Consider the following 72,089-nt stretch of genomic DNA (forward strand, 5'->3'; position numbering starts at 1 on the left):
ATGTACTTTTATGAAAAACAATATGTATAATCAATGTTTCAACAAAATTATATAACCACTAGCTTGGTGTAGTAGCAAAGAAGTATGACATCTAAGTAGGAGGTTGTGAGTTCTAGTCTTATTTTTGAGACATTTTTAAGTTTATTTTTATACAAAAGTTTTTTACACAACTCAAATTATAACCAAGTAAGCCCACTTAAATTAAATTGTTTAAATCCAACAAAATGTTTCTTTTACTTAAGTCAAAAAAAAAATTTCGTCTTTGGCCAAAAAAAAGTTTTCGTCTTCTCGGAGCCGGCCCTGGAGATTCCACTATTGTAATTTATGATTTTAGATCCCAAATGGTCATTAACCATTTGTCTAGCTAGTTCTCGTATCACATAACCATGCAAATCTTGTTTAGCAACAAACACTTTCAAGGTTTAATATAAACCCAAGTTAAGTTTACATAATGTATATTTAGAAAGCATATGTATTGATTCGTGATGGAAAGTAGGAATATTATTGTTATTATTATCATCATAAAAACAACAATTTAAGATAATAATTCAATGTATATTTAGTGTGACTAGTCAAATATATAGTCCTGTCACAATCCACAATAATTTATCTATCGTTCCAGTCATTTTTTTCTTTACAGATGAATGAAAGATCTACAAGTTTTGTTTTATGTGATTTAAACTTTTCTTCAAATTCAATTGTCGGCCCATCTTTTACTGTCATTAGTTGCTAATTCTATTTAGATCATCAGTTACCCTAGTTGATAGAGACAAAAGTTGAAAAGAATTATAGACGATATCAAGTCGTCGGGCTTCTTGTGGCTTAAGAATAGATAAAAAAAATCAAGGTGTTATTCTAATTGGTGTAAAAATGTTCTAATGTGATTGTGTTTTTTGCAGTGTCTCCTACGTCTCTGTGGAGGATCCTGCTGTTTTGTTGTTTCGTAGTTGGTAATGAAATTCACAGTTAAAAAAATTACCCTTGTTGGCATATTAATTAACTTGCCAACTTCCAAAAATAACAAATATACAGGGCCGGCTCCCAATGAGGGCAGGGTGCTCGATGGACCCAGCCCGAAACCCTGCTAGGCCCGATTTTTTTTTAATTATATGTATTTCTATTAAAAAAAATATATGTATATTTTATGTTTAAACTTAATTACTCAACTCATCATTTAAAAGCCTACTTTTATACAAAATGTATTTTACACAGCCAAAATTATAACAAAAAAGTCTCTTTAAAAATTTTATCTTTGAATCCAAAAAAAATACCCATTTTACTTGAACTTTTAGCCAAAAAGAATCTCTTCCTTTGGCCCAAATATTTTTTACAGCTCTCGCCTTCTCGAGGAAGGCCCTGTAAATAATATATAGATCGAAACGAGCTCTCGACGGCTCAATGTAGTGATGTGTGTTTTTCTAGAACATGCTACACACTCATCTTATCTTGTCAATTATAAATAGCTTGTTGTCAAGTTTCTACAACCACCGGTGACTAAAACATAATGGTTATTCTATCAATTTGGTACATTAAACACATTGCTATGTTTTTTTTTACAATTTTACCCAAGTCACTAAATTGATCATACATGGTCAATTTCTCTATTTCAGTATTTCCTTTTGTTGGCACCCTATTCAGCAAGCTTGCTATGAGTTTTTCCTTTCTTAAAGCTAGATTTTTTAAAACTGTAACGTGTTTGACCCGTTTAGCACTTTATACATATTTTTTTGAACGACGATATATTAATAACCAAAACCAAGCACTTGAGCACTAGTAAGAAGCGTAGAAGCTAGAAGCTCAAAAGAAAATTAATAATAAATACTAATATTACAAAGAACTTAACAACATTAAATTTACACCATTTTACCCAATTTTAAAAATTGCATATTTGAACGACTTTTCACCCACAAGAATCCCGTTGCTATTATGTCTTTTATCACTTTATGAATGGAGATGTTATTGTTGTTGAGAATAATCTTGTTCCGACCCTTTTAAATGCACCAACACGTGACATTGATTTCAATTTTAATTCTTTCTTATTTTAAAATATTGTTTTATGATTCTTAAATCTTTATTACTATATTTCATTTATTCAATCCTTGTAAAACATGCATTTTTAAGCTAGTAAAAAAAATATCAAACCATTTAAAATTGAGCCATTTAACAACTAAACCGGTAGAACTAGCCACTCCGGCTAAACCACCAACCACGATTTAGTTATCGTTCCATGAAACTTTAATCAACTGCTATTGGAGGTGTACAAAATCCGTTTTTTTTGTCAAATCGAACCGGTTTGGTCAAACCACGGTCAAAACCAGTTCAGTTTAGAAAAGGAGCAAGTCAGGTCGAACTGGTCCAAATCAACTCGGTTCAGTTTAAAACCGGTTTAAACCAACTTTTTTCTCAAACCGTTTCGGTTTCAAAATCGGCTTGGTAGTTCAGAAGGGGAGCCGGTGATACAACCGACTGGTTGGGTCAGCTTAGGACCAGGTTTGGTTGAAACCTGTTTTTTTGTCAAACCAGTTCGGGTCAATTTATAGTGAACCGGTTCCAATCCGTTTTTTTTTTCACATCTCTAACTGCTAAGCCCAAATCTTTCATCAAATCTAACCTATCTAGAACCACCACACCCTATTAAAAATCCACCAAATGTGTAATATGACAACAATCCATGTGCTTTACCAATAACCAAAAAAAAATATTTTTTTAGTAAAAGGTACATTATGTGTGTCGTGATCCCATTGTTGTGTAACTTGTGTTGGTGTTCTGTCTCTAACTAAGCCAGTCATAATAACATATATCATCCTGAAGAAACACTAACCGGACCCCGGACAGATTACTGGTAACCTGGGGGTTAGATAGATGTTTCCCACGAGGGGTTAGACCCTTTAAAGATGGTTCTTCTGATAACCTGCAAAACAGACACCGTGAGCTCGTCACTGAGAAGGGGGGGGGGTTCCTCCTTGTGACCACCCTCCGGCGTGAGAATCAGACTAGATTGCTCTTTAAATATAAAAGTATATTAAGAGATTGCTAGAGCAGATATCAGGTATAATATGATGATAATGTGATAAGATATGATAAGATGAGATGATCATACCATTTGTGGTATTTATAGCCGAAGGTAGGTTTCCAAGGAGGTATGGCCGGCTGCAACAGTGTTCCTGTTCCACCAACAGTAGCCTACGCACGTGCCCTGCTGGTAGTTGGTGGGTAGGTAGCGGCTGATAGCGACCAGGCCTGCTGTATACTATTCCTTTTCCACCAACTGCCGGCTACGCACGTGGTATGACAAGAGTTGGTGAGTAGGCAGCGGCTAATAGTGACATACAGTGTAGGAGCATGCTGCTCGCCATACTGTTGTCCATAAGCTGTCGTATCTTTAGTCAGATCTTTTTCCCATACCTCGTCAGGTACAGTACAGAAGATCTTCCCGTATCGTACGGACTGGCTTATTTGGGCGGGAGTATTCCCCCTCCCGCCCTTGTGCGGGATTGTTCCCGGCTTCGCTCATTCCTTCAGGTGACACTGATCGAGAGCTAAGTGCCTTGTGCGTGTAGCCTTGCTGCGCGGGTGGCCTTCCCTAATGGCTTGTATCCGAGGCTGCGGGGACAGGCGGAGTCCTTCACCATTGGGAGGCATTTCCTGCGGGACCAGCTTGCGTACTGCGCGTAAGGACGTCACGTCTCTGAGCATGGTTGGTCCTGCGGATCCAGTTGGTTTCTGCGCAGAAGTCCCTGTTTAAGGTGAGTCTTGCGGGTCCAACTGGGCTCTGCTGGGACCTACCTCTTCAAGTCCCCCCAGTCCAATGTTTTTCTCATGCGTGTTTAATAAAGTGAGGTGAACTTTTGGACTTAAGCAAAGGGTTTTGAAAAGGGTTTTTTAAGGTTTTCCATGGGGATTCTTCCCGCGGAAGTCCTTGTCACTTGCAGAAATTCCCGAGTTTCCTGCTTGGTCTTTGGGTATGATGCGGGTAGGTCTGTAACCTCCTCGCAAGTCAGGAGCGTTGAGTCCCACTTGTGTGGACTCTCCATGAGGTTTTGGTAGTTTTGAACATAGTGATCAATTATGTTAAAACCACCAATTCCATCCTGGAGCTTCAAACAACGTAGTTCTCGACGTTCCCGCTATGCGGGGATGTTATTTCCGCTTCCGCAAGCATTGCCCAGAAGATCCTTCTTGGTTTCAATTCCCAGCGGAGCGCTAGGTATGTGAAGGGTTTTGCCTTAACACTGTACCAGCGCTCGTCTTACGGTTACTTTACTTCCAAGGTATTCCTGGCGTCAATTCCCTGCGGGTGCTAGGTATGTGAAGGGTTTTGCCTTTACACTGTACCCGCATCCGTCTTACGGTTACTTGTTTGCCAAGGTTTTACTTGGCTTCAATTCCCTGCGGGTGCTAGGTGCGTGAAGGGTTTTGCCTTTACACTGTACCCGCATCCGTCTTACGGTTACTTGTTTGCCAAGGTTTTACTTGGCTTCAATTCCCTGCGGGTGCTAGGTATGTGAAGGGTTTTGCCTTTACACTGTATCCGCATCCGTCTTACGGTTACTTGTTTGCCAAGGTAAGGGGTATTTTCCCGCTTACTTTTTAATATTTTTAAATTTTGAATTTTGAAATTTGAAAGGTTGGTGGGAAGATAGGAACAGTCCAAACCTCTGAAACGTCGTGCGACGGTTTCTTCTGACTGTGTCAGGACGTGCAGGAAGTTATGGTGACGTGACATTATATGGTCATTCCAGACGCTTTTTCAGGCGCGTGGGCCCGATTTTTCGGGCGCGTGGCCGCGAAATTACTGGCACACGTCCTTTCAACAGCTGTTTCCAGCTTGCTTTTTGCCACGTGTCATAGTTTCATTGCACCTTCGATTTCTCTCTCCTCCGCATTAAATTCACCGCATTAATTGCGATTACTATATAGAGGGGGAAAGGGTTCTTTGTAATCCACACTTTCACCTCTCTTCTTAGCGATTTCCGGCAAATACTCCCCTTTTCAGGCAAGCATTTTCCCGAAATCGCTTTCTTCTTTCTGCAAAATGTCTTCCCATGATGCTGAAGCTGTAGCCGACGATAGGAGTACTGCTGGCGAGTGCCAGTGTGCTCTACCTGTCGATCAGTACCAGTATGTCGTCAGGAAATTCATGCTTGAGTCTCTTGAGCCTGAGTTTCCTGAACCCCACCAGACTGTGTACGATGCCCCCAGTGGCAAGATCGGGGTATATGCTGCATTCTTTGTTTATGGGAACCTTAGGTTCCCATTGACAAAGTTTGTGTACCGTGTCCTGGAGAGGCACGGTGTGCACCTAACCGAGTTGCATCCGATGGCGATTGCCAAGATCCGGCACTTCGAGTGGGTGTGCCGGATTCTGGGTATTGAGCCCTATGTGGACCGCCTGATGACCTTCTATACTTGGAGGTGCATCCAGGGGTGGTACACCCTGACAACCCGTATTAAGGGTTTGAAGATCTGCGTGACCGAGCGCAGTCTCCGATCGTGGAAGCGGGAGTTCTTCTACGTTTTTGCCCGCGCCATCCCCATTGCCATGAAGTTTAAGAAGGGGCAAGCGCTTCCGAGCCTTCATGCTTCCAGCTACCAGGAGGCGGAATGGTTCGCGAAGATATCCCGGGTCCAATCTCCGGTTTACCGGTTTGCGGAGTCCGGGATGGTGATGTTGGGGATGAGTCGGGTATGGAAAGATGCGTCCCGGTTTCCCATCCTTCTCGAATACGGTTTGAACTCTATTCCTTATGGTATGTCTTGTCTTTCTTGCTGATATGAGTTTGTCTTCTAACTGCTTCTTTTCTTTCAGAGGGGAACAATTTGGAGTCGCTCCTGTACCCGCGGGAAGCTGATGGTCCCGTGCGGGTGGGTACTCGTGCTCTTGACGAGAACGAGTTGCCCATCCTGGAGCAAACGGCGGATCGGTTTGTGGAGGTCTATCCGCTGGGCCACGAGATCCTGAGCCAACGGCGGCCAGGTAAGGCGATACTCTATCCTCAACCCCTCAATGCTGTACCCGCTGCTGGAATTCCTGACATCCTGTCTTCTTCTGAGGAATCCGCAGATGGTCCTCCGCTGGTGCGGAAGAGGAAGGCTGCCGGTGGGAAAGGGAAGGAGAAGGTGGCCTCCACAGCTGATCCGGTGCTCCTATCTGACACCGAGTCAGATAGTGAAGAGGTGGCGGGGAACCCCGGTGGTGAGAAGACCACTGTTCCGGAGGCTACGACTGTTACTTCCGGAGAACCATTGACGACGACGGTGACCGGCATCAAGAGACCGGCTCCATTGGGCTCGTCCCCGCCCGTCCGTACGTTCAGGCTCAAGAAAACCCGTAAGTACAAACATCCTTGTTTTTGTAGATTTATCATACTTCATAAATTTAAACACTTATCTTCTTGTGCAGGTGTGGATGTTGACGCATTCCAGGGTGGAGCGCAGAGGAGTACCTCTCCGCCGATGACGGTAGGCTCGGTCAGCCTACCTGAGGCGACGACCCAGGCGCCTGCGCCTACTTCCGCTGGATCAGTTGCTCAGTCACTTGAGCCGACTGTTCCAGCCGAGATGACGTCACCCGCCGGTGGTAAGTGCGATTTTTACAGCATCTTTCACCGAGCCGGTGGTTACGATTGCTGCGGATTCTGCGGCAGCGACTGCGGCGGCTGCCACCATGCCCCCGCCACCGGCACCGACGGCCGGCCCATCAGGTACGCATGGGAGTACTCGCCAATCTTTGCCACCTTCCCATCTGCCTGACCTTTTGGATGGGTTTCCTTTGGGTTCAGGTGATGGGTTCGGCGGCTATCGGCCTGTTATAGACCCTACAGGTGCGTAGGGTTCCTTTGGCCCTTTTTTACTTATATATTTTTTATCATCTTTTCCTAACTGCTTTTGTTTTTTGCAGTGTCGGATTCCAATGAAGTGTATGTTCCGCGATGGAACATACGCCGAGGAACAACCCTTCGTACCCCTGTGGAGTGCGTGGAATGGGCTCGCCACGCTGCTCCCCATGGTGCGTTGGGGGAAGCCATGGCTAGCTACCAGGAGGGTAGGCTAACCAATGAGCTTCGGGTTCTCCAGGCCCGGATGCAGCCGCGCGTCGAGCTGCTTTGTCGTGAAAACGACAAGTTAAAAGCAGCTCGCGCCAAGGAAGTATCTCAAGCGCGGGCTCTTTGGGAGGAGAACCAAAAGTTGGCCGCAGCTGCTGCGGAGAAGGAGAAGGCCTTCAAAGCCCTCGAGGTTGAGGTTCAAGCGCGACTCGAGGCCCGCTCCAAGGCTGCCCAAGCTGTTAACGAACAGCTTCGGCTGGCTAAGGAGACTGCGAGGAACGCAGCCGAGAGGGCCACCAAGGCTGAAGCCGTTGCTGAGCCTTTACGCGTGGAGAACGAGGAGCTCAAGGCCAAATTGGAGGCTCTCCAACGTGCTCATGATGCCTTGGCGATGGAGGATGCCAAGAAGCTTCAAGAGATCCTGGACCAGAGGGGCGTGCTTGATCACACCGAGCGGAAGCTTAAGGGCGTTGAAGAGGCTGCTGCAAAGGAAGTGCTACTTGCCAACCTTAACAAAAGCGAAGCCGAACGCGCCCGCACCCAAGCTCAAGCCGCCCACCAAGAAGCTCTGGTCGCCAAGGAATGGCTTCTTCGAGAAGCGTTGCCTCAGGTATGTTTGGCTTTACGTCTTCACGCTTTCCTTTGTACATAGAAAAGGTGTTTGACACTTGTATTTTCTTTGTAGGTTGTGCATCGGGTCTTCTCAGAGACATCCTACGACGATGCTATGAGCGCAGCCCTCAACGCTTCTCACGAGGATGGGGAACGGGCCGGCTTCCTGCTTGGTCTAGGGTTCGTTGAGAAAGGCTTCCCGCCTTCCAACTTCCCTTTGTACAATGTTGATACTGAAGCCATATATGACCAAGCAGTAAATCAATACGCCGCCTTCCCGCATCCAGTGGTGGAGAAGGTGAAGGAAGTCGCTGCTGCTGATGATGGGCTAGCTATCCTCAAAGCTTTCCTTGAACTGCCACGCTCTACCGATGGGGCTGGTCCAAGTGGAAGTGGCCCTGAAGCCTGATCCTGAAGATCCCTTCCCACTGCTAGGATAGTTTTAGCTTGTACAGATGTATTATTTTTCTTTTCGTAGGCGGGTAGTTACCCGGCCATTCTTGTAATAATTCGTTTGCGAAATATAAATCTTTTTGCGTATAAGATTGTTATTTCCTTCTTTGGGTTTCTTGCTTTATAAACTTATGACTTGCATACTTAGTTTAAATTAGCAATTTTCCAAGTGTAGAATAAGTTAACCTGTTGAACGTGGTTGATAATGGGTTAAAGTTTTGCTTCCTCTTTCGTGATTGTGCGGGTAGAACCGTCACTTGCACTTAGTAGGATGGCTAAACTTTAACCTTCATCTGACCTGCGTGTAGGTTTTCCTCATCTTTTGAGGATAAGTTAACCTTTGAACGTGGTTGATAATAGGTGTGAAGTTTTGCTTCCCTTTTCGTGATTGTGCGGGTAGAACCGTCACTTGCACTTAGTAGGATGGCAAAACTTTCCCCATATCTGACCTGCGTGTAGGTTTTCCTCATCCTTTGAGGATAAGTTAACCTTTGAACGTGGTTGATAATAGGTGTGAAGTTTTGCTTCCCCTTTCGTGATTGTGCGGGTAGAACCGTCACTTGCACTTAGTAGGATGGCAAAACTTTCCCCATATCTGACCTGCGTGTAGGTTTTCCTCATCCTTTGAGGATAAGTTAACCTTTGAACGTGGTTGATAATAGGTGTGAAGTTTTGCTTCCTCTTTCGTGATTGTGCGGGTAGAACCGTCACTTGCACTTGGTAGGATGGCAAAACTTTACCCATATCTGACCTGCGTGTAGGTTTTCCTCATCCTTTTAAGAATTTTGTTTTGAACCGTTCGACGCGCGGTTGTCAATAGGTAGTGTTCAGTTTCCTTTCATGATTCATGCGGATCGACCGGCACTTTCATTTAATGGGATAATTGAACTCTTCCCCTTCAACTGACCTGCGTGAAGGTTTGTCACGTTATTGGGTTTGTGCGGGTAGGACCGCCTTCCCACGCAACGACTTCACGTAATGTGAATGCCGTCACCAGTGTTGCATAGTTTAACCGTTCGACGCGCGGTTGTTGATAGGTTATTGTTCAGTTTCCTCATTATGATTCGTGCGGATAGACCGGCACTTTTCATTTTTGGGTGCTGAACCTTTCCCCTTCAACTGACCTGCGTGAAGGTTTTTTCACATTATTGGGTTTGTGCGGGTAGAACCGCCTTCCCACGCAACGACTTCACATAATGTGAATATCGTCATTAGTGTTCAGAAAAGTAAAATCATCAGCTTCGATGTTCTAAAGAGAATCATTTACATTAGAAGTGGCTCTTGGCCTTTTCTTTACAAATTGGAATTGATTTACATGCAAACTGTGTAAATGAGCTCCCTTCCATGTTGTTGGGATGGGAGTGCCATCGAGCCGATACGCACCTGGTTCGGGATCTCGTTCTTTACGCAGCATGTAGTCTCGACATTGAAGCTGGAATTTTTATTCGTGTTTTCCCCAGCTGGGGTTCTACACGCACCCGCCTGCTCAGCCTTTATTGCGCCACGAGGTGCGCGAGCGTCCCATCTCTGACAAATGCTTCAACCATGTCTTTTACGTCTATGCATTCTTCAGTGTTGTGGCCTTTTGTCTTGTGAAAGTCACAGTATTTGCTCCGATCAGCATCGTGACGATGTCGGATTATTGGAGGCTTTGGCCACGGGAGCTCTTCAGTGGCGAATATCTCAGTGACGCTTTTGGTGAGTGGCGTCCATCTGGAGTTCCGGTGCGGCTGTACATTATCCCTTCCGCCCAATCGATGTTGCAAGCCGGATGAGGTGTCAAAGTTTACCCTTGACTGCCAAATGCCTAGCTTCCGCTTTTTATTTAGTCGGGCGGTGAGGACATTGTCTTCTCTCGTCTTCTGAGTGTAGAGGTTTGTGCTCTGTGGGAGATCTCTACCCAGTTGCTTCTCCGTTTCCGCAAAGCGTTTTGCTGCTGTTATGATGGCATCCCATGTGGATGGCATGCCATCTTTACCCGTTAGGGTGCGGATGAGCTCTGGGTCATGCGCGCCCTGGATGAAGGCAGCGCGAACAAGATCTTCGCTGATATTGCCCAAACTTAGCTTCTTTGAGTTGAAGCGAGTGATGAAGTTTGGCAGAGATTCATCTTCTTCTCGTATGCATTTGAGGATTGTCCATTGCTCCTCGGTATACTTCCGTTGCTGGCTGAAGTGTTGGCTAAACTTCTGCTGGAAGTCTGCCCAGTCGTAGATGTGGTTGACCGGTAGACGATCAAACCAAGCTCTAGCAGCCCCAACAAGCGTCATTTGGAACATGTAACACCACGTGGGTTCCGTCCAATTGCTGACGGTTGCCCCCGCTATGAACCTGTTCAAATGATCGTCTGGATCAGATATACCGTCATATGTGCCTATGTTAGGCATTTGTTTGGCACTCTTTGGGGCGATTGCTTCCGCAATGTCCCTTGCAAACTTGGACGTTCCTGCATTTGCAATGTTTGGTCTGAACGTTTTGGAGAAGTCTCGTGGACTTCCACCTGTGCTTTTTGGTTTGAAGGCTTGTCCAAAATGCCTTTTCGGTTGGGATTCCATTTCCTTACGCTTCCCTTTTGCCCTATGGCGAGGGTTCGCGTCGGAGTCGGATTCCTCCGAGTCATCCTCCCAGTATTCGAATTCGTCGGCCTGTTGTACGGAACGCAAGCGTTCGTTCAACTCGGCCTGGAATTCCTTTTGTCGTGCCTCCGCCCATGCCTTGACTTCATCGAGAGTTTGGCGGGGGAGTCTTCGTTTCTCAACCTGGGTATCCGTGGATCCCAGTAGGCGATCATTTACTGCACTTGCCCCAGCATGAGTAACTGGGGTAGTGTTCGTAAAATTTACTTCACTTGCCCCGGCTTGGGTAACCGGGGTAGTGTTTGTAAAAACTGTGTTACCGGTATTCCCCCCAGTAGCTGGGGTTGTGGTTACCGGAATTTCTCTAACCATCTTTGTAGAAGTTTGAAAAAACTGGAGAAAAATGTAGTTCTAGCTTTATGCACGGATGGCGCCAATGAAGAAACACTAACCGGACCCCGGACAGATTACTGGTAACCTGGGGGTTAGATAGATGTTTCCCACGAGGGGTTAGACCCTTTGAAGATGGTTCTTCTGATAACCTGCAAAACAGACACCGTGAGCTCATCACTGAGAAGGGGGGGGGGGGGGTTCCTCCTTGTGACCACCCTCCGGCGTGAGAATCAGACTAGATTGCTCTTTAAATATAAAAGTATATTAAGAGATTGCTAGAGCAGATATCAGGTATAATATGATGATAATGTGATAAGATATGATAAGATGAGATGATCATACCATTTGTGGTATTTATAGCCGAAGGTAGGTTTCCAAGGAGGTATGGCCGGCTGCAACAGTGTTCCTGTTCCACCAACAGTAGCCTACGCACGTGCCCTGCTGGTAGTTGGTGGGTAGGTAGCGGCTGATAGCGACCAGGCCTGCTGTATACTATTCCTTTTCCACCAACTGCCGGCTACGCACGTGGTATGACAAGAGTTGGTGAGTAGGCAGCGGCTAATAGTGACATACAGTGTAGGAGCATGCTGCTCGCCATACTGTTGTCCATAAGCTGTCGTATCTTTAATCAGATCTTTTTCCCATACCTCGTCAGGTACAGTACAGAAGATCTTCCCGTATCGTACGGACTGGCTTATTTGGGCGGGAGTATTCCCCCTCCCGCCCTTGTGCGGGATTGTTCCCGGCTTCGCTCATTCCTTCAGGTGACACTGATCGAGAGCTAAGTGCCTTGTGCGTGTAGCCTTGCTGCGCGGGTGGCCTTCCCTAATGGCTTGTATCCGAGGCTGCGGGGACAGGCGGAGTCCTTCACCATTGGGAGGCATTTCCTGCGGGACCAGCTTGCGTACTGCGCGTAAGGACGTCACGTCTCTGAGCATGGTTGGTCCTGCGGATCCAGTTGGTTTCTGCGCAGACGTCCCTGTTTAAGGTGAGTCTTGCGGGTCCAACTGGGCTCTGCTGGGACCTACCTCTTCACATCCACAGTACTAGATTGATGTCACTCTAGGTCTTATTATAGTGAACATACTGACTTTTACAAAAAGTCTAAATTAATGGGTGAAAGGTAGTTGTGTTCTGTTGTCATGAATAACACAAATTCAACAATTTGTCAAATAACACATTCCAAATTCATGGAGCAGGTGGCTAATTCAACCACTCCTTCACTACTTCTCTTTATCTACCAAGATCCATATATATATATATATATATATATATATATATATATATATAACTTGTATTAATACTATAGTTTCATAACCTCATTTTCCAAAGTCATAATGTTGCGGAAAATAGGAAGAAAAGTGCGTAGAATTTGGTCAAGGATAAGACTCCGAGTGCTCGCATGTAGAATCCGGGCACGTAAAGTTATGATCAAGAGATTCAAAAGGCAAGACTCGATCAAGACACGTGGTCAAAAGATTGTCCAAACTGCCCCGGCTCATATTCGGGTTGCCTCGTTTAATGTGGCTATGTTTTCTCTTGCGCCTGCGGTTGCTCCATCGAGCGGAACTTGGGTTGACGGGGTTCGTGAACACGACGAAGGTGAGCTAAAGAGTATATTAAAAAACTCTCCTTTGCATTCTAGCACAATTGTGAATGAGAATCTTGTTAAGAAAGTGTCGATAAATCTACCCGAAAACGAGATTTCCATGGCCCAAAACCGGGTCCTGAGAAGCCCGATTTGCTTCCCGTTGATCGGGTCGATGGAGTATGCTAGTAGAAGCATTCTTGATGTGCTTAAAGAAGTTGATGCTGATGTTTTGGCTTTGCAAGATGTGAAGGCTGAGGAAGAGAAAGCAATGAGACCATTGTCAGATTTGGCTTTTGGGCTTGGGATGAATTATGTGTTTGCTGAAAGTTGGGCTCCTGAATATGGGAATGCCATTTTGTCCAAATGGCCCATTAAGAAGTCCAAGGTTCAAAAAATATATGATGAACAAGATTTTAGGTAAGAATATTTAATTTTTTAATATTTTTTTTTCGTTAAATATGATTACAGAAACTATATTATTAAGTGTTGGTATGAACAGGAATGTGCTTAAGGCGACGATCGATGTCCCAATGACAGGCGAACTTAACTTTTATTGCACGCAACTTGATCACCTAGATGAGGATTGGAGGATGAAACAAGTAAACGCGATCATTAGATCAAGTGATCATCCACATGTCTTGGCCGGTGGCATCAATTCGCTATGCGGATCAGACTACTCGTTTGATAGATGGACGAATATCGTCAGGGTAATGAAACATCCAAAAATACTTTATATTGCTTTTATTTTTCTCTGTTTTCAATAAGATTTATATCAGAATAAAAAAAATGAACACACGCTAAATATTATATCTTAATAAAATTAGAGAAATGAAAATGAAAATTGTTATATATGAGGTCGCGCTTCAAACGATGTGGGATTTACCTAACATGTTTATACAGTATTATGAAGAAATGGGAAAACCTACACCAAGAACACATGTGATGAGATTTCTACACGAAAACAAGTACACCGATGCCAAACAATTCGCAGGCGATTGTGAGCCGGCAGTGATCATCAGTAAAGGCCAAAGTACGACTTACATGCTTTAATTTTGCCTAGTTAAGTTTAAGTTACACTACATTTACTTATTTTGTGACTCGTTTATAATTAGGTGTACAAGGAACATGCAAGTATGGTACGCGAGTGGATTACATCCTGTCGTCTAAAGGTTTGCCATATCAATTTGTGCCCGGATCTTACTCGGTGGTGTCCTCGAAAGGCACATCCGATCACCACATCGTTAAGGCTGATCTAGTGAAACTCAAGGAGGGCGATCCTCGTGATCAAGTGAGACAATCAAAGAAACTTAAACAAAATATTGTCAAATTAACATGTAAGTGTGTTGAATGCATGTATCCATAAACATCTAACGTGTGATATTCAGTCCAAAACTGGTTATAACTTATAACCGGTTTTTAGAAATCTATTTGTAGCTTGAAATTGGTTGATTATATAGTTTATGTATGTATTCATCTATGGTTAATGTTTCATGTTATGAACAAACTCTTAATCTATATAATTATATTTCACAAAACATACATGCATGATACACACCACCTATGGCATTCATAACCGGCATTCACCCGAGTCGAAGCAGGCGGCATAGATGCTCGGTGGCTTCACGATCCGCCACCATTGCCATTGAGTTTCGGTTATTGAAGAATGAAGGGAAAGGTAGAGACTTTGGTGAGGGGGAATGAAAAAAGGCCGATCCAGCGTACGAATCCTCATTGCTTTCGCAATTTATTTGTTGCATGTTAGACTCGGCCGGAGCAAGAATAATGAAGCAGTTTTGTGGGTGCAACACCTCCATACCCATCAGCTTCAGGAGGTGGGTATGGAGAAAGTGTATGCAACCAAGAATTATTGAAACATAAGTTGATTGGTTATTGAAATTTAAAACATGAGGATTGGAGTGGGTGGTGTAGAGAAAATGGTGGGTTGGGTTACACCAACTTTGATTTTTAGTGGATGACATGGTTTTTGGCCCATTTAGTAAAGGTGTGTGACTGTATAATGAGTCGGGTTTGACCCGTTTAGTAAATGCGGGTCAGTTCCCGGGTTCATGTCTTTGATGAGTTCGTATGAAATTTCCGAGTTTATGTTGGGTTCAGCATGTCAATCTGTCAAAACGACTCATTTAACGCCCATATCATGAATACTTGTTATTGGTAAACATTACATTAGAATTATTAATTTCCGAGTAACGAAGCCGAAAGGGTAGTTAAGATAAAAACTAGAAAAACAAGAAAATAGTTATTCATTCAAATGTATAAATCTGTTTTAAGTTCTTTTAACTAATTTTTATGGTATTTAACATATTAATGCTAATTATTTTTAAGTTAAGAAACTGAACAAAAAAGGTTTTAAATTTTTTTAATTGTATTTAACATATTGTTACTAGTTATTTATAAGTTAAGAAATTAACCCAAAAAAATGTTGCGCAGCTAGACCTAACTGTTTACTCGGAAATAACAAATTCGGTTTATCAAACTTTAATAAAATGACCGACATACCCTCTACAGTCGTAAAATCATCATAAAAGAAAGGGTTAAAACTTAAAACATAACAAACAAACTGTAAAGTATAGCATCCAGATAACATAAAATGTAGCTCAAAAAATCAAAACAACAAAAGTTAAAAGAGTACTAAATAATATAGTGGTAAATAAAAATTAAAGAATAGATTATAAAACTTACATATAGTGGTAAAAAAAACAAACTTAAACTTAACACAGCTTGCAGCTGCGGCGGCAATAACCCTGATATTCATTAGTTCCAACCATATACTCTTTGTTGTTGGTGCATTCTCCCAACGCGGCCCATCTCTCACAGTTTTCGTTCATGTCTCTGCAATTTCCAGCGTGATCAACAATCTTGTCAAACGAGTCCACGTGGATCCACTTGGTTGCTGACCATTTCTCCCCTTGGAGTACAGGGCAACCACCATGGAGGCTCATTATATCCGTGTTGGCGTTTGGGTACAGGCTGAAGAAGAGTAGCGCGTCTCCTTTTTTTGGTTTTACTGTTTTTGGTTTTTGCACAAGAGTATTAATGTCTTAGATCAAAGTGGTGAATTCAACCCGTTTACTAACCAATGGGTAGAACTAGATTTAGCCCTTTAGGTTTTGCTTAATCTTTGGCGGGCTAGCCTTGTTAAATTAAAAAGATCAGCCAAACAATACTAGTCAGACGGGTTAAAAGTTGACTAAAGTGTAATTTTAATGGATACAGTTATTCAAGTAAAACCGCTAATCGTTTTATTATTGGAAGTATGCTTAATGCTGTTACTTAATATTTATCACTTCTTCTGTCCTAAAAAAGTTGTCCACAAGCAAAAAAAAAAAACAAAATAAAATAAAATCTAAGATGCATATATTTAATGCAGCTTTGATTAACAAAATGTCAATTTAACCCTCGATGCAATTAAAAACCAAATTGACTTTCAAAATTTTCAAGAAATAGTTATGAGGACAATTAAGGTAAAATAGGAAAACTATTAAATTGTAACAATTCATTTTTGGACAAATAATACAGAAATTTAGAAGGAAAAAAATTAGGACAGGGTGAAAAATCATTCAGCGGATCTAAGATCGCCTACCCTCCTAACTTGTATTTTTAATGTATATAACCTCCTAAACTGTTTAATTTAAAAAATTAAATCGTTACTAAATTTATATAGTTAATTAAAGTTTAACATTAGTTACTTATTAGATAGGTAAAAAAAAATATGGAAAATTTGTTTTTCAGTCAAGCCAGCCCCAGCCTATTCTAAAATATTAACCCATTTTGACTTTTGAGCCAACCCCATTTTGACTTGAAACCCGACCTAAGTGACATTTGACCATGTCTAGTATTTTAATAGTGTAAACTAACTCAACAGACAAATGTTAAGGAAGCAGGTATGTTTATGTATCATTAGCTCACCTGCAATTCCTTTCTGTGCACATTCAGATAAATCATCCGGTTTTGGTGTTTTATGGCGGGAAGTCTCCTATTGACAGTTTAAACCTCATCAGATAAAAACTTTATAGAATCTTCCACCACGAGAAGCGTATATTCAACTAACCTCTGCTGATGGGAAAACCGTCTCACCGCCTTTTTCAACATCACTGAGATACATCAAAACTGTTGCTATACGATGTCCACCATGTGCAATATTAGCAGGGTCGCTGAAGTAATCAAAGTGCGGGTCATATTTTTGTCCATGCTCATATCTCAGTACTTGCATGTCCTCACCATTTTCTTTAAAAAAAATAAAATAAATTAGTTTTTTATTAAAATGACATCCGTAATTATTAATGAAACATACCTTTTGGTAAGAAGGTCCAAGTTGAAATTTTCTCTTCTATGTCAGCAACAATTGGATCCTGTTACAAGTGGAAATGGATATAAATGTGCACAATACAATAAAAAGATAAAAGCAGAATTGGGATTCAACTAGATATGATAACCTTCTATTAGCGAGTGACAAAAGATATTGTACATGTTACGGCCATCAACGAACTGTTCATGAACCATTAGGCGGGAAGTTCGTTTACGTTTGTCCGTTTAATAAACGTACGAACATGAACAAAGAATTCCCTTCGATTAATTAAATGAATGAACATGAAAAAAGGTCATGTTCGTTCATTGATGCTCGTGAACGTTCGGTAGCGTGTTTGGTTATGTTCAATCATTTACATTAGTTTATGTTCGTTAATGCTAGTTAGCTTATGTTCATTCATGTTCGTTTGTTTATGCTCGTTTATTAAAGGCTGCGTATATTTTATATTCTATAGTTTATTATCCGAATATTTTAACTTTTTATACTTTTTAATTATTATTATTATTATTATTATTATTATTATTATTATTATTATTTTACTAACTTAACTCGTTTTCTCTCATTTTTAAGTTAATGTTGATATATCTTTTAGGTGGTTATGTCTAATGCTTAGGATAAACAATGTTGTGTTTTTATTTTCAAATTAATACACTTTGTTCGTGTTCGTTTATGTTCACTTATGTCTGTTTGTGTTAGCTTAAAAAGTTAACGAACCAACATTAACGAACACAAACAAATTAATGAACGAACACAAACACGAATTTTTGTTCGGTTCAGCTTGTTTACAGCCCTAACTAGTGACAGATCACCAACAATTATTCAATGTCTAGTATCTTGAATTCTTGATCTCCAAATTATTTCATATCTTTTAGAACTAAACATATAAAGCCACAGCAGAATTACCTTATTCTTGGGGATAAACATCCCGGAACTCGTCCGAACCTCGCTAAGCTTACTCTCACCGGACACATTATCCGCCACCGCAGATCTTTTCAGCTCTGATTTCGCCTGTCACACAATAACCATATATCAAAACATCTAATACCAATAAAAATTTGATTTTTTTCCCTAATTATCAAATTAAACACAAACCCAGTAATAATAAATAATTACTGACAAGGGAAATGATGTGATCGCATTCTTGTTCGGTGAGAAAGCCTTCGTAGACGAAAGCCCTTGGTTTCCATGAAACCTGTTTGACTTTAGATGGGTTGACGATCGATGAGCTGAAGGATGGTGATACGATGAATATTAAGAGTGAGATCAGAAGAAGAAGAAGAAGATGAAGAGTGGACATTGAGTTAATAATAATGGATCTGTAATTGATTGAATGGTAATGAATTGGATCTGTGATGATTGTAATTGTGAGTGATTAATAATAATGTGGAGAAAGATTCAACTCCTTGGAATTTAAAATTAGGGTTCGTTTGTTTTGATCGTGTAATGAAATTAAAAAAACGAAGTAGCGTTGAGAATTTGTTTGTGGAACCAAAGCACATGCGATGTAAAAAAAACATGTAATGTGTAACGTCGGGGGTAAATTAATTTAGAGTTGTTTATTGATAGGAGTTTATATTAAATAAATGAGTAATTATTCTACAAATAGTATAAAATTGAGAAGGGTGAGAAGTCATAAATAATTGATATGTGTTAAGTGGGAATCGAAAGAAAAAGGGTATAGAGGTAATTGCAATGTTTTCATAACCGGACCGGACGGCCGAACAAATTTGGTAAAAAATGATGGATCAAGCTTCTTTTTCAAAAAAACATATTTTTTTCTTAGAAAATCGGTTCAACCGGTCCAGTTTTCCGGTTTGACCGGCCGAACCGGTTCGGACCGGCCGGTTCTCTGTCAGCCGAGCGAACTATGTGAACCGGACCGGTCGGTGGACCGAATCCCGGTCAGACCGGTTCGAACGGCCGGTCCGGCCCGGTTTCAACAACATTGGGTAATTGTAAACATTTTCTCTCTGCACATGTAAGACACATGTTAATACCTCCATCATTTTAGAACGTTTATAACTTTTTCGTATGATATTTTAATAAAAAAAAAATTCTACACCATTGTGTCTTTTCGCTTATCATTGTGTCTTTTTTCGTCATTGTGTCTTTTCGCACACCATTGTGTCTTTTTCGTCATTGTATATTTTCGCACACCATTGTGTCTTTTCGCTTATCATTGTTTTTTATTCGTCATTGTGTCTTTCAACTCATCATTATGTTTTTTTAAATACCAATAACATCGTTGGGTAATAATAATATGTAAAAATAATGATAAAATAATAACAAATTATCTAATACATAAAACACAATGATTAATACATGTTACACAATAACTTGAAACGTAAAACACAATGGTGAATACGTATAACACAATGACCTAAAACGTAAGACACATTGGTGAATACGTATAACACAATGACCTAAAACGTAAGACACAATGGTGAATATATATATAACACAATGACTTGAAATGTAAAACACAATGGAAACAACATATTACACAATGACGTGAACGTAATATACAATGAACGCAATACTATTTTTCTCAAATTAAATGAATTTGTCATGTGTAAAAGACAATGAACGTATTACGCAATGACTAAAAGTTAATAACGAACAAAACGACACAATGACGTAATCTTTGTTTTAATTTTTGTCTTTAATATGAGTACCAATTGAAAAATATAATGATCAAAATCTAATATACAATTCATACGAAAACTCAACTAAAGGACACAATGAACAACAAAAAAACACAATTAAAAACCCCATTATTTTTTTTATTTTTATATAAAAATATGATACTCATATTAAAGATAAAAAACGCTAATTATTATGGTGAATTTTTTTTTAAAAATAATGTTGTATGAAAAAGTTATGGACATTTTAAAATGATGAGGGAATTGACATGTGCCTTGCATGTGGAGAAATAAAGTCAACAAATGTGGGTTATTACCTTCATGCAATTTCCATCAATTTTTATTTATTAAATTAATCTCAGTCATTCAAATCTAAAATCAATGGACTGAATTTCTTCTCACCATTCTCATTTTTGTTGTCCTTTGTATTTTAACTTTACCCTAAATACAAATTAAATTAATGTGTGAATTAATTAGTGTAATCTATACTATATAATAAACATATCTTAATTACACATTAGTTCCGCATCACTTATTTTTTTCTCTTTCACTTCATGTAATCCAAAGAAAATGATTTAACCCATTTAACTCCATCTCTCTCGATAATTATTGCATAATTAAAATAACAAAATCAATTAGTAATTAATACATATTGTTCATTTTAACCCGTTAAAAGCATAACCCATGGGCTTTTAACACACTTAACACAAGTAGGGAGTGATTTAATCCATTTTTAAAGTGCTATGTCATTTTAACCTATGTAGGGACTAGAGTGCATTTCTCTTTTTTATTAATAATTTTTACTTTTATTTTCTTTTTAATCTTTCATTTTCTCTTTTTAATAATTCTTTCTCAATTTAAAATTTTAATACCAACATAAATATATTATATTATTATTTTGTTTTATATAAATATATTGTATTAGTTATTAGTATTAGGTTTTTATAATTAACTAATTTTAACGTTGATTTTGAATTATGATTCCAAAAAATTAAGGTTTTAAATATATTATATTAGTTAATTAATATTCAGGTTTTATACGAAATGGTATTACTAGATGAAGAGACAAGATTAAGAAATCACCATCGAACTTAGGGACACTCGGTAGCAGAAAATTGAAATTCTCTGCCGCCATCCCTCTCTCACAATTTGTTTTTCTTTCAGGTTTGCTCTGATACCACTTGTAATGGTATCACACTCAATGCTGCAATGTTCTCTAGACTTTCATTCAATAAACGAAGGCCAAATAAATAACTTACAAGACTGCCAAAAGGAAATAACTAACTGACAATGTGTGCCTACAAACTAGAGCACGAATCCCGCTAAGATTCATGCATAAGACTCGGTACAGTTACAACTTGATCACCAAGCCACATTAACTAGAAACCCTAAAAACTGAAATAGACACTTGCATGCCCCAACATACATGCAAACTCATAAAGTGACTACGTGGGCTGAAGCCCATTATTGAGCAAGAACAGAACGACCCAACTTAAAATAACCCATTTCACATGTTTCGTCCGCGTGAAGCCGCCACACTGTAATCCGTCTGCCACTCAAACCGCCATCGAAGGTAACCCCATATTGATTTATGCTATATGTTTCATTCTATCTATTTAAGCAAAGGGTCGGGTTAACAAGGCTTGGCTAATGAGTTTAAAGATGAAGGTAAAACGTATGTTTAAAATTTTTGAAACAAAACTCATGGTCATGTATTGCAAACCAAACCATTGTTCTTGAAAACACCTCCATGACACCATAATGTCACATGTAACTTGATCTTAAGTGAGTGACACTTTGTTTTCAAAACTCAGTACCTAACTACAAATTTTAATATGTTATTTATTTTATTTTATTCTTTTTGTTAACTGCTTATGATCTGTTTGAGTTATTTTAATAAAAATGGTGATTAAATTATATTAATAAAAATGTAATTACTAGTTTGAGTAATTTGAAAAGTTTGTAACATGAGGTTCGGTAGTAATATATATAAATAGAATTCACGTAAACAATTTAATGAATATAAAATAGCTGTTAAAGCATGTAGTATATATTAGTGAAAATTGGGAAAGTGTAATTATAATAAGATAATTATATACACGTGTACAAAGAACATCACCAAATAAATAAAGATTACATAGATATCAAAACATAATCTAAATTACAATAATATTGTAGGTCTTTATGAAGTTTAATTCAAGCTTAAGTCTTATTACGGTTATTGTCATTCGCTTATAAGGTACGGATTCTGTGGTATTTAAATTTTAGCATAAATATTGTTGTCATCGATCTTATAGTGTACTAACTTTGTGGTCTTGCACTTGTAGCGTCATAACGTGTCTTCGCTCTCATAGTATATGGGTCCTTGAGTCGTTAATCGTTACGTAATTTTTGATTCGCTTTATAGTATCGTATTACTGTCAACCTTTATTAAGTCGCTTTATTTATTGCAAGTTGTTAGATTTACTATTGTTTATTTGATAAGTGAAATTGTTATGCATGGGATAGAATGGATTTTATTGCACTCATTATTGCGTGTTCCTAATTGACCATTGTACATTGACTAATTGTTATTGAGACATTTACCATTTTTATTGCCTTTTACATAGGGCGTCAATCGAGGCACCTTTGACGTGTTCTATTTGTGGCGGAGCGATTAGTCCACAATGTCTCTATTTTTATTGTGCGATGAGAGCATATATTGGTTACTGAGAGGCGTATGAATCGATCATATGTAAATTGTTACTAGAGTGAGATGGTTAGGTGTGTGTGCCCACATTCCTATCTCACTTAATTATTAGTGTTTTAGTCTGCAGCTAATGTATATACTGTATTGTTACTGCCTCACATGGGTATTTCCATAATAGATTGTTATTGTACTGATTCATAACTGATAGTTCGGCGTATAGTTACTGTTATCGGCCCGCATACGATATTTGTTTCTCTTGTGATTGTTCATCGTATCATTCTTCATCGTTTATTGTAGTTGCTATTGTTTTCTCCGTTACTGGGCAATTTTGGCTCAGCCGTTTTTTTTGTGTGTTTTCTTGTATTTGTTACAGGTACTTGAGGGAACCGGGACAATATGTGATAAGAGAGTAAAAGTAAAAAATGATAGAAGTTGGAGATCGAGGAACTTAATAAAATTTCTTTTGAGTTAAACAACTTTATTTATTTTTATTGTCGTTTTGTCGAGTACTTTTAATTTGAATGTTTTAGACCTTTTTATGGTTTTTAAAAATTAGGTTTAAGACTTTAATGAAAGTGTTTTTAATGTCAATAATTACCGTATCGAGTGACACATCAGCCCTAACCATATCGAATTATTGCGCAACTTCCTTAAAATTTTTGAAATCCGAGATTATATATTTTTCATTTATTTTCATATATACTAATACCCATTTACTCATATATTTTACTACTAATATATTTATCTATCAAATTCTAATATGTCCCTCACTACTTAAATTCCTTAATTGATAAATTTCCATCTAGCATATATAAAAACTTTAATTATATGCATTTGAGTTTGATTTTATAGTAACTATGACTTTTTTTTTTGGGGGTCAAATATTTATATTTGTTAATGTTAACCTTCTTGTCAACGTTGATTTTTTGATAAAAAAAATATTAGCAAACAATATCTATTGTTCAGAGGCATTGAAAGGCTTTAGTTTAGAAAATAATCAATTTTTGAAAGTCTGAATAATTATTATAAACTTCTGCTCAACTCGAAACTGCTCAGCGAACACCGTAGCATTCTAGATCGTAGCCACTATCTATATACACAAGATTATCCCCACTCGAACATCGTAGGTCCGGCCCAACGTGGCGGAGGCATAATCAGGTGTGGTGCGGTGTGTCCACCGTCTACCCACATATTAAAGGATCCAGACAAACGTATATGATAGCCTCAGAGCCATTGATTACCTTGTTTATAATGTTTTAGGGGTACGTAATCCCATGTAAACAATTAAAAACTTTGTTTACAATGTTGTAAAGAGTTTAGACGTATTCACCTTGTTCTTGATCAATGTGTCTCACTGAGTTATACTTCTTGTTACCTCAGACCTATAGTACTAGAATAACCTTTTATAAATAGTAGATCGATGATCTAGCTTTACACCTTTAGGTAGCGTTTGGTATGCATGAATTAAAGGCGGAATGGAATAGACCATTGCGATGGAATGAAAAAGATGTGTTTGGTTGGTCGATGGAATGGAATCACCTATTACCATGTCCATTCCATTCCCCCCAAAACACCCTAAATTCATTCCATTCATCACCCCCTTGTTTTTTTACATTTTATCCCTCTTTCACACTATATCACTTCCACCACCACTACCCATTGCCCTCTCACCACCACTGCCTTTGCCGTTGCCACCACCCACCGCCGGCCACCACCCCCATCCGCCTCCGACACCGACCACCACCACTCCGCCCCCGCCACTCGCAACCACCACCAACCGCCACACCTAACAGCGTCGCCCACTACCACCACCAACACGACCACCACCCACTATCACCACCACCTTCTACTACCAACAATCGCTCCCGCCCATCGCCGCCACCACCCACCACCACCACCACCCATCACCACCATTACTGCTCGCCGCCCACCACCATCATCCCATCGCCATTCACTACCATTTTTATTTTATTCCAGTTTTTTCTAGCTGAACAAAAAAATAAAAAAACTAATAATTCATTTCTTTCCCACATTACAACCAAACATGTCAATGGAATGGTAATGAATCATTCTATTACATCGTCCATTCTATTCATTCGCTCATTCTATTCCAAAGCCCATTCCATTACTCCATACCAAACAGACCCTTAGTCTATTTGCATAACATTTACATTGACAATCATTTATTTATATAACATACTTGGATCTTTTGTCCAAAATGTTTATCATTTACACACTACGTTTTTTCTTCATTAAGAAACGTGTATTGGGCGTGTTTGGGATTGAGTTTGAAAACACCTTATTGGCTTTGTAAAAAAGCCAATAAGTTAAATGGTGTTTTTGCAATCACAAAAAAACCTTTTATTTTAGTTTTTTGAAAGAGGTAAAAAGTAGTTTTCCAAAAGCCCCAAATCTTAGCTTTTCAAAATGGTTTTTTGAAAAGCCATGAGCATTTTTCAAACCCAATCCCAAACATGCTCTAAGTTTCTTTAAAAAAAAAACATTATAAAAACTTTATATTCATAAAGAAATAAGATTTTATCTATACCATTGTCTAATAAAAATCATATTTTGCTTATCATCCGATCAAGGTATGGGCTATATCCCCGACTGGAGTCTAAGCCAATATAATAAAATACTTAAACAGAACCCCTACCTTATGCAAGTACTTGGAGTTGGATGCTTAAGGTTGTTTGGACAACACCTCCAGTACACGTCGGGTGTCGGGCTAATTGTCGAAACTTCGGAGTGGCGTCGGAACATGGCACGAACTTCGAGGATAAGGGATTGCTAAAGAACTGGTAGCGAACCGGTACCATCCATTGAATGGGGAATACTCGCCAACCACCCTTAGTTATATCTAAATCACGTACTCACCGATTGTTGTCACAAAACTCTCTCCATTCTTTCTCTTATAACTTCGTACGCACCACAACTCATCTTGATTCGAGAGAATTGAAATACTTTATATAAATATGTACTTCTAAAGGTTTGTTTTCAGTATTCTAAATGCTTTTACCCATTTATTTATATCGAATCATAAACTTTTGTTACTCTGTTTGTCTTTGTATGATGCTTTGATTTAGAAAACACATGCAAGAATTGTTAATACCTTATAATTATTAAATTCAACCGTATAAATCAATAACTTTTCATCTATGGTCATTTTTTTTATTTCGAGAGATTTCTGTAAAATAATTTGTTCATTGACAAACCAATATTATTACATTTCTTTTGCGTGTGTGTTTTTAATATTATTATATATCCGCCCACGGGTCAATAACCTACGTAATAAATAAAGAAAATACTGTTAAAATATGATGCAGTATTATTGTTTTTATATTTATATACCGAGTCAATCATTTATGTACCTGCAGCGAAGCTTCTTCCATGTTTTCATGTTGAAGTCAAGTCAAACGCGGATTTATGAAACAAAAATTGGATTCTTATATTGTTGATTCGATCTAGACAGATTGAAGAGTTCATCATCAACTCAATGGCTGAATTAGTTACCGGAGTGCTGATTGAAGCTGCAGTTTCTAAATTATCTGAAGCCATCATCCACGCAATAAACCAGGCACGGCATTTCCAACCCAAGCTCACTGAAATGCAAAGCACTATAGAGAGAATAACGCCAATTTTCAAGGATATGGAGGAACTAAATAAAGAACTGGATCGACGACAAGAGGAAATGAAGAGGTTCGTGAAGCTGCTCAAAGAAGCCCAAGACCTCGTTCAGAAATGCAACAAGGTGAGCCGGCTTATCTGGAAGATGTCCGCCTACGCTTCCAAGTTGGACGAAATGAATAGATTGCTGCGGGACTTTGTGCAGTTTGACCTTCAATTGGTGATGGCTAGGAACCTAGTTGAAACACTGGCGGAGGTGAAAGGCAAAGGTACTTCAAGTGGTGTTCCGTTACAAAAGTGCGATGCAATAGGCTTTGATGATGGACTTAAGGATTTGAAGTCTATGTTGATTAAGGATTCCGTTGTAGTTGTTTCGGCTGCAGGTGGTTGTGGGAAGACCACTCTGGTTACAAAGCTCTGCCATGATCCTGATATAACTGGTATTTAAATCCCATCCATCATCCATATTTTTGCTTATTAATTTACTGCTAAAGCTGATTTTTATTAGGTCTCCTAGCTTGTGAGTTTTTAATTCAAATGCGAACATGTTTGATTCTATTAGTTTTTCGAAAACCTACTTCTGATCTTTCTTCCCTAGAGGTTGTTGTTTTAAGGTTGCATAAATCTTGTGATGAAAATTCATGGTTGTTTCTATGCTGAATTTTAGAAGTTAAAAAGTTTTTTAGCCAGTTATTTAATTTAAACCAATCTTTTGATGGTGATTAATGTTAATCTATTACATGAGTCAATATCTGGTTTGCATTCATTGTGTTCTTATTGATATGATCTCTTCTGTTTACTTTCGCTGCATATTCGATCTCTTTGTTGTTTATCAAATCAATCGTGAATGGGGCAGAAGTTTGCTTAGCAAATTATTATGTTATAAAGAAATCTTTTGATGGTGATATATGATGATATTAGTGTTTTCATTTGAGCAGCAAAATTTGGTAGAATCCATTTTGTTACGGTTTCACGCGCCTACAACAAGAAAGTCATTGTCAGAAACTTACTTGGTGAGCTGCCTGGTACTAGTGATGACGAAGCTGCAATCCAGCAATTGGGAAGCTTTTTGGGTACACAAACGTCCGAAATACTATTGGTACTTGATGATGTATGGTCTGATACTGTTATTACAGACTTCAAGTTCAACTCACCTAAATACAAGATTCTTGTCACATCTCGGATGACTTTTAATCAATTTACAACATATCACTTGCCTAATTTGAGCGATGAACATGCCACCCCGTTTGTTCTGTGAGTCGGCATTTTCAAAAAACGGAAATGAACAAAAGTATGACCTTGTTCACAAGGTATTGATAGCGAAACCTTTTTTCTATTTGTTGGTATTTGTTTTGGTTTTATTCTGTTACATTTCTTATGAGTTAACGGATTTGTGTAGTTGGTCAAGTGCTGCAAGAATCATCCATTGGTCCTTAGTGTGGTTGGTCGTTTGCTAAACAGGACAGATGTGGGAAACTGGGAATTTATGTTGGAGAAGCTAACGGAGGAAAAAGAATCCGTTTTGGATTTGCACGAGGAAATACTATATTGTCTAGAAAAGAGTTTGCATTTTTTTCTTAGAGAACCCAAAATGAAGCAATGTTATCTGGACTTGGGACTGTTTCCTGAAGATCAGGAGATAGCTGCTACAGCACTTAAGGACATGTGGGTACATTTGTACAAGCATGATGATAAGGGATTGACTACCACTAAAACTCTTACTGATCTTTCTTCTAGAAGCCTTGCAACTCTTTTGCCAGTAAGGTATTTGTTCATTTTTCCCCCTATTTTATTCCATGTCTTAAGGGGAGGGGGTGGTTCCAAATCATCACCCACCACACCCAATAGTATGGTGACACCTCACCCCAATCAAATCCATCACATGTGATGGAATTTAGTAGGGCTGGTGGTGTGATGTGATATGATTTTTTAGTTTTTTTTGTAACTTAAAAAATAAAAACAATATTTTACTAAAACATAATACAACTTCAAAATTAGAATTAAAAAATAAAAGTTACAATAAACGTCTACTCCTCGTCTGAATCCGGAAATTCTAAACCTAAAGAACCTATAAGTTCAACTAGATCTCATCTCAACCGATGGTGAATATTTTCATCCCGCAAGTCTAATTGCACATCATCAAGAACGGGAACTTGAGTAGGAGGATCCGGTACCCAATCTGGAGAAATTGCATGTCCATCTTCTTTTATTAACATATTGTGTACAATCGATGCTACCGAGCATCCCTGGAAAATGCCATCTAGCCTCATGCGCGGCGTAAAGACGTGTAATGTCGTGTCTTGTTGGTTTTCGTAGAAACTTTTTGCCATACAATTTAATAATCGCATTAAAAAAGAATTGTAGACATTCACGTGAAATTCTCTCAGACATTTGTAAGTATTCATCGAATTGGTCGGGTGGGTTACATGTCGCTAATTGACGAATAGCGGATGTGCATTTTTGAAGCGCCGAAAAACTTCGTTTGCCCCTCGCGTCATAAGATTTTTGAAACCATTCTTCGTTTGCTTCTACGTCGGCTACAATCTTTAAAATTAAAGATTTCGGCAAACGAAAGTGTTCCCTAAACGTCTCGTCATTGTATTTCGGCTCCTCCACAAAATAGTCGTTCATTAGCACTTCGTGGGCATGTATACGATCACGATCCACCATTTTTTTCTTTGGGCGGCTCGGGCCTTCAAGTTCGTTATATAACGACAGGAACCATTCGAGAATGTCATCGTCCGAAGACGAAGAGCTATCGGTGTCTAAGGGAACCAAGTTCGGAAATTCCATATTTTTTTGTTTGAATGAAGAGGAAGATTGAGAGTGTTTTGAGTTGGATTTGGTTTTGAGTTGGATTGAAATGGTTGTTTATGTTTATTTATATTGTTTATTTTTTTTATTTAACCCCCCCCCCCCCCCAACGGTTAAAACCCACCCAACGGTCATATTTTCTTGGTTTCCACCGCATGATGGCCATCACGCAAAAACCCCCCATCACGCTAGATGGGGGCACCGGCGGCGGTGTTTGTGAGGCCATCACGCTAGATGGGATGCCACCACGCTCCACCCCGTCCCCTTTAAGTAAGACTATAACCCATAACCTTTTGGTTCAAGGTCATGCACTTTTATCACTAGACCAAGCTAGTGATTGTAACTACTATAGCTAGGTTAAACAAGGTGAGAATAACAACTATTTTTCTCCATTGTTTATGAAAATTTAACAATATATATTTTCTTCACTAGTACCTACTAGGCTGCTACTACATGTTAATTGTTAAAGTTGAATATATAATTACCAAATACTAGTTGTCAAGTGTCATTTATATTCCACTTTAGTCACTTAATTTTTTTTTTGTCATAACAAAGTTTTATATAATTTACTATAAAACAATTACAATAAAGTGGCAGGCAAACGGGCAACAAGCTGCGCCGCAACCCCCTTTTGAATAGCAAAGTCAATCCTGCTAAAAACGAAGCTTTGGGACCTAGAAGCTGAAGAGGTTCCGTGTACGACGCGCTGAACCCTACTCAAAAATTTCACAGCCTCTGGAGCCAGAAAACCAAATGTATCAAAGGCAAATGGTAGAAAGACATGTTGATTATCTAAACAAGCTTTCTCGTGTTTAACAACTTTGCCCGATTCAGCCTTCAATGCAGCCTGACCCACAACAAACCCACGGTCCCTGAGCCCAACAAGAGGAGGCACTCCTGTAAGATCCACACAGGCGTGTTTCCCCCACTGCCCACCCGAACACAAGAATATCAGCTGGTCGTAAAGTAGACCTCCCTTCAAGAAGATCCGTGAGAAAGTTAACAGGGGCCTCCTTTTTAGCAGAAATCCCTGCCCGTTTAAGAACATCACACAGAACATCCCTAACCAGATCATGTCTGTATTTAAAGCTAGGCAATTCTTTGCAATGCACCGTATGGTCACCAAAAGAATCCAAACAGACCTTGCGACAAATTGGGCAAGGTTCATCCGTCGGGAACATAGGGATCATTAACCGGTACTTAAGGATAGCCCGATACTCCAAACCCGACATACGTTGGCCTAATCCTTCAATGGGGATGGCCGTTAGAAAATTCTGAGACCGAAGAGCCCGAAGGCATTCAAACACCGCCTTTTGGCGAGGGGATAGATCAAACTTCACTTCTAAACTCTTGACGATTCCACTAATTTAAACTTTTCTAAATTTATTAAAAAAAATTCATAATAATAGAACAATAATGAAACTTTAGTAAGAAAGACCTTACTGGAACAATAATGAAACTTGGTTAATATCTAGCGTTTTTTTTTCCTAAAATCTCATTTCACCTAAAGTATTTTCTCAAACAATTGTTTATGGTAGACAGTTTTATTACATGTTCTAAAACAACCATCTTAGAAGATTCATTTGGTCCTAAACGTCCTATTTGACTGTAGGAAATATTTACTTAACTACTGTGAGGAAGGATCTGTTAAGCAACATGATATGACGAGGGAATTAGCTATTCATTTAAGCAGCCGAGAGCCGATAGAAGACAGAGAGAGGTTAATTTTATATGGACAATATATCCCCGAGTTCCCACAAACTATCAATGCCCGCATATTGTCAATTTCCACAGGTTTGTTTGATTCATTTCCGGTTGATTTAAAGTTGATTTATATCAAAAGCCACTCTAATTCCACAGGTGAGAGAATCCCTTTGTCATGGAATGAAATTCGAGCCCCTAAAGTGGAACTTTTGGTATTGAATTTCATGTCAAATATGCATCCCTTGCCACAGTTTATACAGAACATGGAGAGTTTAAAGGTTTTAATGATCACAAACTATGGATATGACTTCTCAGAGATTCAGAACTTCCCCGCACCCCAATATTTAACTGGCCTAACAAAAATTAGGTTGGATCATGTTTCAATATCTTCAATTAGTACAACCATTCTAATGTTGGAGAACTTGCAAAAATTGTCCTTGATCATGTGCAAAATAGGTAACAGTTTCAGCGAAGGAATCGCCAACAAGTTTACCAGCCTTTCAGAGATTGATATCAGCTCTTGTGATGATTTATTTACATTTCCAGCATTGTTATGCAATGCAATTAACCTTAAAAAACTCAGCATCACTAATTGCCACTGGCTAACTTCAGTTTCGGAAGAATTTGGAAAGCTATCAAATTTGGAAGTTGTTAGGCTTACATCTTGCACGAAGCTCCCAATGTTACCTGAATCCACGAGACACCTCAAGAAACTAAGAGTCGTTGATCTGTGCCATTGTTTAAGCCTGTTCAAGTTACCACTACATATAGGTGAGTTGAGTAGTCTAGAAACAATTAATCTTATGGGCTGCAGGGGTCTGGGTCAGCATATTGAGCTGCCTTTTGATAAAGTGAAAGTGGTTTGTGATGAAGAAATTTCTCATCTATGGAGTGGTTCCAATAATGTGGACATAAAAGTGGTGGAAGAAAATCCACTTGATATCTTCTACAAGATCAACCCCAACGGATACAAATGAACGCGAATTAAGTCATATAAGCAACTTAGTCATGTTGGTTTTCTTGTTTATTATTAAGCCTTAAAGAAATGTTTTGTACTGGATTGTGTGTTTCCATTGATTTTTCTATTTAAAATGAGTGTGAAGTGTGAAGTACATGTGAACCATTATCAAATAAGGTTATAAATTCATCCCTACATTTCATTTTTCTTAAACTGCATGTGCAAAAGAAACATCACGATTCATTTTTCTTAAGCTGTGCAAACCCTTTTCATTTATTTGGTTATCTCTAAACAAGATTATTTCCAATATAGTAGAAATTATATCCAAAACATTAAACCATATACCGTTTTTCAGAAGAATATTTCTCTGCCGTAAATTGCTTTGTAAAATCTTGAAGTGCCAAAACTGGGAAAAATATTAAGGCTTCCTATAAGTGTGTGTTCAAATGCATCTGAAGTTGCGGTTGACCACCAAGTGAAAACAATCTTTTTTATAAACCTTCTATACTAGCTTGTGAGCCTTGAAAAGCCTCTTGATTGCTTAACATGTAAGTTGTTTGGCTGCTATTATTTTATTGCGATCAGTAGCTCACCTTCGGCTGAAATGATATGCCTGAGATACTCAACCTCGATCAACCTCTCCATAATATCATTTGGACTTATTATTTTTGCAAATACTTGCTCGTTCCTCCTTAATAAGGAAAGAGACTCTTGTAAAACCGTACGTAGATGAGAAAGTTGTCACAAAAATACAAGAACACGCTTACTTAAGGTTGCTGGTGGAGTTCACTCATCAAGCAACTCTTCAACCGGAGCCTGGAGGAATGAGAAACCTGTCTTTATAGTGGTTTCATTCAAGTGTTTGTAATCCATGCACTTTTCCGTTGTCCATATTTTTTTAACCAAAATCAAATGTACCGCAAAGATTGTTACAATCCTGAATAATTAATGTGTTAATAAATTCCGGTGTCATTTTCTTAATGACATCTTTATGTGTTCTAGGGTATATGTAGGGATTTTGGTCAATAGGAATATGTGTTGTCCTTCAATCTAAGTAGGTGATCATATGATCCTAACGAATGTCACATCAGATGTAACTCCAAATACTCTTTATACTCCAGTAGTAAGGCTTCTAACTTCTAAGGCCTCATCTTTTACTTCGTTAACTACCCTTAAAACCATGTTTGAATTCATCAACATCTGGTGTTATTTTAAGCTAAAAAGTTGTGATGACAGTTAGACCTTCTTCTTCCGCAAGTTGTTTATTTTTTCCATACACCTGTACAAATTGTTATTTTCGATATAAATCTGACCAGACTTGGTTTTGAATAAATTTATGTCGGCACATAGATAAAGGGAAGCACATCTCAACGGTATATTCATATTCTGTATAACTTTATATATGTTAAAAGTTGCAAAGAAAAAACAAAATATTGGTAATACTATATATAGTAATATTAACAAATAAACAACCAACCAGTCACGCCCAATTTCTCTTTAAAACGATTGCCATGAGTAAGTTGTCTAAAACAAACAACTAGACAACCCCATTTTCTCTTTAAAAACATACCCCACAAGTAATTTCAAACTACTATGGATGAGTATTTTCTCTTCAAAACCATAGCCACGAGTAGTTTGGTGCCACACGCATATTTTTATTGGTTTTTGAAACTACTCATACAGTTTACGAATCTAAGCATTACGGGTTGTTTGGGAGGGACATTTGTGAGATTTTCAACATTCTACGGTTAAAAGAGGATTCTCTCTCCTAAAAAATGACATTTTGGGAATTTTCCCTAAAAATAAAAACTCATAACTTTGGTAATTGGAAAGTCATGGTGTACATTGAGTGGCATTCGCCAATTTTTGAACCCGAAACCCGACCCGTTTTAAAATTTCGATACAATTTGGATATGTATTTGTTAATGAAAGAATTGATTTTCATGTTCATTTATGATTTATGTGTATGAATTATGTATATGTGATGTTACAAACCCGATCGCAAACGTTATTTCATATAGGAAAATTGGTTTTTATTGGTCTCAACTATCGTCTTTTGGTCACTGTCGCTCCCAACTAATGAAGTGACTGCTGACAGTCCCAACTTTTAACGTAGTTGTTCCTAACGGTCCGGGACTAACAGAATTCTAACGCCGTTAGTTTCAGGTCGCCGGAAAAACGTTTTTGGTCGGAAAACACACAATTTTTCCCGAAAACTCAACAATTTTGTCCCAAACATCATGGTAACTTTGTATCGTACCTTTACGAACTTTTTTCTAGTAAAAACCCCAATTATTGAGGTCGCCGGACCCTAAAACCATCGTTGGAATCAGTTGATGGTGCTTAAGTGATGGTGGTTGGTTGGCGGTGAGTCAATTGGTGGTGGTGGTGGTGGCGGTGTTCAGGTGGTGTTTTCCGGCAAAAAAAATTGACTTTCCCCGCCAAAAACGTTTTTTCCGGCGACCTGAAACTAACATTGTTAGGATTCTGTTAGCCGCGGACCGTTAGGAACAAACACATTAAAAGTTTGGGCATCAGTGACCAATTCGTTAGTTGGGAGCGACAATGACCAATTCGTCAGTGACCAATTCGTTAGTTGAGACCAATTAAAACCAATTTTCCTTTCATATATTTTATACTCTAATTGCATTTAATCAAAGTCGAGGGATGAAAAGTGTCAAAATGCAAACTTTCTGCTCATTTTGGTCTATCCCGAAAGCCGAAAGGAAAGTAGATGCGCGACGATCTTCCGACCCTTTCTCTGTTTGTGACACGCGAAGAATCCTTTTAAGGATCTTCGCAACACGAGACAAATTCAAAAACTTAGCATGATCCATTTTAGGTCGTGTGTCGCAAAGCTCAAGGCTTTAGCCTTTCATGACACGCGACACAAGCTTAGTTACACTATTTTCTAGCTGATCATGTAGCATCCGACGTTTCTTAAATAATAAATAAATTAATAAATATTGTTATTTATTTACGCTTATTTAATTGTCGTTAAATAAATAATAAAATAATATATAGGATTGTAGGCTTTAATAGTGTTGGGCTTAAAATAAATAATGGACTGGTGTGCTAATGGGCCTAAGGTTCATACTTAAGGAGTATATATATATATATATCCCTTAAACCCTTAAACCCTAGCCACTTTCGATGTTTACCGACACTTTCGATGTTTACCGACACACACTCAATACACACACACTACCAAATCTATTAGAGATTTCGGACCTTATCAAGAAAGATCAAGCTTGTTTATTATCACTACAATAACAAGAGATCATCAAAGCTTAGCTCGGACAAAAGTTAAGTCTAAAAATCGGTTCGTTTAAAGTACGTGTTATCCTAAAGATCGTTCTTCTGATATTGGTTTTCCATGAAAATTGGTAGAACCTTAGATCGAGGTCTAAGGGTTAATAAAAATATAAACTTGACGATAAAATATGAACTTATGGGTCGGATTCATATGACTTGTTAGTTAAGGTCGGCTCGTTTAGTATTTCTAGATATAGCTATATCTGGCTTTAAAATCGATAAATGTTTGAACTTTATTATAAAACAAGCTAGATTTTGGATGAGTGTATAAACGGAAATGATTAAAGATGAAATAATAGTAAAGATAAATAAATAATATAATAACAATAATAATGTAAGTTACAGCCAAAAAAAAATAATAATAATAATAATAATAATAATAATTTGAGCAGCAGCACAGAAGAAACAACAAAGAAAGAAGAAAGAAAAAAGAAAGAAGGAAAAAGATAGAGAACTGGAAAGAGGGAAAGAAAGAAAAGAGAAAGAAGGAAAAAGGGAGAGAACAGGAAAGAGAGAATGAAAGAAAGCCGAAGAAGTTAGCATACGATTAATAAGGAGGAATCTTTAAGCATCCGGATGGGTTGGTGGAGCGGTAAAGCTGTTGTTGTAGGAGCGAAAGATCGTAGGATAATCCCGGATCCGGCATTCTTTTTGCGATATTAATCTGACGTGCGAACAAGGCTACAAAATGGGTATTCAATTAGATGGGTATTCGATTTGATTAGAATATGGGTATTCGATTCTATTAGATGGGTATTCGATTCGATTAGAATATGGGTATTCGATTCGATTAGATGGGCTAATTTAATTGGGCTTCCAGGATGCGATTGGGCTTGGCCTAGCAAGTCCTAAGCTAATTGGGCCTAATCCATAGTAACCAAGGCTAATCCAACATAAATAATAAACCAAATTAATCAACCTCATCCACTCTGTTAAGTCCTGTTAATTTTTTTATGGACAAGTCCGCCGATGAATGAAAGATATATATATATATATATATATATATATATAGGGGCGAGTTATAATAAAAAGAAATAGTTTTTTAGGAAGAGTAAGAATAAATCTAGACCCTTGGATCTAGGATTTAGTGGTTGAGATTGGTACTTTTCAAAATAGCAAATAGTTTCATAGGATCAAGGATTTAGGCTATATAGTTTCCTAACTCTAAATTTTATGTCATTCATACTCTTCCTACAAAACTATGTATTTTTATTTTAACTCTTATATATATATATATATATATATATATATATATATATATATATATATATATATATATATATATATATATATATATATATATATATGGTTGGTATCATTTAAGAACTCTAAAAAAGTTAAGAACTTTTAGGAACTCTAAACAATCAAATATTTTTTAAATTTTTTTTACATATTAACATTATTTAAGAGTAGTTTTACCATATTTTATATAAAAAAGTTATTATATATACTAATCACAAGTTTACATATGTGTAAAATTTATGTACTAACAAATTTACATATGTGTAAAACAAAACATAGATATGTATAAAAACTAATTTTCAAAATTGTAATAGTAAATATAGATATAAAAATGATAAAGCTACACTCAGATAACATTGACATACAAATTTTTTTATAAAAAAACGTTAGTTTTCAAGAGTTCCTTCAAGTTCTTAAATAGTTTAACAGTTCTGTAAGGATACTCATCCTATATATAGGGTTGGTATCATTTAAGAACTCTAAAAAAGTTAAGAACTCTTAGGAACTCTAAACAATCAAATATTTTTTTAATTTTTTTTACATATTAACATTATTTAAGAATAGTTTTACCATATTTTATATAGAAAAAATTTATTACATATATTCGTTAACCAAGGTAACCCCGATAGATCCGTTTAAATAAACAAGCGAGCCTAGCTTAACAAATACGTTAGTTAACAAAAATACCAAGTTAATTAGTTACATGGTTACTTAACATATATATATGTATATATATATATATAGGTATTGGATCTATATTTAACAATTAGACGTGCACAACTAAGGAAAGGGATTTCAGTTAACTCTGAACGTAACCGGATCCATGTGAGTTTCTAGCCCCATTTCCTTGTCAGGTTTTCGGGGCCATGTGCATACTCGATGTGATTAGTTAATACACTTACCTTAAGTGGTAAATGTATGATATGTGATTGTCTTATGTATGATGTGTGAATGATATATGAATGCTATAGAAGGTATTGAGAGTATGTATGGAAGTTTATAAATATAAAGAAATGTATGGTATGGTTGCACAGAGTAAAGGGATCGACATCTCTGAGGATAGGGACCGGGCCCTAATAATTTCTGTGAGGATAGGGACCGGGCACTAATAATATCTGTGAGGATAGGGACCATACCTTAATAATATCTGTGATGTTGGGGACCAGACCCTTATAATATATGTGATGTTAGGGACCAAACCCTTATAATATCTGTGAGGTTATAGGGCGACAGGCTCTTTAAAATGTAACGATAGTTATGTATGTATCATGAAAGTAAAGAAAGTATGAAAGAATGAACGTATGAATGTATGTATGAAAGTAAGGTTGACAGGTTAAGTATGTAAGGTGTACATACCTTCGGGTATGTATACAAGTATGTGAACGTATTGTATGTTGTTTGATTAACTAGAACTCACTCAGCGTAGCTGACTTTTAGTATGCACACAGGTGAGTAGGATGAGACAGCTAGCTTGAAAAGGGGCACATGGCAGAATAATAAAGAAGCTTACATTTGGAGACTTAATTTTATGATGTTTGAAATTAAGACATGTTTTATATGGTTTATATTTTAAGACTTATGAAATGAATGGTTTTCTTTTAAGACTTATGGTTTAATATTTAGAACTGTGTTTATGAGTAAATCTAACGCCAATATAGGGCACCGGGATCGGAATATGTAGTTTTAATTCCGGTGTACGTCATTTTCTTAATGACATCTTTATGTGTTCAAGGGTATATGTAGGGCTTTTGGTCAATAGGAATATGTGCTGTCCTTCAATCTAAGTAGGTGATCATATGATCCTAACGAATGTCACGTCAGATATAACTTGAAATACTTTTCATACTCCAGTAGTAAGCTTTCTAACTTCTAAGGCCTCATCTTTTACTTCGTCAACCACCCTTAAAAACATGTTTGAATTCATCAACATCTTGTGTTATTTTAAGCTAAAAAGTTGTGATGACAGTTAGATCTTCTTCTTTCGCAAGTTGTTTGTTTTTTCCATACACCTGTACAAATTGTTATTTTCGATATAAATCTGACTAGACTTGGTTTTGAATAAATTTATCTCGGCACGTAGATAAAAAGAAGCACATTTCAACGGTATGGGTGCCACACACATATTTTGATTGGTTTTTGAAACTACTCATGCAGTTTACGAATCTAAGCATTGCGGGTTGTTTGGGAGGGACATTTGTGAGATTTTCAACATTCTACGTTCAAAAGAGGATTCTTTCTCCTAAAAAAATGACATTTTGGGAATTTACCCTAAAAATATAAACCGATAACTTTGGTAATTGGAAAGTCATGGTGTACATTGAGTGACATTCGTCAATTTTTGAACCCGAAACCCGGCCCGTTTAAAATTTGGATATAATTTGGATATGTATATGTTAATGAAAGAATTGATTTCCATGTTCATTTATGATTTATGTATAGGTGATGTTACAAACCCGATCGTAAACGTTATTTCATATGTTTTATACTCTAGTTGCATTGAATCAAAGTCGAGCGGTGAAAAGTGTCAAAATGCAAACTTTCTACTCATTTTGGTCTATCGCGAAAGCCGAAAGGAGAGGAGATGCGTGACGATCTTCCGACCCTTTCTCTTTTGGTTTGTGACACGCAAAGAATCCTTTTAAGGATCTTCACAACACGAGACAGATTCAAAAACTTAGCGTGATCCATGTTAGGTCGCGTGTCGCGAAGCTCAAGGCTTTAGCCTTTCATGACACGCGACACAAGCCTAGTTACGTAATTTGCTAGATGATCAACTGCCTGATCTTCCTCTCGCAAATTTTTTAGCCTTGACTCATCTGAACGGTTCTTCATGTATCTTGACCACTTGCTAGCATCCTTACACCTTTTTTCAATCTACAAATTGGTTAAACAAGTCTTAATTGCATTCAATTTTGCTAAAGATTTGACTCTTGACTAGCTTGACCAATTAACTCCAGTCAAGCATTGTTATTAACGAAACTCGTATTATAATTTTGCAATCCTACTTTTGCTACGCATTTTCCACAATCAATTTCACTCTTAATTGCATCCTTGCTCTCCAAGTTGGTGATTAAAGCTACTTTGATTTCAAAAGTTAAACCCGACGTTTCTTCTCATCTTTCAAGAACCTCTCCCGGGTAAATTGTCACTGTTTTTTATAGTACATCATCATACCTTGATCGTAACGCATTTTGTCAAATTCAATTGATAAGAATGGTAGTGTCAATTTCCCATATGTTCATTTAAAAGGTTTAAGACCGAAGTTTGGGTTTTTCGTCATAAAAGATGTTTATAATCCAACTTTTTGAACTTATAACACGAATTAGAATTTTGAACATGTCAGGACAGAACCCGACATAATGTCGAGTTCATGTCCGGCCAAACCAAACTACTCGCTTAACTACTCTTCTTTTCATTATAAGACCCGTTTCGTTTATTTTTAAAACGAGTCAAACCCATTTAACTTGACTAATGCCTATCATAACCCAATCTTCAATTTAAAACCCGAAATTTAACGATTTAGAACTATAACGATCTAAACTATTTATTTTTAGTGTAATATATATTTTTCAACAAAGTCTTAGACTTTTTCACCGAAAACCCCAAACCATGAACCGAACTCCCGAATTCTTTTCTCTCTTTTATATTTCATCCAGACCTCTACTAAACCTAGATTTATTTTATTCATCTAGGATTACTTGTTGAACTGAACTCGTCTGATTCACTCGCTTAACTCGATTCCATGCCCGAAGGCGCATATTTACAAGTGAATGGAACATGCCCCCTTTTTATTTTAATTTTTTTGGGGTGTTACATGTACACATATTATACCAACTCATGTTTATCACAACTTTTCCAAAATGATTCACGAATATGTCTTTGCTTGTGTTAATGCTTACATTGTGACTATGATATGTGCTATGTGCTTACGGTTTTTGGTTATGCAGTTGATCATACTCATACTCGATGTGTTCATTCTCAATAATGAATGCACTATTGCTCATTCTCAATAATGAACACATTTTCACGTAGTTCATTTTCAATAATGAACGCAATTTTCACAACTTCATTATCAATAATGGGCCACATTTTTCATTATGTTTGTTGCCACACCCCCATCAAAGGCCTGGGAGTACGACCAACAGTTGGTACCACATTTGTATATAAATCAGAGTTGCGTGTTAATTAGCGGAAGTCTTATTAAACATGTGGATTAAAGTTGTACATATTTACATTACAAAAGATAGGACAAAAGTCCTATTTAAGTTTACTTGTTTATAAGTTTTACAAAACACCATTAATTTATAATTAAGTTTAACAAAATATCCGAGTCATCGGATTCTTGAGTACTTCGCCTCCACAAGCGCTAATCTTGATTACCTGCAAAATGTTAAGAAAATACGTCAGCAACAAATGCTGGTGAATATGCTGACGCTAAAATATTTTCTTTTACTTAATCACCCCTCAAGACCCGTAAGTCTTGCCCATCTTGGCTTAGGAATAATTAAGTTAAAACAATACAATTTATAAACTCAAATCTCTACACAAGTCACCCCAGCAAAACACCGCAGCGTTTCGACATAACTTAGGTACCACTCGGACATACTTAAGTTCGGCCCATCGTGGCTGGAGGTCGTGACCAAGCGTGGTGCGATGTGCCCACCGCTTTTACCACATATGTAAGGATCCAGACAAACGTATACTACAGGCTGAGGGCTAGGTTTTTACTCTTGTTTATAAATGTTTTAGAGACACGTAGTATCATGTAAACCTTTTCATTTAATCATAGTTGACTCGTTTGAAAACAAGTTTGTAAAGTTGGGGCGTATTCACATTTTCAATTTGGATCGGCTTCAAACTAGGGATGGCAATGGGTCGGGTTTAGGTATTCCCAAACCCATACCCGGTTATGAAAGTCCGTCCCAAACCCGTCGGGTTTTAATCGGGTAATTACCCGTCGGGTTTCGGGTTTTCCCATCGGGTTTCGGGTTTCTTATCGGGTTTTGATAAAATACCCGTGGTGTATACCCGACTCCAAACTCACTAGGTTTCTACCGGGTTTTGACAAAATATAACTACTCGATTCAAAAGATGGTTACCATAAACATAAAATGTCTCAAATAAATGACATAAACAAGTTTCGACAATTAATACATATGGAATATAGTATATATATATATATAATATAATAAGTTATATCTGGTACATCGGGTATAAAATCGGTTAAATGGGTTTATGTTATCGGGTAATCGGGTCGGATAATCGGGTATATTAGTAATCCCAAACCCGCGAAAAATTTCAAAACTAATCCCAAACTCGTCCCATTTATGTCGGGTTTCGGGTTTTACCATCGGGTTCAGGTTTCATTGCCATCCCTACTTCAAACACCGTCCGAGGGTCTTCCCTTGCTATCTCGCACCTATAGTACAAGTATAACTCTTTGTTAGTCGGATATACAATCCGGCTTAAGACCTTTAGTCTTTATAACCTTTGCCTCGATTATGTGAACCTTTAGTTCAAATCTCTTTTCTTTACTTTAAAACCTTTAGTTAAAAGTAATACTATAAACCTTTAGTTTATTTTCATAAAACCCTACGTTTCTTCTTTCTTAAGAAACGTATATCTTTCTTTTCTATATTATTTATGAATAGTTATTATTCGTTAAATAATTTTATAACAAAGATTATATCCACACATATATATTTCATATGTATTCATTTTCTTTCTTTTCTTTGTTATATTTTCTTTTGTTTTATCGAGGTATCGAGTATAACCTCGACTTAGGGTTTTAAGCCTTTTCAATGTTTTATTATTATTTTATTCGGGCATTATGCCTACCTTTTCTTGGCTTTTCAAATCCTACTATCGGGCAGCACTTCGTCACCACTTAATTTTTCCTTATTCCCTTGATCAAACACTTACCCCTTCGTCACCTTTTTCCATGGCAACACTTCTCCACACTTGGGCACGGTTTACGAGGCACCCATACTTCATGGCACGCACTTCGATAAGATTGTCGGGATGTCGGGATGGCAACTCCTTCTTGGTTGGAACGTCGTCGGGTTTGTGGTATGAGTATCTAGGAAACGGACACGAAAATCGAGGTTCATCGTGGCATGTTTATCAAGAAATTTCTAGAGAGAGAATGGGTATTTTAGAGAGAGATGAGAGAGCTGGATTTGGGATGTGGTGAAATGAGGGCTTGAGCCCGATATTTATATGATGATCTTAGGTCCCACCGCGATACTCGATGGCCCATTGGTTAGCCCGTCGCATATCGCGACATAGCCGTGGACAGTCACCACGTAGACCTGCCACGTGGTGACATGTGGCAGGCGTTGTGCCATGTGTTGACACGTGGCAGACGTGCTGCCACGTGGCGACACACTGTGCCACCGTCTGCCACGTGGCACACATGTCACACTGTGTCAGACCGGTCATCGCGATACGCGGTGACCTTGATCCTAAGGCCGTCCTGTATCGCGATGGGCCAGAGAATCAGAGTTTTCATTTTAGACCTTTGAGTTTGGAATTGGCAGAAATGGTCCTTTGACTTTGGAATCTTGACATTTTTGGCTCGAAATTTCCGTGATGTTACATTTGTATTATACATCAAAATGACACGTGAATTGTAATTTTCTAGTATTACGTATTATAACTTATGTTTTCTCACCAAAATTAATGTTGACATTATTTCCGTACACGCTACAGGTACTAATTGTTGAAGTATTTCAAGAAATTATGGCATATAGATCCGCTATGGACCTAGGAAAAATAAATGAATATTAGAAATCGCTTTGTTATGCTTGATTTGAAAGTCGATGTGTTGTACGGACCTTGAAATTCTATAATCTTATGTCCACCCCGACGTATAATCTGCCTTTGGACGGGGTGTGACAAATTGTAAAATCCCGACTGAAAGAAAGAAGAACTAACGAGAGAAATGATAGATCAACATTCTCTAGCCATATAGATACATACAGCAAGCCCAAGTTCTCTCTCCACCATAGCCATCAATCACCATCTCCCCTACTTGAAAACGCCACACCACCGCTCTCTTTACTTACTCACTCATTTTCCTCTCTCTCCTCTCTCCTCTCTACTCTCTCACCATTTCACTGAAACTGTATGGGTAACACCCTAACAACAATCCAACAAATAAAGGACTGCATCTACATAGATAAAGACAAAAGCACAAACTAGTTAACTACAAATAACAACCACAAGAGGGAATGGAACCACAAAAATATAAATGGAAAGTGACAGATGATGGTCCCATATGAAACCATAAGCATAATAGTATAAGTGTATATGCAATAGGCTTAGTATGTATGTGTGTGTAAGGCCTCGATCTCGGGCGCCCTACTTTGGCGTTGGATTTTGTTGGTGCATTTTGTGACCGTCGCTATGTAATTCTGACCAGCGGAGACGAAGTGGCGAAGTTAGAACAACTTCACCATAGGCGAAGTTATAACAACTTCGCCTACTGGCCCAAGCCCAAGCCCGCAAAGTTGGTTTTCTATATATATATGTGTCTTGTTTAGGGTTAAGGATCCAGAAAGTTAGAGTATTTGGTGTTCAGTTTAATTGTCTAGAGAGAAACCGAGAGGGAGAGTAGTGTGGGACGACCCGAGGTAGAGCTCACCTCGGGTCGGTCGTGTCTTTGTTTTTGTTCGGTTTGTAACATGGTTTGGTTATTATATAAAAGATCTGCAGATTCGTTTATCCCATTCGTGTGTTTGTTCGTGTGTTTGTTTGTGTGTAATCGTGTTCTTCGTCTTCTACACCATAAACGAGTCTAGGAGGATTCCGCACTCCTAGACATCGTGCGGATCTCGTATCGATCAGCGACGCCCCGAGGGGACTTACAAGTGGTATCAGAGCCTTAGGCTCTTATGCTATGGTTCGAGATCTGCGTTTTGGTGTTTCTGGCACATTTCTGATGCGTTTTTGGCCGAACAGCCGCCGTAGGCGAAGTTATTAGTTTCAGGCGAAGTTGTCGCTTAAATTTTAGGGTTTAGGCGAAGTTAGCAGCCAGGCGAAATTATAGCCAGGCGAAGTTAATGAGGGGCGAAGTTGACTTTTAGGCGAAGTTGACTTTAGGCGAAGTTGACTTTCAGGCGAAGTTAAAAAAAATTGTTTGGAGTTTTCGTCTGTATGGCCAGGTGTACACGATTATTGTGAGACCGAAAGTGTTGTTCCGACAACGAGTGAAACTTGGTATCTCTTGGTCTTACGTGTGAACAAATACGGGTCAACTCTGGATATGGAGTTGAAGTTGTGAATGGGATATTGATTGAAACTGGATATTGACACATATTTGGGTGTTTGTGGGCAAAGAAATTGTTGTTGTTTGAGGTTGACCAACTGAAGAAAGTCAAATCGAACTGAAGGTTTTCGTCATTACTAGATTGCGGTCAGAGCATATTATTTATGTTATTTTCAAGGCATTCGAGAATTGGTCCCTGTTACGATTTTAGAACAAGTTGGATTTATCGGGAATTAATTTGTTTATGTTCTTGATCGTTATCCATGGTGATTGAAGATGCTTCGGATTAATTAATGGTTATGTGTGTTAGATTCGGTCAAGGTGGCTTTGTGATGAAATTGATCACTTGATGTTGAGTAGTTGAAGATTGAACCTTATCTTACTATACAATTCCGACGTGATGGTGAAGTTGTGGAGGGAGCCCAACTTCACGTGTTGGTGAAGTTAGAAAAACATCACGTAATTGGTTGAGATGATCAATTAGGCACGGGGATGCATGCATGTCAAAGACCTCAATCGATATAGTCGAAGAAGCTTACACTGAAGGGGAGATCTGATATGGAAGACGTCGGGTGATTGGTAGATTTGTGGAGTTACAAGACAGTTTCAGACACGGCTGGTTGAAGACAGGATGGATGTTGCATGTATATGTGAAGTTCAAGTTTGAAGATCACAGTGCAATCGAGTCCTACAAGAAGGAGCAAATAGAAGATCATCAGTTAAGAGGGAGTCTGTTGGTGCATGTTTTGTAACAGATGATCTTTTGTGTTTGTTAGAATTGAGAGCAACGGTCAAAGGGGAGTCTGTTGGTGCATTTTGTGACCGTCGCTATGCAATTCTGACCAGCGGAGACGAAGTGGCGAAGTTAGAACAACTTCACCATGGGCGAAGTTAGAACAACTTCGCCATAGGCGAAGTTAGAACAACTTCACCATAGGCGAAGTTATAACAACTTCGCCTACTGGCCCAAGCCCAAGCCCGCGAAGTTGGTTTTCTATATATATGTGTGTCTTGTTTAGGGTTAAGGATCCAGAAAGTTAGAGTATTTGGTGTTCAGTTTAATTGTCTAGAGAGAAACCGAGAGGGAGAGTAGTGTGGGACGACCCGAGGTAGAGCTCACCTCGGGTAGGCCGTGTCTTTGTTTTTGTTAGGTTTGTAACGTGGTTTGGTTATTATATAAAAGATCTGGAGATTCGTTTATCTCATTCGTGTGTTTGTTCGTGTGTTTGTTTGTGTGTAATCGTGTTCTTCGTATTCTACACCATAAACGAGTCTAGGAGGATTCCGCACTCCTAGACATCGTGCGGATCTCGTATCGATCAGCGACGCCCCGGGGGGACTTACAGATTTACTCTTAAACACGGTTCTAAATATTATAGTGAATTAAAATTTTCGCAGAATATTTAAAGGTTAACCATTCAATACAAACAGTAAATTTTATCTTTGAACGTAACTTAAAACATCATAGCACTTCTTCTTCAGATGTCAGCCTCTTCAGTTCGATGCCATGAGTCTCTCCCAAACTAGTTGCATTAACCTATTTGCATGTGTGCATACTAAAATTCAGCTACAGTAATTTGATTTTCCTATAATCTATTTAGGTTCTACATCAAACTCCAAGATTCAATAGACATGTTGAAGCTTCTATTAGTGATCTATCTGTCATACAATGAATGGTTTATTTAGGTTGTGATTAAAATTTTTCTAATTGCATCTATCCGCCATTCATAATTCTTACTAAACAAAATATATGTTTTTATTTTTAAATTTTGCCGAAATAATATATGATATAAAATTTAATTTCAATCATTTCAGTTTATAGCGGCCTAACTTGTAAAATAGCTAATTGCCTAGAATGAGTATTTGCTGGAAAAATGGCTTTGTTTTTGTATAAAAATGGATATTAAGTTACGATTATTTATGTATTTATGTAGGTTATACAGTTATGTAAATTAAATCATTTTTATATGATCAATCTTTATTTTGGCTGTTAACATGTGTGAATCTTGTCTTGAAACTTATATCAATTGTTAACATGTGTGTTAATTTTTTTTACTTTTTACATAACTTATTTTCCAGTTTATTACCGACATCTGTTTATTTCTATTTTATATAATACCCTTAATTTATTCTTAATATTCATAACAAATTTAAAACCATTTTAAATAAGGAATTTGACTAATCTTGCAACAAACCTTTAAAGGTTTTATACCCTTCAGTCTCAACAAGATTTCCATTTTTTATATTTGACCATTTTTTAATTATCCCTAAATGTTAAAATTATTGTATAAAATAAACCCTTCATTTTAATGTTTCAAAAATCAAAAACATTTCCATAATTTTTGAAAGTTTTCTAATTAACAAATTTAATTTTGAATTTTGAAATTATGTATAAATTATTTAGCAGAATACAACTTTATTGTTTCGATTTAATATATCTAACTAAAAAATTTATTGAATGTAACTAAAACAAAAAATAAATTAAAAATTCATTTATAATGTAATATACATTTATTTATTTATGCCTTTATATAATGCCCTTAAATTATTCTTACTATTCATAACAAATGTAAACCCATTTTAAATACAGAATTTGACTTATCTTGCAACAAACCTTTTAAGGTCTCAATATCTTCAATCTCATCAAGGTTTTCATTTTATATATTTGACCATTTTTTAATTATCCATAGATGTTAAAATTAATGTCTAAAATGTCACACCCCGACCAAAAGCGGCGGAACATGCCGGGGTGCAACGGATTGCCCATGAACACAAGACACTATTAAAGTGACAATATTTAATCAACTCATTAATTTCATTCAATCACAAAAGTAGCACATCTCGTTCATATAAATAAACACCAAATACAAAAAAATAAATACTGCTCATTCTTCTAATAACCTAGCAGTATCAAATAGTATGGCGTCTTCAAACTCCAAGTCAAGTAATTATCAAACCTGTAACAATTCATAAAATAATATTTGTCAACACGTATGTTGGTGAGCAATTTCATAGTTTTGAGTATATATATAATATGAGCAAAATCCACAAACGTATATGAGACTATAAATAAAGCATCAATCGTGGTATATAAAACATATGTAAGTGAGGATCCTTTCTAATCGGTAACAACCGACATACTTGGATAATGAGGTTTTATTCTACTAGCACAAGGCTAAAGTAGTTAGGAGAGCGTATGATCAAACTTATTAAGGCTCAACAACAACATAAAACTAAACACTCGTGCACGTAAGGCATATGAAACATATAACACACAATAGAGCAAGTATTCTAAGTATCATACACCCTAAAGTTTGTGGTTTGAGGATTGAGTATATTAAATCATTCTTGTTTTGAATAAGTATGCATGTTACCCCCAAAGTATAAAAGGGAAAATAGGGGATGAAATGTACTCACGTTAACTAAGTAACTTGAAAGATTGATTCGTGAATAATCGGAGATCGGTTTAACGAGCAAGAACTAGATTAAACGGGTCTTAAGTTAGTAGGTAGTCTTGAAAGGGTTTAAAGTAAAATATATGACAAGTAAAGTAAATAAATGAAGTTTGTGGTTTAAAATGTATATATTTGAGAAATTAAAGACGTGTTTCTTGAAAAATAAGTTTACCAGAAACCGGGTCTTGGTATTCCATTCATAAATATTACTCAACCTATGTCAAGTAATTATGTGGGTTATAATGCACTATTGCAAGACCCTTCGTTATATAAATACCAAAACAAGGTTTGAATCGAGTGTTCGGATTTGTCGATTCGAATTTTGATAATTAACTAAACTCAAAGTCAACTTTCCAAAGTGATAAATGTTATGAGATAACTCAATAAAAATCAAAAGACTTAACCAAGTATATAGTTCTATTGCGAAGAACCTTAACGTCCGTTAAGCGAGTATTTGGTTTACCGGTCCAAACTTTTTATAAGATTAAGTTGGATTCTGACACACCAAGTATGTTGAGAAAATAATTTAAAATTAGTTTAAAACACATTCTTGAAGAAAAGATGAGTTTCGGTGGTCCAAAACACACTTGTGTGTCTTAAGCGAGTTAACTCGGTTTAGTTCAGTTTTGATTCGGTCCTTGACTCGGAATGATACCGAGGATGGTTTACACATACCCAAATACCATAGAACTATAAAAACGATTTTAGAAGTTATAATACTACAAATCTTACATAAACATGTTTATTTAACTATTTAAAACAAAACTATCAAACAAGAGTTCGGTTTTGGTTCGGTTCTCAACTCGGGATAAAGCCGAGGCTAGTGACTTCATACCCAAAACCATGGAACTCATTTAACATGAATTAGAAACTAAACTACTTATACTTTAAACAAGACTAGTAAGCATTAAAGGAAATATAGTATAATCAAGGGCTATAATGAGTCATCCATGTAGCATTGCCTTGTCGCGTATCATCTCAAACGACCATGGCCGGAAAAGGTGAAAGCCGAAGGTAAACAAGGGATGAATAGTATTGCAACATCAAGCTTTAAGTTATAAAAATTTGTTAGAACAAGGTTAGTATTAGTTTGACCTTATGTAATCAAACTAACAAAATGTTGAAGATGAACACTTGGATTTGAAAGAGAGAGTTTTGGAGAAGATGAACAACCAAAGTGGTGTATGGAACCTTGCTTTTATAATGGTAAGAGTATGGATCATTCAAATAGGGTAAAAATGCATGTGATGGTAAAAAAATGGTCAACAAAGTAACAAACAAAAACGAAATTGATCTGCATGTGCCCCTAGGCTCTGCGCGGCCACCATGGAAGAGGTGGTCTCACTGTGCGGCGCCCCTAGGGGGGGGAAGGGGTTTGATCCAGCTTTTGATATTTGACGATTTTTGCCCCCAAAGTTCGTTTTAAGTCTTTTTTTTTGCCATAAATAGGTTTTTTAACGAACCGAAAAGGATGTTTTCTTAATCCAACACTTGTGTGACATAAACGAACATAAAACTCAATATTTCATTAATAACGACGTATCTGAAAGATCAAAATGGGTCGGGTTTTATATATAATACAAATACAAGTTGATCCGAAAATGACAAATGTTACATAAAAAAACCCCATTTTAATGTTTCAAAAATTTAAATAACCAATTTGATTTTAAATTTTGTAATTATATCTAAATTATTTAATAAAGATTTCTCACACTGTATAGCTAACAAATTTTACTCTTATAAATACCTTATAATTCATACAAAATTATATTTTTTTTAGAAATATAACTTTTTACAATTCATTATAGTGTATAGCATATACATATATATGACATATTATATATTGTCCACTTCTATAGTAAACGGTTCTTTGATTTACTACCCTATGTTGAACATTTATCTTTTTATTTTAAGATAATTTATTTTTTTTACAACCAAAACTTAGTCTTTGTAAATTTATATTTTAAATCCGTGACAAAATTCTTTTTTGTAAATATTATTTTTATACACACAAAATGTAATATAATAATATCGGTATGAATGTTTTATTTTTAAAATAAATCAGATCAAATTTTGGTTTGTCACTTTAAATTAATAGTCAATAAATATATCAAAAAACTTATTAAAAAGTCATAAATAAAGATTGTTATAGGAAATAACTGAATTTACGTATTATATATCATAATTGTCACGACTCAAGGTGGATCTTTAAAACATCATTTATTATTTTTAATATTTTTTATGAACAATCAAAATATGAGTAATTTAATTAAATTATTTTTAACACATAACCATTTTCTTACGCAACGACTCAGAATCAAGTTCAGAAATGTTAGATAAAGAAATAATGAATTACTTGAAGACAATGTTGGATTCTCAAAATTCTTTTGTTCAAGGATATCAGATGGTAAGTGATTGTCTTAAAAACGATCCCGGTATGTATTTAAAGTTGTGCATTATTAGAAAAAGGCAAAAGATGCAAGGACTTACAACATGCTAAAAACTTCTAAAGTTGCAACGTTAATCATTGGTGATATTGGTGACACAATAGATAAACACGATATAATTGCAACAACTCAAAGCAGATCTCTAGCAAGAGCTGAAATATATATGAGAGACCCGTTTTTACTTATGGTCAACCATATGTTGCTTTATCAAGAGTGAATAGTAGAGATTGTATTAAAATGTTTATTTTAGATAAGCAAGGTAAAGTTACAAACAAGATTACAAATATGGTTTATAAGAAAATATTTAGTAGTTTATGAAATTGTAATTTTCAAAGTTTTAAATTATGTTTCCAAACAATGTACTAAGAATCTTTTTTTAGTAAGTTTATGGTTTAAATACTTTGTTTACATACGAATATGAATTGCAATTATATCAAATAATTTCCCAATAAACATATAAACAAATTTTATCATCTTAAACGTGTCTTCAGTTGACGATTTTTATATTTTCACTCGTGTTGTACATGGGTTCATAACCTAGTATATACAATATCTATACTATATATAATACACCAAACAAGGGTAAATTAAGACACCCATTTTTAAGTAATTTACAACACTTAAAGCATGAGGTACATGTGCTAGTAAGGGTAAACATGTCTTTTAAACACAATCTATTCAACTTACAAGTTTGGTCCCTCATCTTTAACCATATTATGTTTTTAATTTAACTTGTCAACTAACTTCCCACCCATGATTTTTAAACGACTATAGCCTTTTCATACGCTAATATTTTTATAAACAAATTGCACCATAAAAACGAGCATTTTATTCTCTTTAATTTGGATATAATATGTTGTAATTTTTTTTCATTTTAAAGAAATTAATATGTTACGTATGGGTGTTCAGTGTCGGTTTTGATGGTTTTTAAGTTAAACTTGTGAGTCCAACTGTTAATACTGATTTTTTGTCGTCCAAAAACCAAACTCAACCATTGAAAGTTGAAACCGAATCGTTACTAACGGCATGGTTCTGGTTTGGTTTCACAGTTTAAACTTTAATAATAAATTTAGTTTAAAATAATTAATAATGTAAATGTACCGTCAATGTTAACTAAAAACTAACATAATATGATACTTGAGATGATCATAAATAAAAAATGATAATTTTAGTCACATAAATGGTAAATATTAATGAAAGATTTAAGACGTGAAATAATAACAATAAATATTACAAAAGGAATCATATTGCAATTAGATTCATTTACAGTCTTTTCTGGTTTCATATGGCCGGTTGCTGATATAAACCGCGAACCAACCGTTCACTGCGTTTTGAAAATTTTGAAACCGACCACAAACCGAAAGTAAAAGAAAAAGAAAAAAAGAAGTCAAACCAATGACCGCTTAAACGATTTCAAGGTTTTAACCGAACCATAAACACTTATATTTGTACGTGATTAATAGGTTCAAATATCCGCTGCATCGCGCGGGCACCCGTCTAGTAGTTTAATTATGGTTTTACATGATTACGCTATTTGATTTGCATAGTTAGCGTGTTTTTTTAGTTTATATGCTAACTAGGGATGAGCATGGTACCGGACCGGTACCGACCGGTCCTGATCCCGAAAATCCCTAATTCTTGGTATCGGTACCGGTACCGAAATATTCGGTTCGGTACCGTACGGTACCAGGATTATACCGGCACTAGAGGTAAAAATCCGGGAAATACCGGTACCGTACCGTACCGGTACCGATCCCGAAACTTAAAACTTTGGTACCGATTCAGTACCGGCGATACCAAATCGGTACCGATTTCGGTACCGGTACCGGTACCAATCAGTACCAATCCCAATTTTGTTCAACCCTAACGCTAACTTTCCCCATAAAATGAGATTCATTGTGTTCGCGAGATTTATGGGAAGAAAGGAAAGGAGATATAGGGAAAGGAAATGAGTGTTGTGTTTCCAAATTTCACTAAAAAATGAAGAAATAATAAAATGTGTGTCTTTAAATTTCATTAAAGGAAAATAAAATAAAGGAAAGGAAAAAAATAAGGGAAATATAGTGTAAAGTGAGAACATTTACTTTCTTTTTAAATTGGAAAGAAATAGAAAGAAAAGAAAAGAAGATAGAGAAGGAGAGAAAGTAAAAATGAAAAGAAAAAGAAAGAAAAAGAAAAATCTTTCCTTTCTTTAAATGAAATAGGAAACACAGCGCACCATGCCAAGCCAAGCCGTATAACACAAATGCACACGGTATTTCCGTTGATAAATTACTTTTTTTTACTTATTATTCTTTTAGAGATTTCGTATGATCTATAGGAAATTGCTGACGGATTTTATCACCCTTGGGTTCGAGTAGTGTAAATCGTAATCATACCTGTAGGGGTATGGTACTAAACCCGTATATAACATCAGCTTGCGTATAACAGTGTTGGTAAATTACATTTGGCAATTTGTGTGATAGTGAATGTTTCTAGTAGGGTAAGTGGGTAATCATATGATAGGAATATCACCGGTAACGAATAGAAATTTGAAATGATAAATAAAAGGATAGAACAACGGATCAATAGAGATACAGGCACACCACTTGATCAAACAGTAGGACGTCTAACACGCGTTTAGGATACAGAAATCACCACCTAAACTTGTGATTAGATTCCAAAGGTCGCCATTCAAGTTGCCAAACTTGAACTAGCATTGGAAAATTAATTTCAACTCAAAAATCCATTGAGAGAAAATTAACACATTTTTTTTAAATCAAACTTCAACTGCCTTTCATTAATTAAAATTATCGTACGTATAAGAAACACAAAAGGAAACTAACTAGAACATGGCCCATGATATTAGCTAGTAACTGACACAAGGAAACTAACTAGAACATGGCCCATGATATTAGCTAGTAACTGACACAATAAAACATGCATGAAACTAAAAATAAGAAACTAGAAATATGTGACAAAATAAAAAGAAAAACAAAGCTGGATGGTGCATGGGAATTTAAATGTGGCATTATCTTGCCACCGGGCGGCAACATTGAGCATGGGTATCCGGTCTGACCCATGGACCAAAATTAATGCCAACCCGTCTTTTGAATCCGAACCGGCCATATGACTATTCCTGAACCGATTGCACAAACGACTTGCGAATTTCAAATTGTGATGCTTTGCCAGGTTGCCATTGCTATCACCATATACTGTACCCCTATTTCAAAAAAAGAAAAAAAAAGTAATATGTAACATCAACTTGCATACAATAGTGTTGGTGAGTCAAGTTTAATAATTTGCTTGAAAGTGAATGTTCATGTTTAAAAAACAGATGCATTAAAAGTCGAAATAGAAGGTTGGAAGCTTGTTGAATGAGCAAGCCCCACAAAACAGATACTATTGAAGAAGATAGATATCAAAATTTGGATAAGGTTTAAATCTTTCACATAAAACTGACACCTGATGATTTGAATATTATCAATTTATGAAGCATGATGATTTGGCAGGAAATATGCTAATTTTCATCCCATCTATAATTTGTTATTTTTTATTTACGTGATTAATTGATTATGTTTTTATTAAAAACAATATTTTATGACGTGACTGGGCTTGCGACCAGTCGGCCCAATATTGAACAGTTGGAGATCGCATGATGATCATTAGGATTTAGGAATAGAGATGTAGAAGGCCATTAAACAAGTTTTTGATATTGTATTTAATTGGATTATGATGTTATGCTTTGTATGAACCAATTGTTATGATTAATTGAAGTTCCTACATTTAATACATTGAGTATGGTCAATGGCGGATTCAGAAAATTTAGCCAGTGGGTGTGAAAAAAAGTTCAATCTAGAACTCGTCAATTCAATCTAAAACTCAATCCGTATTTAGCAAAAAATCAGTCGATGGCAGACTTGAGAGCCAAAGAAGATGCCTCCATCGCATGAACGAGACCAACAAATCGCTCTTTAACAAGCCCTCGATTATCAACGTATCGTAATACAATTGCCATTTGTTGTTTTTTTGACACGTCAACTAACAAAGCAAACACATCATCACCAATGTCTTTGAAAATATAATTTAGAACCTCTTCCTCAAAAAAATCAACATCTTTTTTTGAATAGTTGGAGATAAGTACTGCGGGTTTTGACAATTCTCGAAGTTCCTTATATGGAGTAGAATTAAGTCCATAATTTCTAAAAAAATTCCTTTGCAAAGAGATTCTTGCTCTCATCATGACCACAAAAGGATAATGCATTTTTCAAGCATAATCTACAATCATTAATGGTAGTATTCAGTTAAAGTCGATTCGTTTTTTTCACCGTATCATCCTTCTTATGAAAACCGGTGGCAATAGATTGATTTTGATTTACTAAATCTTCACATCTTTTAAGTGCTTTATTGTGAGCACTAACGACCAACATGTTTAACAAGTCTTTCCAGGTTATTCCAAGAATTAAACCCATTTGATGCAAATACATCACCCCCCCCCCCTGGTTCCCAACATAATCTGCAAATAGGTAACAACACAAGCAAAATACTTTGTCTGCTTTCACACTATACTCTAACCAATTACCGTATTTATTAAACTAACCCGTGTTGAAATGTCGTTATGTAGACCCTATCTCTCTTTTTGAAAAGACATGGCCATGTCCACCTAGTTGACAAGGTCCATTTAGCCAATACTTTCTCCGTATGTCGTCTCTTTGATTATGGTGATATTCTAAAATTCTTTTTCTATCGACAGGATCCCAAAGAAGATTATCTAGATCAACTAAACTTGGTCCGACAGACAGTGTTTTTCATTTCAAATACAAAAACATTTCCATAGTTGTCATAGCTAAAAGCTCTAACTGTACAAATAAAATGGATTACAAAGTTAATAGTGTAAAACTTTAAAAAAAATAACATAATAATAAACGATACACTCAAACAATGAATAAATTAGAAAACTAGAAACCAAATAATCATTCACCATAAGACAACAAAGATCACATGTCTTTTGAAATTGAAGAGAAGGGCATTATTTTTCTTAAACTATAGATCGAAATTGGTTACTGGACTTGGAGTTGCAGAATTCAAACACAAAAGAAATAGATTAATAAGTGAGGAACCATGAATCATGAATGTTTGTTTTATATTAGAATAAAATCAAAAATTCGAAATCACAATTTACAAAATAAATCTTACCTGAGATGTCACATGTGAAGCCGCCATCACCCTAATCTGTACGTCTCCAACTAATTCCAAGTTTTCAATTAAAGTGGTTGAACAATTAACTAATATAGACTTAATTGTTATTGTTCATAACAAAATTAAATTTTGGCTTTAAAATTTAAAAAGTTAAGTTTGGGGCACTAAAAAAATCATGAATGGATCACTAAATGTTTTTTGGATTGGTCATTTGGATCTTTGGACCTAATATATTACAAATTTATAAAGGAAACTATGGACTTGAGTGGGTGCAAACGCTCCCCCTGATCAAACATTGGATCCGCCCCTGAGTATGGTTTAAATCTTAACACGCCAGTGTTTTTGTTATCGGGTGGTAGATGTGACATGATAAAAACTGTTGAGTTTAAAGTTTGATAACCATAATGATATTAGAGAGTTTGAGTATACACTTAACCCACTTCAAAGATTAAGTTTTTTATTTTATTATTATTTTTAAAGAACCTCCTTTTTTCTCAACTCAAATAGTTTTTCATAATTGAATAAAATGATCAAATTACTATAGAGATATAGATAAGCGGGCAACAAGCTACGCCACCACCCTCTTTTAAATGACAAAACCGATCAAACAGAAAACAAAATTACAGTTCTTTGGCGTCGATAAGTTACTGTGCACGACCCGCTGAACTGTTTTCAGAAACGTAATAGCTTCGGAGTAAGGAGCCCAAATGTATCAAAAGCAAAAGATTAATTTTAAAATAATAGAGATATTTGGGCGTTAGGTTATGGAATTCGTGACAACCTTTTTGAGGAGGTCAAACAGTCTCAAATCCTCTTATTTTATGGATATGTTTTGGATGAATCACGATACTACCTTGTCCTCTAGTTTGGATACATATATTTGGTCCATTGGAGGTCATGAAACACTCACAATTAGTTCCGTTCATAAATTTCAAAAAGATATAGTTCTAGTTGTAAGTTCATTGATCACCCCTTTCTTTCGGCCATTGAAATATGCACTAGATGGAATAAAAAATTTGTTTCTACACAGATGAATTCTAGTTTGACTATTCTAGCTTGGCAGGTATTAGAAAGATCGGATTCCTATACAAATCAAATTGCATTCTAAAAGTGTTAACGTTTGTTCGTTTTTATGTATGGTGTGCGCTAAGGAGGTTATAATGGTATTAATGACTCTCTATTGGGTTGAAATGCAATTGGCATGTGATGGGATTTGAGTCTGCCGGTTTCAAAATCATTGAAGCATGTTGCCTCAAGGATTAACTTGCAAACATTGATATATGCTAAAAAAATGTTTGGTCGAGGCAATTGTAATGTTGTAATGGCGACTTGTTGGGTGTTGTCGGGTGTTGTGGCGGTTCAGAAATAATTGTGTTTTCATGTCAAAGGCATTTTGAAGGATTCCAATTTTTACTCTATTGTTACTATTCCTTTTGTGGTTTAGTAAAAGGAACAATAAGGCCCTGTTTGTTTTTGTCTCTTTTATCTGAATAGAGAAAAACGCCTGATTCTGTCAGACGTAATCAGACGTGGGGCTGTTTGTTTTTTTTCTGGCATTAAGAGGTTCAGCGTCTTAATAGCGTCTGTACCAGTAAGAGCTTTTAGTGGGTCTGAAAACCTCTTAACCCAAAGAAAACATACGTTTGTCTCCGGCCTCCATCAACTTCTAATCCGGAGACTAGGCTCCATCTCCGACGACTAGAGGTTCGTCTCTAGCCTCCACCTCTTAATGATTCAGATTTCAGACATTTGAACCACCTCTTAACATTCAGATGTGGTATTCAGATTCAGACTTACATCTCTAAAAAAACAAACGGGGCCTAAGTCTAACTTTAGTTAAGCAGAGACTTCCAAACCCTCGGTTATTCTTATAGTTTTTGGCTACCTTCTTATCATACTAGCTTTAGAAACTTGTGTATTACACAGGATAAATTAATGTATAAATTATAATGAATAATTTAATATAAATAAAAAAAGATACAAGTCTTTTTATATTATGTAAAAAAAATGTATTACAGATATAGTCGTTTTATATCATCAAATATATTTGAATTTTAAATTAAGAATGAGTTGTTCTACCATCGGTATACAATGATGAAGCAATGCCACTGGAAGCAACATTTAAAACAATGAGGTCTTTCGATGTGAAAGATGTAGCTAAAGTCTTTTACAAAAATGTTATACATTTCATACCTGACCATAGACAAATAATACACCAGATTTTTCATTTTGAACAGCTTTCATGTTTTCCTTATAAATATGATGTTGTTCAACTATCACAATAGTCTTATAATAAATATAAAAAATGGAAAATTTGTCTATGATTTTTAAGACTGAATATTTGTAAAAAAAAGATTAAAAAATTATAATAGTTTCTTCAATATGAAGATGTCTAAAAAAATTGAATTTTAATGTACTCATTAATCATAAACTCTTTTATATATACATTTCAATTTTAAAGAAAATACATTTATAACACGTAATTATTATATTAATATTTTTTTTATATTAAGTACGTTTAGAAAATATAATATGGCATTAATAATTCAATCAATGAAGATTGACCAATTAATACGGTATGTTGAATTTATAATCAATGCTATATTTAGAACCAAGATTTTTTTTCCCATCAATAGAAAGAAGTGATTTTGAAGAAAATTTGATAATGATAATTAACCTCAGAATGCCATGTACCAAAAATTATTTTCATTTATTAATATAGGTAGATTGTAAAGAAATCAGTTATTTTTTTTAATATAATACTATCATACTAAAGTTAAAAATAAAAAAAAAACATTTATTTTTGTTATAATTATACCTCTAACTATATCGAAGACAATGTTGTTATTCTTTAGCTTTATTGAACTAGTTAAAGAAGGAGGATAGAAGGTAGATATGTAAATTTCGGGATGATAATAACTCGTTACAATATATGGTATTTATAATACCAAAACAACTGTTTATACAATTGGGGGGGGAGGTTGCATAATTGGTTTGACAAAATGAAAAAGGTGACATACAAAATCGTCGGTGGTTCACAACACTCCCCCTTGGATGACACGTTTTCAAAACTTCGGGGTCTTGAAGTACTGCCTCATTAAAAACCTTGCTAAAGAAAAACCCAATGGAAAAAAGCTTTAGCTAAGAGAAAAAGAGTGCAATATATAGCTCCCCCTCAATTTGAAGGTCGTTACATCGTCCGTACATGGCGCATGCCAATATCATGGACATGTTTTCTAATTGTTGCTATGGGAAGTGCTTTTGTGAAAATACCAGCTGAGTTGTTGCTGGATTGGACATATCTCATCTCAACCTGATTGTCTTTAATAAGGTCCCGAGTATACTCAAAGTATCTTGGTGGTATATGCTTTGTTCTGTCACTTTTGATATACTCTGCCTTCATTTGCGAGACACAAGCTGCATTATCTTCATAGATAGGAGTTGGAATCCGATCTTTCTCTAGTCCACAAGAAATCAATATGTGTCGTGACATAGATCTTAACCATAAGCATTCTCTTGAAGCTTCATGCAACGCAATGATTTAGCATGATTTGAAGATGTTGCAATGAGTGTTTGTTTCTAAGAACGCCATGAAATCGCAGTTCCTCCATTCTTAAATGTGTATCCAGTTTGAGATTTTGCTTTATGGGGATCAGATAAATAACATGCGTCTGCATAACCAACTAACCCTTCTTTTGAATTGTTAGGATAGAATAAACCTAAATCAGCAGTTTCTTATAGATACCGAAAAATATGTTTAATGTCATTCCAATGTCTTTTAGTAGGGGATGAACTGAATCTTGCCAATAAATTAACTGCAAAAAGAAATGTCAGGTCTTGTACAGTTAGTAAGATACATAAGTGCTCCAATTGCACTGAGGTACGGAACTTCGGGACCAAGAATCTCTTCATTATCTTCGCAAGGACGAAATGGATCATTGTCAACATTGAGTGATCTAACAACCATCAGTGTGCTTAAAGGATTTGCTTTGTCCATATTGAAACGCTTTAAGAGTTTCTCAGTATAAGTTGGCCAATGCACAAGTATCCCATTATGCATATGTTCAATTTGTAAACCAAGACAATATTTGGTTTTTCCAAGGTCTTTCGTTTCAAATTCTTTCTTTAAAAGAGCAATCGCTTCATTAATTTCTTTTTGTGTCCCAATTAAATTGAGATCATCAACATACACAGCTATGATCACATATCCTGATGTTGTCTTCTTGATGAAGACGCATGGACAAATAAGATTATTTGTGTATCCTTTGCTTATCAAATAATCACTCAAACGATTGTACCACATCCTTCCAGATTGTTTCAGTCAATACAAAGATCTTTGTAACTTGATGGAATATATTTCCTTAGGCTTTGAGCTTAATGATTCGGGGAGTTTATATCCTTCGGGAATTTTCATATATATGTCACTGTCTAGTGATCCATACAAGTAAGCTGTGACAACATCCATAAGACGCATCTCTAAATTATTAGAGACTGCTAAGCTGATTAAATATCTAAACGTAATAGCATCCATAACAGGAGAATACGTTTCTTCATAGTCAATTTCTGGCCTCTGAGAAAAACCTTGAGCTACAAGTCTTGCTTTATATCTTGTAACTTCATTTTTCTCATTTCGTTTTCTCACAAAACCCCATTTATATCCTACAGGTTTTATTGACTTTGGTGTAATGACAACAGATCCAAAAACTTTTCGATTGTTTAGTGAGTTTAATTCAGCTTGCATGGCATCTTTCCATTTGTTCCAATCTTGTCGATTTTTACAATCATCTACAGATTTTGGTTCAGGGTCATCATTTTCTTCCATGATATCACTTGCTACAGAATAAGAAAATATATCATCAATATTTTCCATTTCATTTCGATCCCACATTATATGTGATTGACCATATTTGAATAACAATCCCACATTTTATATTTTATTAGTTATATAAAAGATATTTATAACTTTCAAGTTTTAGCATTTTTCACCCTAAGATTTAACATTTATCCAGTTTTGTTTCCACCTTCTAACTTTAAGGGCCTAATTGCAAATTCAGTCCATTATAACTTGTTAACCCTTGGTTACATCCAAACCCGATGACCCGGACCCGATTCGCGTATCCGATTAGCAAATTTGAATAGCTTGCACCTAAATTCACGTCTCATACTTGGAAATTGGATCATTGGCAATGTTAAACATTCCATTTGCGGCTAAACCGACACCGTAATTACGGTTAATCTATCAAAATATTATTTGTTTCTTAATTTTTTATAGCCGACACATTATTGATCTTGTTGGTCACGCAATCCTCCGTAATAATTCAATTAAATAACCATATACGATCCTTATATGCTAGCCGTCCTTAACCCCTAACTCAATTGAGTTTTATTTACTGTTTGACTGCTCGTTCATAACCTCTTAGCGCCGGTGTCACACCCCCATCTAAGGCCTGGGCGTGCGACCAACAATTGATACCACATTTGTAAATAAATCAGAGTTACGTGTTAAAGCGAAAGTCTTTTTGAAACATGTGGATATAAAAGATAATATTTATATTATACAAAAGACGGAACAAAAGTTTCTATTTAAGATTATTTGTTTTAATTTACAAAACTACCATTCATAAATATTTAAGTTTAACAAAAAGATCCGAGCCATCGGATATCTTGAGCACTTCGTTTTTCAGCCCTAATCTTGGTTACCTGCAAAATGTTAGAAAATACGTCAACAACGAATGCTGGTGAATATGCTGACGCAAAAATATTTTCTTTTACTTAATCACCCCTCGAGACCACGTAAGTATCGGCCCATCTTGGCTTAGGAATAATCAAGTTAAAACAACACAATTATAAACTCGAGTCTCTACACTAAATACCCCAGCAAACACCGCATCGTTCGACTTAGTTATGTACCCGTATGTATACACATGGGCATTACTCCCCGCAGGCGAGCGTCACTATAACCAAGTGTGGTGCGATGTGCCCACCGCATTTTACCACATATGTAAGGATCCAGACAAACGTATACTACAGCCTGAGGGCTAGGCTTATACTCTTGTTTATAAGGTTTAAGAGATACGAATCTCATGTAAAACCTTTTCATTTAACACATTGACTCATTTTAAAACAAGTTTATAAAGTTTGGGGCGTATTTACCTTTTTCGATTTGGATCGGCTTCAAACACCGTCCGAGGTTCTTTCCCGTTGCTATCTCGCACCTATAGTACGAGTATAACATTTTGTTAGTCGGATATACAATCCGGCTTAAGACCTTTAGTCTTTATAATCGTCACCTCGATTATTTATTCTTTACTTTAAAACCTTTAGTTAAAAAATATTTTCTTTCTTTTTAAACCTTTAGTTTAAAAATATCTTTCTTTCTTTCTTTTATAAGACAACCTATAGTGTATATTATTTTCTTACATTTCTTCTTCTATAAGAAACGTACATCTATCTTTTCTTTATTATTTAAGAATAATTATTTATTACTTAAATAATAATTTATAACAAAGAATTATAATCACACATATATGTACATATGTATTTATTCATATTTTCTTTCTTTTCTTTTCTTTGTTATATTTTCTTTTATTTATCGAGGTATCGAGTATTTCCTCGACTTCAGGTTTTAAGCATTTTCAATATTTTATTATTATTTCATTCGGGCATTATGCCTACCTTTGTCGGCTTATAAAACCCTACACACTCGAGCAGCACTTCAACGCTATTTCGCCTTCTTTTTCTTCTTGATCAAACCCTTATTTCGACACTCTTTTCTTGGCACGCAAAACAATGTACACCAACATTTCACCGCTCGTTGGCACGCTTTCCGGGGCTAGTCGTCATGACGTCGGGGATGGAAACACCTTCTTTGTTGGATCGTTGATGGAATGTGGCACGTACATCGAGGAAACGGGTATGGAAATCAAGGATTATTGACACGTTTTTCGAGGTAAACGAAGGCACGCTTCCCAAGGGTTTTAGAGAGATGTTAAAGAGAGAAGTGAGTGTGAAATGTGGTGTGAAAATGTGAGAGCCCGACCTTGCTTGTTATAGGCATTTTTCAGGTGCCTATCGCGATACGCGATGGCCCTTTGACCCAGCCCGTCGCGTATCGCGACGTAGGCTCGCTGCGTCACAACGTAGACCTGCCACGTAGCAGGCGTTGTGCCACGTGTTGACACGTGGCAACACGTGACGGACGTGCTGCCACGTGGCGGAGGTTGTGCCACGTGTGGACAAGTGGCACGCCACGTGCCTCTTGTTTCAAACAACCTATCGCGATACGCGATGGGTTTCCCTTCTGATCAATCGCGTATCGCGATGGGTCAGGAAAACCAGAATTTTCATTTTAACCCTAAGGTTTGGATTTTTGACAATATTGGTCCTTTTTACTTTAGAATCTTGATATTTTAAACCCAAAACTTTCATGATGTTACAGCCGGCCCTATTTTGATCTCGTTCACCATCTTCCGATCGTTGTTCGAGGTAATTGAGTACATGGTTTTGATCGCGATTCTTTGTTCTTCGTTAACCCTATGCTTAATTGGATCCAATATAACTGATTGGATCAATTAGATTTCTAGGGTTTGTTTATTCATATTGTTAGGTATGCTTGTGCTTTTAAATAATGGAAATCAAATCTGTTTGCAAGTGCTGGATAGCCCAGTTGGTTAAACTCATACATTAAGGGGTGGAGGTCGCGGGTTCGACCCCCTGCACCCCGAGTTTTTAGTTTAATTTTGTTAAAATGCTTTTTAAATCAATTATTAATTATAATAATAATAATAATAACTAAATAAGATTATTTTAATAGAAACCGATCTTGTAATACTTGCATAACTTTCATATATATATATATATATATATATATGCTTTTGCATTCGGAGAGGTCCAACATAATCGCATAATAGTAGATCATACGCCAGTCGTTATAGCCTTTGTGCTTCTCGACATCTCAGTTATACTTGCTCATTTGGTTAATTTGTTATTCTCATATGACTTATTGCAATTACTTATTTTTATATATACTATATGTACATTTAAATTGGTGTGTTGCTCACTCGAGCTTGTGTTGACAAAACTACTTTATTTTCAACGCATATGCGGGTCATCGTGTGACGTGATTATCAAGATTGTTTAAAGCAACTTAGGATGCGTGTTAGAGAAGAAGATACAAGATTTAAATTTTGAATGTTTATTTTACTTGTTTACTTATGAGTTTGATGTACTTGACTATTTAATAAAATTTAATAGATATTAACACTTTTAATATTGAATATAGTAACCTTTGAAAAGTTGTGAGCAATCAGTTCGCGTCCCGGCATTTCCACCGTAGGTTTGGGTGTGACAGATTGGTATCGGAGCCGAAGGTTTAAGGTAGGTAGTTAGAAATTGCCTTAGACACATGCTTAGGAGCCCTATCCGTGCCTATCTGTTTACCTTTATGTGTTCAATTTTAAATTGTTTACAGTTTTCATAGATAATTATTATTTATTGTTATGCACACACACACACAAACTCCGAGGCTATGCCTCAACATTCAAAGAAAACTTTTCAAAAAATTAGATTGCTTTTATTTTCGGGAAATTCCTTAAGAATTCCCACCTGTTGTTTTCGCTCGTACACCTTAAGGCTAGGTTATGAGGCATGTCCCTACGATAAATGAAAGGGGAAGAGAAACTGTGAGTTTAGCACTGGCAAAACGGTTCCAAGAACCAAAGGTAAGACGCTATTCCTTACCTGGGTGATAACCTGACCACAGTACTCAACCCTATGGACCCGAGCGAGACCCAAAATGCCATATGACCAACACCCTAAACTGTCAACTGTGACCACATTAGTGGTTGCACCCCTAAACAGAATTCACGGTGATTCGTGGCTAAAATTGGTTTTCCCGATTATTGTGTCCCGTTATTTAAGTGGTTAGTTAGGTGAAAAATCCATGGAACCCATGGGCACTCCTACTATCCATTTCTTAACTTGTTTTCGTATTTTTGTTGGAGTAATCAAACGTGGTGATTCACAAGATACTTCGACTAACCATATTTATTTCGATAGTTCGTTATTTAGTTTGGGTAGTTAAAACGCCATGTAACGCTCATTGGGCCGACAAACTTCATTGCATTGTTAATTCGTTAGTTGAGACAATCAAATTGCCATGTAACTCTCATGGGCTATCCAACTGATTTGCAATTTCTTGTACATGTATTATTTTTTGAACCTCTGTCTCACTTTGTTTTGATCTTGGTTCTAGGTGTAATAATGATGGCACACACCATGATATATCTCTTTCTTGTTTTTTTCATTTCTCCCCCTAATGCCGGGAATATTGTCTCATTAAAATGACAATCAACAAAACGTGTTGTAAATACATCACATGTTAAGGTTCAAGGTATCTTATGATGGAAGACGTTTCATATCCAACATATATTCCCAAACTTATTTGGAGACCCATTTTTGTGTGTTGTGGTGGTGCAATAGGAACATACACAGCACACCCAAAGATCCTAAGGTGAGAGATGTTTGGCTCATTTCCGGAAGCAAGTTTTGTGGGAGAGTATTTAGGATTTGAACTTGGCTCACACGAATTAATGATCCAGCATGCATAATTGCATGACCCCAAATAGAAACAGAGAGTTTTGTCCTCATTATTAATGGTCTAGCTATTAGCTGTAGGTGTTTGATCAACGACTCGGCTAAGCCATTTTGTGTGTGTACATGAGCAACAGGGTGTTCTAAAACAGTCCCCACAGACATGCAACAATCATCAAAAGCATGTGATGTAAATTCTCCCGCATTATCAAGCCTTACTCTTTTAATAGTATAATCGGGAAAATGTGTACGTAATTTGATAATTTGAGCAAGAAATTTTGCAAAAGCAACATTACGAGTCGATAATAAAGAGATATTAGACCATCTGCTGGATTCGTCTATTAAGACCATGAAGTATCTAAATGGTCCGCATGGTGGATGAATTGGTCCACATATGTCACCTTGAATTCTTTCAAGAAACATTGGTGTTTCTTTATCGACTTTTAATGACGAAGGCCTTGTAATTAATTTGCCAAGAGAATAAGATGTACATTGAGACATTTTATCTATTTTGTGGATTTTTTGATCTTTCAGTTGATGCCCATGTGTATTTTCAATGATCTTTTTCATCATTGTGAATCCTGGATGGCCTAATCTATCATGTCATAAGTTTATGATACCATAAACAATTTTCTTTGACTGCCATATGTGCTTGAGGCACATTCATATATGTATAATGTAAAACCAAAATGGAGTACAGTTTTTCCAATATTTGATCTTTGTTTATGATATGCAAATTTTTTTCATTACTAACAGTCCTTGACTAGTATCATATCCATTATGATACATGTTTTTGAAACTCAACAAATTTCTTGTTGATTTTGGGGAAAATAGTGCATTTTCTATTTTGAGCTTTGTACCATTTGGTAATGCTAAATTAGTTTTTCCCACTCCTTCTATCAAGTTTGTATGACCTGATATTGTATTGATAATCCATTTTTGTCGGTTTCAGTTTATGAAAATATTTTTAGATCTAAGTATAGTATGTGGCTCCACTATCTGCTATACATATATCTTCTTCATTTGTTTGATCTTGTGCTCCGGTGATTTTCATTTTAAATCTTGAAAATATTAAGAAAAATAATAAGTGTATAACGAAGACATTAGGATATTTTAATAAGAACTTTATTTAATTGAAAAACAAATAGTACATGAAGGGAACTACATAATTAAAGATAATGAGAAACATACTTAATTATTGCATATAATTATTGTCGTCAAGCAACATATGTTTCAAAGTTCCACATCAAAGTTTGCAATGCTCAGCTCAGCATTGATATCATCAAAATTATCAACATGGTTCACTTCTTTCTCTTTTCCTTTGAGAGAGGTTTTGTATAGTTCGCACAGATGTGGAGCTGTGCGACAAGCCTTTGACCAGTGGTTTGTATTTCCACATCTAAAGCATGAAGTGTCATTGTTCTCGGACCTACCAGCTTCATTCCATTTATTATGTTGGTTGGAATTGTTATTTTGTGGGACATGGTAGTTATTGGTTCTCTAGCTACGACCATGGCCACGGCCACGACCGTAAGAATTAGTGTTCCATTTAAATGAATGGTTACGACCATTAAAATGCTTTTTGTCAAAATGACCACGGCCTCATCCACGATCTTGATCCCATTTATGACCTGAATTTTTATGAGAATTTTTGTGAGCAACATTTACTTCTGGTATTGCTAATGAACCTGTTGGACGAGATTGATGATTTTTCATCAATAATTCATTATTTTTTTTCTGCTACAAGGAGTAATGCATTTAGATCAGAGTATCTTCTTAAATTCTGCAATCGATAATGTATTTGCAAGTTTATATTTGATGCATGAAATGTGGAGAAAGTTTTCTCCAAAATATCTCCCTCGGTAACAGTTTGCCCACAAAATCGGAGCGATGAGCATATTCTGAACAAAACAGAGGTGTACTCATTTACTTTTTTGAAATCTTGGAACATGAGATTGTTCCATTCATCTCTAGCAGTGGAAAGTAGAACTTTCCTTTGATGATCAAATCTGCTTTTTAAATCTTCCCACAAAATGCATGGATCCTCACAATTTGAATACTCAAATTGTAACATCTCGTCAATGTGTTTGTGGAGGAAGACATCGGCTTTTGCCTTGTCTTGATTCTCGCAATTATTTCCCTCCGTTATCGTATTCAAAACACTCATTGATTTGAGATGTCGTTTAACATGTGTCGTCCACGACATATAATTATCTCTAATGATATTAAGAGCCGGAAATTCAAGTTTTGAGATGTTTGTCATTTTATTATTAAACAAAAATAAGATAAATATTAGGATTACATACTTATTAAAATTGAAAGAAAATACAAAGGTAGAGCTATAAATAGATAAAGAAAAAGAAAAGATTAAACTCTCTAAGTGGGAGATTACAAATTAAGAACAATAAGATTATCAGCATTATGGTAGTTAACATTAAAACTGGATGAATCATATTTCCAAATATTATCTTGAGTATTCATGAGAATAAAAATTTTTTGTATTTGTGAAAGATTTGAGATTGATAATTGCTTATTTGTTGTTGAAAATTTATAACCGTTTTACAACGGTTATATTACCGTTTTATAACGGTAATATTACCATTCGTGTGTGTGTGTGTGTGTAATATTACTTATTTTAAAGTAAGATAATAAATAAGATATTAAATAACGTTTATTTCATAAAATATATAATTAGTATGCACAATAATAAGAATAGAATTGTTAGTGTAAATAAATCTAACTTCTAAATGAAATATTAGTGTGTATATATAAATAAAAGTTAGAATAGTTATCAAATTTTAATAACAATGTTTATACACATTATTGCTATTACTTAGTATATGTATATGCAATTATGCATATATATATATATTTCCAATGTACATAATTAAAGAAGTGTTTATGATGTTTATGTGAATACCTTTGTGCCTATTACCTTTCTTGATTATGATATAAGTAGCTCGTGATGATAACGTGTTATAATTATAACTCTAACTATATCGAAGACAATGTTGTTATTCTTTAGCTTTATAGAACTAATTAAAGAAGGAGGATAGAAGGTAGATATGTAAATTTTTGGATGATAATAACTCGTTACAATATATGGTATCCAAAACAACTGCTTATAGATACAATGGGGGGGGGGGCAATGTTGCATAATTGATTTGACAAAATGAAAAAAGTGATACAAAATCGTTGGTGGTTCACAACAATTTTATGTTATATGTGTTTTTAAAGTTAGAAATAAAATATATAAAGTTGTCTAACTGTTAGAAATAAATTAACATTTATTTTAAGTTATACGTGTTTTTTAAAGTTAGAAATAAAATATATAAAGGTGTCAACTTTTAAAGTATTAAATCAAAGGATCATAATCAATCTTGACCATTTTTAATGATACTCTATTTTTGGATGAAATAAAATATATGAAAATTATTTATTCTTTTTAATGGAAAGATTGAACTTTGGCACAAGTCACATGTCTAGAAGTCGTTTTCTTGTTTTGTACTTTTGTTGGGAAGGAGCTGTCATATTGGACACCACCAACTTCTGAAAGGTGGCCCAAAACCGTGATAAGCGATCATGGTGGCACTCCATCACTCGATTATCTGTGATCTTATTTGCTTTTTATATTTATGTTGCATTTATTTAATTAATTATTAGATATGTTAGTGATTTACCTTTAGGCTGTTCGCTATAGTGTTACGTCATCATGTGAATATTGAAGACTTTAAACTTTTTATTTTTTTATAAAATAAAAAAACCAACACAATAAATTAAAATAATAAAAAAACAAACTAAATTAAATTTAAAAACATATAAAACAAAAAATTTTAAAATTTACAATTATTTTAATTGTCGCCACTATTTTGCTTGTTTCTTCAAATATGTTCAACCATATCTGACGAAGACTATAATCCGTATCCCTTTTTCATGTGTTCAATTAAATATCAAGTTTTTCATCATTGTTTAGCATTGATGGATATATATAAAGAAAAAATAATTTTTTTAATATAAACGATCATATGATCATTAGAATTGAAGAGGGCCCACCATCCACACCCTTTACCGCCGGCCGTTCCAAACCCACCCCCCCCCTACCGCCAGTCATTTACCGTCCCCCAACTGTGTTCTCCCAGCAGTGCCTCCTTTACCACCCATAGCTAACATCCTTATAGAATCAGAAGAATTTCATTTTTATTTTCAAACTTACTAGATATTATATAATCTAAAATGATATTCAAACATCGTATGATTTTCATATCGCATATATTCATTATGTTATAATTGTTTTTATTAAATCATATAATTTTCATATATTCACATTTTATAGTGTTTTTTATAAAGTTTACTATACTTTTCAAAAGAAGAAAAAATTCGGTTGTTTCAGTTAATATTTCACTATGATTGAATAACTTACAATAGTTCTGTTTTTAATATTTTTAATGTTCTTTTAAAGGTTAAACAAGCAAGTAGTATAAATTTATGTAGAAACATAATCTAATGACTTTTTGTTAATAAACAAGTAATTTCATCATGAAATAAGCAAATTAAATGAACGTTTTATTCGATCGAACATTTTGAAATACATATATACTTTTATAAATCAATAAATTAAACAAATGAATTACATAAATAATAACAAAAAACTTAAACACCACATAAAAACTAAATATTCCATTAACTTTGAAAGGTATAAAATTATAAACAATTATACTAAGCATGCCAATGAAGACTTTCTTTAAATTGTAAAAAGTAATCTTCTACTTTTGTTTCCTTTTTAAGTTTTATTTATTGTCTCATTGTTAATTAGCAACATAATTATTTTCATAGGTTACGTACTAAAAATAAAATAAAAAATTTTAAAATAAAAAAAGATAATCATGCATGATATTTTTAAGAAAACTAAAAGCAAATGGTTATTATAAATTGTTTCAAAATATGTTAAAATGGATACATTTGATACTTTATTTATTATATAAGAAGTTTTTTTGGAGACATATGTGATATTTATACATTAATTTTGATATACACGTCACTATATATCTGGCCTGGAATATGCCTTGTCCAATGAATGTTGGGTCGACAATAGCCATGGTGTCCTACAATTGGTATCATGAGTTATATTCAATAACCAAGCCTACTTATGATGTTTTTGTCTGGTGGTTTCGTTATATGCATTCAATATGGTGATTGAAATTCAAAAAACATATATTTGAAAAATATATATACACTACTGGTTTGGTTAGTGTAGAGAAACAAGAGAATGCATTAAAATTCCTTTCTAGATAAAGATACTAAATTTATTTTGTTTCCCATGTCTGAATTGATCATTACTTGATATTAATATTCTTGGTTTACTTTAATGATTTCTGCTAAGTTTCAATTTTTGTAAGAAGTTTTTAGGAAAGCATCTATATATGTTTATGTTTAACAAATAACAACAAAATTTTCTTTTAAAGCTAATTATCAATGATTTCATTGTAAAAAGTTGTATTTCTTATTTTATATACATAAAAAAATCATTAAACTAATTTGTTTTTAAGATTTTCTAAAAACTATTTTAAAATGTTTGTCAACTATACACCATGCATATGTTAAGCTCTATAGTTTTTTGTACCCCTAAGAATATAAGCCATAAATCACATACATGTATATAACATGATACTATTACAATTTAATTATGAGTGCAAAAACAATAATATAAATCATTTAATTTATACCGGTGGTTCTTCTACTCTAAATGATGTGTTTCTTACTTTCTTATGTTTAGATGCATAGGTTACATATATTTAAAGAAAACCAATAAACTAATTTGTTTGTGTTTTTATTATAACATGTGTATGTTATGTATATGGATGAAAAATCAAGTTAACTTATTCATATAGTTTTTGAATTTCAGGATGAGAAACGATAAGAAAAAATTGCTTTTTTCTTGCATATGGAACATTGATTTTCTATGAATATGGTTATTTCCATTTAAATCGCTAACCCCATATAATTTTTAACGTTAAATCATTTTTAAACACCTCATAGTGTGTTTATCAGTATGACATGCTTTCCTTTTTGACACTCCTAATTCCTAAACAAGTAATAACATTTGTATAAAGATAACCACACAATATGTGAACATACTCAATGCCACTTAGTTACCCGAAGTGGTTTTGAAAATAATATGATTGTTGATAAAGAACGTGCACTCTAATGTGTAGTGTTTACGAATTATTAATCAATGAAAGTTGACATTTAAAGATTATAGTTATTAACAAAGATATCATATAGTGTCATATGTCAAAATGGTTGATTTGAAAAAGATATTATAATATATTTAGCTGACTTTCCTTGAAGAGTTCTAAAAGATAAATAAAAAAAAACACTTTTCTTTGGACTATTTCAAATACTTAAACTTTGAAACTTAATATATTATCTGTTAATATTGACAATGCAAAGTCTTATATAAACCTGTAAATGCATAGATTATTTAGTTATCAAGTATTTAATTATATTAGGTTATTTATTTTTTTTTTAAAAAGTTGTCATATGATGTACGTATCTAATTCTTTGTTTTTTACCAAGGCTTAATCCATCATATTAATTAATATCATTCAACCTGACGCTATATGATTGATGATTCGACCTCATCAATTTAATGAGGGGAAAACTCCTTACCACTGAATGTGTTCATAGGAACTCATAGTTTTCTATTTGAGAAAATAGATTATTACTTTAGACTTCCATGGTTAAAAAAAAAGAATATTGGTTTTTAATACTTCTAAGTTTCAACTGTTGGATGATAGCACTCTCAACTTTCACTTTAGCATCCACCACTATTAACTTTGACCTTATCTGTTTTTGGCACTCCCGAACTTAACGAACCCTAAATCCGTTAGTTTTTTTCTGATGCCGTGGCATTTTTTAACACACGTGACATACTTATGTGGAAATTAAATATCGCTTAAAAGAAACTAATTACATATAATATACCACCACCCACCTCCACCACCTATGGACGACCACCATCCAATGTTGCAAAAGTCGCTAGGCGGTCCCTAGGCGGCCGACCCCCTTGGAGGGAGTACTCGGGAGTACTCGGAGAGTACTCGGACATGATAAATATAAAGAAAATTAGATTTTGGGTAATATATATATTTCAAATATCA

The 72,089-nt window shown here is 35.9% G+C and overlaps 2 protein-coding genes and 1 pseudogene across 3 annotated transcripts; 2 read left to right on the forward strand and 1 right to left on the reverse strand.

The window, feature by feature from the left end:
• Positions 1-12,397: 12,397 nt before the first annotated feature.
• Positions 12,398-14,761, forward strand: LOC143591585 (uncharacterized). The gene is made up of 4 exons (XM_077071759.1): positions 12,398-13,088; positions 13,171-13,378; positions 13,572-13,701; positions 13,784-14,761. Exons 1-4 carry the CDS (start codon positions 12,418-12,420, stop codon positions 14,032-14,034), a joined length of 1,260 nt encoding a protein of 419 aa, XP_076927874.1. The 5' UTR covers positions 12,398-12,417; the 3' UTR covers positions 14,035-14,761.
• Positions 14,762-15,230: 469 nt separating this feature from the next.
• On the reverse strand, positions 15,231-18,366 carry LOC143591577 (putative prolyl 4-hydroxylase 4). The gene is made up of 6 exons (XM_077071751.1): positions 18,116-18,366; positions 17,902-18,006; positions 16,984-17,041; positions 16,741-16,916; positions 16,599-16,665; positions 15,231-15,696 (listed from the first exon to the last, which is right to left on the reverse strand). The coding sequence occupies exons 1-6, from the start codon at positions 18,293-18,295 to the stop codon at positions 15,401-15,403; spliced, it is 882 nt and encodes a 293-aa protein (XP_076927866.1). The 5' UTR covers positions 18,296-18,366; the 3' UTR covers positions 15,231-15,400.
• Positions 18,367-25,825: 7,459 nt separating this feature from the next.
• On the forward strand, positions 25,826-31,451 carry LOC143591584 (putative disease resistance protein At5g66900; annotated as a pseudogene). Its single transcript, XR_013145712.1, has 5 exons — positions 25,826-26,396; positions 26,895-27,266; positions 27,356-27,720; positions 30,383-30,564; positions 30,631-31,451. The product of XR_013145712.1 is annotated as a putative disease resistance protein At5g66900 (transcript).
• The last annotated feature ends 40,638 nt before the right edge of the window (positions 31,452-72,089 follow it).

The sequence above is a fragment of the Bidens hawaiensis genome, unplaced genomic scaffold (genome assembly GCF_021521415.1).
Source record: "Bidens hawaiensis isolate Kalapana, Puna unplaced genomic scaffold, B.hawaiensis_p1.1 tig00039938_1, whole genome shotgun sequence".
Taxonomy (NCBI): Eukaryota; Viridiplantae; Streptophyta; class Magnoliopsida; order Asterales; family Asteraceae; genus Bidens; species Bidens hawaiensis.

Excerpts from the sequence above, each read along its gene's own strand:
- LOC143591577 (XM_077071751.1), bottom strand. The coding sequence starts at position 18,295 with ATGTCCACTCTTCATCTTCTTCTTCTTCTTCTGATCTCACTCTTAATA. Across the intron at positions 18,007-18,115 it reads GCGATCACATCATTTCCCTT|GCGAAATCAGAGCTGAAAAG; the intron begins GTCAGTAATTAT and ends ATTGTGTGACAG. Across the intron at positions 16,917-16,983 it reads TTGGACCTTCTTACCAAAAG|AAAATGGTGAGGACATGCAA; the intron begins GTATGTTTCATT and ends TTTTTTTTAAAG.
- LOC143591585 (XM_077071759.1), top strand. The coding sequence starts at position 12,418 with ATGTTGCGGAAAATAGGAAGAAAAGTGCGTAGAATTTGGTCAAGGATA. Across the intron at positions 13,089-13,170 it reads TATGATGAACAAGATTTTAG|GAATGTGCTTAAGGCGACGA; the intron begins GTAAGAATATTT and ends TGGTATGAACAG. Across the intron at positions 13,702-13,783 it reads GATCATCAGTAAAGGCCAAA|GTGTACAAGGAACATGCAAG; the intron begins GTACGACTTACA and ends GTTTATAATTAG.